The sequence below is a fragment of the Coregonus clupeaformis genome, unplaced genomic scaffold, assembly GCF_020615455.1.
Source record: "Coregonus clupeaformis isolate EN_2021a unplaced genomic scaffold, ASM2061545v1 scaf1346, whole genome shotgun sequence".
NCBI classification, from domain to species: domain Eukaryota; kingdom Metazoa; phylum Chordata; class Actinopteri; order Salmoniformes; family Salmonidae; genus Coregonus; species Coregonus clupeaformis.
Window position 1 is genome coordinate 536 of NW_025534800.1, and position 54,930 is coordinate 55,465.

The 54,930-nt window shown below is 41.8% G+C and overlaps 3 protein-coding genes across 7 annotated transcripts; 2 read left to right on the forward strand and 1 right to left on the reverse strand.

Moving 5' to 3' along the window:
* The first annotated feature begins 2,035 nt into the window (after positions 1–2,035).
* Positions 2,036–12,577, forward strand: LOC121556300 (protein TSSC4). 4 transcript variants are annotated; one of them, XM_041870212.2, is made up of 4 exons: positions 2,036–2,130; positions 10,534–10,675; positions 10,982–11,055; positions 11,162–12,577. In XM_041870212.2, exon 4 carries the CDS (start codon positions 11,234–11,236, stop codon positions 12,167–12,169), a length of 936 nt encoding a protein of 311 aa, XP_041726146.2. In that variant the 5' UTR covers positions 2,036–2,130; positions 10,534–10,675; positions 10,982–11,055; positions 11,162–11,233; the 3' UTR covers positions 12,170–12,577. The 4 variants fall into 4 exon arrangements, with proteins under 4 accessions (XP_041726146.2, XP_041726145.2, XP_041726148.2 ...); XM_041870211.2 differs by lacking the exon at positions 2,036–2,130 and adding an exon at positions 9,238–9,321; XM_041870214.2 differs by lacking the exon at positions 2,036–2,130 and adding an exon at positions 9,238–9,321 and having other exon boundaries at positions 10,534–10,658.
* A 281-nt stretch (positions 12,578–12,858) lies between these two features.
* On the forward strand, positions 12,859–22,988 carry LOC123486914 (anoctamin-9-like). The gene is made up of 24 exons (XM_045218082.1): positions 12,859–13,180; positions 14,843–14,914; positions 15,062–15,184; positions 15,380–15,522; positions 15,617–15,666; positions 15,784–15,842; positions 16,002–16,081; positions 17,106–17,240; positions 17,390–17,483; positions 17,577–17,637; positions 17,739–17,821; positions 18,064–18,168; positions 18,299–18,463; positions 18,543–18,579; positions 18,752–18,863; positions 19,169–19,226; positions 19,344–19,441; positions 19,796–19,995; positions 20,205–20,357; positions 20,468–20,612; positions 21,272–21,394; positions 21,686–21,779; positions 22,113–22,225; positions 22,391–22,988. Exons 1-24 carry the CDS (start codon positions 13,157–13,159, stop codon positions 22,422–22,424), a joined length of 2,361 nt encoding a protein of 786 aa, XP_045074017.1. The 5' UTR covers positions 12,859–13,156; the 3' UTR covers positions 22,425–22,988.
* A 2,690-nt stretch (positions 22,989–25,678) lies between these two features.
* On the reverse strand, positions 25,679–44,957 carry LOC123486915 (plakophilin-3-like). 2 transcript variants are annotated; one of them, XM_045218084.1, is made up of 14 exons: positions 44,854–44,957; positions 43,310–43,487; positions 37,071–37,159; positions 35,958–36,634; positions 35,691–35,814; positions 35,312–35,516; positions 30,748–30,922; positions 30,529–30,646; positions 29,949–30,113; positions 29,607–29,789; positions 29,307–29,460; positions 28,953–29,148; positions 28,749–28,836; positions 25,679–26,452 (listed from the first exon to the last, which is right to left on the reverse strand). In XM_045218084.1, the coding sequence occupies exons 1-14, from the start codon at positions 44,857–44,859 to the stop codon at positions 26,411–26,413; spliced, it is 2,400 nt and encodes a 799-aa protein (XP_045074019.1). In that variant the 5' UTR covers positions 44,860–44,957; the 3' UTR covers positions 25,679–26,410. The 2 variants fall into 2 exon arrangements, with proteins under 2 accessions (XP_045074019.1, XP_045074018.1); XM_045218083.1 differs by lacking the exon at positions 44,854–44,957 and having other exon boundaries at positions 43,310–43,730.
* Positions 44,958–54,930: the final 9,973 nt, after the last annotated feature.

Genomic DNA, 54,930 nt, shown 5'->3' on the forward strand with positions numbered 1-54,930 from the left:
TATAAAAGTGCTTCAATCTCATCTCATGTTATGCCAGGGATTCTCACAGTTTATGATAGATAAAAATACAGTTTATAATAGATAAAATACAGTTTATAATAGGAATCGTGATGCTGCACAATGATGCTGTACCCTGTAGCTAGCTATTTAATTAGATGGATATCTAGCCTAAAGGTTAAAGCATTCCAATATGTCTGTACATAGGTCAATAAGTACTAAATGGAAATCAATGGCCATTATATGCCATTCATCCCCCACATAACTAGAGCTGATTAGTTGATCATGGAAACACTGTAGGCCACCGACATTCACAACATTCTCATTCACTCATGACCAACATGGTAAGACAACCAGCCATAAGTCTTATGGCCATACACACAGCAGATGGATCATCTAGAAGGCCAGCATGTGAGGCTTGTGCAACATACATCCTATTGTTGAAAGATGTTAGTGATGTGGGAGACACAATGAATACACAACAATGTCACTATGTTGCTACCATGGCCTGATGTGACCTATTATGTCTAAACTCTTATCATCTTTGTAGCTCCAGCTAAAAATAGCACCGGGATGTATCAGACTGGTTTCATTTGACTGGCTCAAACATACATGACTCATGGCTTCAATAGCCTAACTATTGACATCATCCCCAAGTTCAATTTTCTCTCTCCTCAGGGGAAAGACAACATACAGGATAGTTCACTGAAATTACAAAATTAAATTGGTTTCCTTACCTTGTAGGAAGAGAGACCAATCCATGCTTTGCTTTTGTTTCCCTTGCTAAGGTCACCAAACGCTAACTTTAGGATTTTTAAATACATTTGATTTAGCATGTTTTAAATTAAGCAGCATAGGGTCTATGTTTAGGGGGAGGCCATACTCCCAGTGCTAAAGGTAGAAACCCACTGGGCACAGACGTCATTTCAACATCTAGTTTTGATTTACATTTGGTTGAGTTGTCAACTAACGTGAATTCAACATGAAATCAACAAAACACCATGTCATTTGGATTTAGGTCGTAAATTGAGTGAAAAAAATATTAAATTCCCTTATGTTTAATACTTTTTTCAAATCCAAATCAGTTGATTCAGCGTCATCACATAAACATTTTTGTTGTTGAAATGACGTGGAAACAACCTTGATTCAACCAGTTTTTGCCCAGTTGGAAAGCTGTTTTGAATCCCTATTCTCACATTGTCTGTTGATGACTTTCTGCACATGAAACAAACAAAATCTCCCTTCTTATCTCCAGGATACAATAGCCCTAGTCCCAGAAGGGAACTGTGCCTTGACAAAACCCAGAAAGTTAGATCAGTGGAGTGGACCAATACCCTGGTGCTCCTCCCAGCGAGGGATCATGGGCAGGGCAGATAGCAGAATTCATATTTTATCTTCTCTAAAACAGACATGAAATTTCATCCTTCTAATACTATACTGTTTGAATGAGGCATTCTTGCATAAGGAGGAAAAGTAGACATGTTAGACTTTTACTGATTTTGTCCTTCAGAAACTTTCCCCTAATTTTCCTCATCTGCACCCCCTTTGGCCATGTTGCATATTGCATAATCACCACTGAGGATATGGCAGAGTACATGAAAACAAACTGTTGTTCTTTGTTCTTCGTAGCTTGTTGCCTGTTAGCCTAATCAGATTTGATGCCCAGGTTAACCCACAGACAGAACATGGAATGCTTTGGCACAGAGCTTCCTAAACCCACAAAGCAACACAATAACAAAGCCCACTGTGATCAAGTGCATCGATCAATGTTATTCAAGACTGATATATTCATCTGCTCATGGCCATTGAAATGTAATTGTGGAAGATCAATGAAGGGATAATAACCAATTGGAGGTGAAAGGAGACAAATCCAGACATCCAGAAACAGAAATGAGAAGTGGGTTAACCCTGCCGCCTATATTCAGATATTCAGACACTGCCCACAGTCTACATTACTCAGATATCAAACAGAAAATATAATTACTGAGTCAGTTTCCATGGCAACACCGAGGCTCCCCCTAGTCTGTGAGCCAAGATGAATTCACTGGCTTGCCGTCCCTAGCCAGATATAAAGCACCTTAAATGGAAGCGGTGTCTAATAACAGTTTCTTATTAGATCATCAATGATTACGGGTGAGTACTGTAATGCAATTATTATTATTTAGGCCTAGTTTGTGCCTGACTGCCCCTGATCAAGACCACCAATTAGGCATGCAGAATTGGCAACATACTATGAAAGGCTTAGGTCTCATCCCTAAAAGCATTGAGTGTGAATGAATAGAGGTTTTACTGAGATAGTGAGAGATGTTGTTTGTAGAATGGCAGGCCTAGTGTTTGGTAATACTACAGTGCCTTATAGCAACTTTTCAATACAACTATTTTGGCTATTTCAATGATATAGAGCCATAAGAGCCATAACAAGGCAGCCAGTGTGAGCATGTGGGTAATATAACTATCAAAAGAAATGATTATGTAATAGAACTGTATTATAGATGCAGATGAACCTGAAGTCTATTCACGTTCAGTCCCTACATAAAACTGTCAACATGGTGATCCACAACACAGACACACATATAAATGTATCTTCCTCTGTTATTGTGCCAGAAGGTTTTCCCTGATAACAGCCAACACAAAGCCGTTGGTGTGAAAGGGCAGTCTATCAACACAGAACTTCATACTATCTAGACCCAGGGTGTGCAGTCAGCCATACTGTGGACCTTTATTAACAAGGAGCCTTAACACCAAAGGGCAAGTGACAGATTGTCCTTAAATGAACCTGCTCTGTCAACTCACTTCACATTAAAAGCATCAATGTTATTGTGGAACAGAAATGCCTATTGCTCAGAGATAGTGGAACCCCATCGCTCGGCCCGGTTTCTGTAATACAAATAAGTAAAATGGGCAGCAGAGTTTGTTTGGGGAATCTTCCATTTATGGTTGCCATTTACATTTTAGCAGACGCTTATCCCGAGCGACTTACGTAGCAATTAGGGTTAAGTGCCTTGCTCAAGGGCATATCGACAGATTTTTCACCTAGTCAAGTCGGGGATTCAAACCAGCAACCTTTCAGTTACTGGCCCAACGCTCTTAACCACTAGGCTACCTGCCACCCTATAGTGGTGAGATGCTAAGAGGGATGTAAACAGTGTGAGAGAGGTTGGAGGGAAGCCTGACTGTTTCTATTCATCAGTGAACTTGCTCCAACTCACTTAATTTCCCAGCAGCGGAGTGATGGACGAAACAATATCTCAAAGCCATAATTACTGCGGCATTATTGAAACCACTTTACTGTCGACATTATGAATGCTCAAGTACTTTTCTTTCTGTGAAGCCATACATAATAAATTGTTGCCTACAAAGTATTCTTAACAAAAGGAACACTTGTGATTGTTCAAATCTGTTTATTAGCCACAACAGCTCTACATTTTCTGAGCTAACTCTCAACCAGCAACATTTCATCGAGGGACCCTTGCTACCATGACAGCTTAACACATTGTGCAGTGGATGGCTGTACTTGGAGACCAAGTTATCTCTGTGGGCTACTCTGTATAGGCACACTGCCACATTCTCACAAGTTTTTTTCACAAATGTGATCTAGTAATATATTGTGCATCGCCAAAGTGGGTGGTGACCTTTAAGTCTATTTGTCACTGAGCACAATTGGAAAAAGAGTAGTACTGTAACATTCCAAATCCTCCCTACAGATGTCTTCAGTGAGTGACTGCTCAGTCAGTCCATAGCATCATGGTCTATTCCCTGTCTAGATGGGCCCTCAAGGTAGAGAGACTATCAGCAGATAATTGTGTTTAAGTGTTCATGCACTCAATGTTAACAACTATCTGGTCTCTAGCGTGTGTTTATGTGAGTATTACCTTGGAACAGTGTGTCTCCACAAATGGCAAAGGTTATAGATATTGACTAGAGGCTTACTGACGCCCTTTGACACATCATGAAACTAGGGAATAACTGAACACAATTAGCAATCCAATTTGTGTTGGATTTTACAAATCCATGATTAGACAGTTAAGGACAACCCCATGCGATGTATTGGGCAAGTCTGTGTTAGCACACCATTGCAGATGTCTACCTACAACTTGTTTCCTTTTCGCCATGAAACGTAAAGGAAAACATGAACATAGGACACAGCTTATTCACACAGGAGCACAAGAGCACATTAAGGGAGATGTAGGGGGCTAGAGCAATACTGAAGTTATGGGGCAGTTGATGGTGTTTAAAAGGGCAGGCATGGACACAACAATGGCCAGTTTCAAGCGACATTCCTTGTGCAGTGTGGAGTGACTAATAAGTTCTCAATAGAGGGATATAGATAAGCAGAGTGCCGCTTGCATCAGCTTTACTAGGCCTATACATTAGCACTGTATGTAACAGATCAACCTTGCAATGAATAAGACATCCATCTTGCAATCGCAATTATTTTTTTTATCACAAACCTGCTTGGAGATTATTATAATTACATCATTAGAAATAATATTGAATTTATTTGGGGTCAATACTGATAACTTTGAATGCTGATGTGTAAATCAACAACAGACTTCTGCAATAGGCTTTAAGTATGAAAATGTATGCACTCACTTACTGTAAGTCGCTCTGGATAAGAGTGTCTGCTAAATGACTAAAATGTAAAAATGTAAGTAACTGTCCAGTAAAAATCTAACTTTAAAATGTTCATATTCTGATAACTCATACCCAAATACTGTTGCTGGCTCATATGTGGCCAAAGCATAAATAGAAAGAAAAAACCCACCTCAAACTTGTATCTCAAACAGACGTTTAAAAAATGCTTGCTATTTCCTTATAGAGGATGATGTCATCCTCTAGCTGGCCAATCAGCAGTCTACTAGCATAAATATTTTTGGGGACCGGTATATGCCCACACCATTCTGTTGTTGGGGTACACCCACACCATTCCAACACAGAAAAGTTGTTTTTTAACATACTTAATTTTAAAAAATTGTAAGGATAACTATTTCACTCATTTTGTAATTAATTATTGGTCAAATGTCATATAAATCTGGAAACACTTGACAGTTCAAGTTTGTCCTTCTCTTTCCCAGTAGACCTGACAGCGTGTGAATGACGTCATCTCATGTATTTTCAGTCATTTCAGAACTATTTTTCAAACCTTTTCCATTTACTTGTACAACTGTACAAACACATGAAACTTTTTCTGAAACATAATCTGTCATAAATAACATGTAAATTCCATTACATTTGCGAATCTTTAGGCAAAACATTGTATGTGCCTCTCATCCAGGTAGCACACTAATTTAGTGGCATATGGCACAGACACATGTAATTAGCCAAACATTATTCAGAACCCAAATGATAGACAGTGGTAGTTGTAGTCACAAAACTGATTGAAGTAGCCCATCATTCACCTTTGGTTGGTTGTGTTTCCTTTAGCATTTTCTGAAAGCGCTATAGTAAACGTATTAATAGCCAATGAAAACAAAGATTATGGTATAGCCTACGTATACTACGTTTACCTTGTATATTACCAATGTAGGCTAATCTCTGAATGTGCTCTTTACCTCCAATCTGGGAATCCATTGCGCTCTTCATTTCGATCAAAGTTTCATCCCTTGCCATTCCCGTTATTCGTCTCATCTCCACCGACTATAAGGAAGGAGCTGATTTTTCAGGAAAGTGAGGACGGAGAGAGAGGATGCCACCCCACGACTCGATTAGCGCCACACTGTTTTTGAGTTTGAGGCTTGGGTTTCACAACAAAATCAACGATTCTGGCATTCAATGGATGAAAGAATGGCCCATCTTTGTCTCGGCATATCCTATCCTATTATGATTGCACACATAATGCTTCTCTATCCACGATACATATTAAAGGGGAGTGGCAAAACCAAGCACATTCTGTCGGCAAATCATTGTGCAGAAAGAAGTAGCCTAATATTAACACAACTAGCGTTTGGGAATTAGTGCATCAAGCATTTGAATCCTGTCTGTGAGGGTTATGTTACCCATGTGAATTGCCTCAAACTTGATGTTTGCTCATTTTGTACGGTTTTGAAAACCCTTCAATTCTCACCAAATGAATTAATATTTCGTACAGCCTAACCATATGAGCCTAACTGACTAGCCTACTAAATTCCTTCTATATATATATATATATATATATATATATATATATATATATATATATATATATATATATATACACACACACACACACAACACAAACACACTACCAGTCAAACATTTGGACACAGCTACTCATTCCAGGGGTTTTCTTTATTTTTACTATTTTCTACATTGTAAAGATATCAAAACTATGACATAACACATATGGAATCATGTAGTAACCAAAATCACAAGATATGTTATATTTGAGATTCTTCAAATAGCCACCCTTTGCATTCATGACAGTTTTGCACACTCTTGGTATTCTCTCAACCAGCTTCATGAGGTAGTCACCTGGAATGCATTTCAATTAACAGGTGTGCCTTCTTAAAAATTAATTTGTGGAATTTATTTCCGTCTTAATGTGTTTGAGCCAATCAGTTGTGTTGTGACAAGGTAGGGGGTATACAGAAGATAGCCCTATTTGGTAAAAGACAAAGTCCATATTATGGCAAGAACAGCTCAAATAACAAGAGAAACGACAGTCCATCGTTACTTTAAGACATGAAGGTCAGTCAATACGGAACATATCAAGAACTTTGAAAGTTTCTTCAAGTGCAGTCGCAAAAACCATCAAGTGCTATGATGAAACTGGCTCTCATGAGGACCGCCACAGGAATGGAAGACCCAGAGTTACCTCTGCTGCAGAGGATGAGTTCATTAGAGTTACCAGCCTCAGAAATTACAGCCCAAATAAATGCTTCACAGAGTTCAAGTAACAGACACATCTCAACATCAACTGTTCAGAGGGGACTGTGTGAATCAGGCCTTCATGGTTGAAATGCTGCAAAGAAACCACTACTAAAGGACACCAATAAGAAGAAGAGACCTGCTTGGGCCAAGGAACACCAGCAATGGACATTAGACCGGTGGAAATGTGTCCTTTGGTCTGGAGTCCAAAATTTGAGATTTTTGGTTCAAACCGCTGTGTCTTCGTGAGACGCGGTGTGGGTGAACGGATGATCTCTGCATGTGTAGTTCCCACCGAAAAGCATGGAGGAGGAGGTGTTATGGTGTGGGAGGGTTCTTTGCTGGTGACACTGTCTGTGATTGATTTACAATTAAAGGCACACTTAACCAGCATGGCTACCACAGCATTCTGCAGCGATACGCCATCCCATCTGGTTTGGGCTTATTGGGACTATAATTTGTTTTTCAACAGGACAATGACCCAACACACCTCCAGGCTGTGTAAGGGCTATTTTACCAAGAAGGAGAGTGATGGAGTGCTGCATCAGATGACCTGGCCTCCACAATCCCCCTACCTCAACCAAATTGAGATGGTTTGGGATGAGTTAGACCGCATAGTGAAGGAAAAGCAGCCAACAAGTGCTAAGCATATGTGGGAACTCCTTCAAGACTGTTGGAAAAGCATTCCAGGTGAAGCTGGTTGAGAGAATGCCAAGAGTGTGCAAAGCTGTCATCAAGGCAAAGGGTGGCTATTTGAAGAATCTCAAATATAAAATATATTTTGATTTAACACTTTTTTGGTTACTACATGATTCCATATGTGTTATTTCATAGTTTTGATGTCTTCACTATTATTCTACAATGTAGAAAATAGTAAAAATAAAGAAAAACTTTTGACTGGTACTGTATATTTCAACTTTCTCTTATAACTAGGCCTAATTGATTTATAATATAATTCCATTTTATTCAAGAGAGGTTCTCTCCGACACAGTACAGTACTAATTGAAGATGGGTGATATTTCTTTAAATGTATCCTCCTTTCTATAGTTTTTTTTTAGAGAGAGAGAAAAAAAACTATTGTGAATTAGTAGGGGGAAACACTGGACATTGGTAGTTTCGGTGGAAAAAGTTGTGTGTGTCAACTGTAGGGGAGCCCATTTTTGCTGGGGATCGGAAGTGTTGGTGTGAGAGAGGTAGGTTAAATTGACCAGGGTCAGAGTAAGTAGTACAGAAGGTGTCTTATGCTGAGACAGTGAAGAAAGTAGAGGAGGATGGGTCAAGGGTGAGGGATCCTGAGAGAATCCCTGTGAGTAGGCCTAGTAGATCTGAGCCAGCACAGAGGGATAGGTCAACGAGTGATATATGCTTCAGTGAGGTTGGATTCTTAGCGTTCATAGCGATGGTTATCAATTGTGCAGCAGAGATGGGACTTAAGCCACAGAAAATAGATGTTGTGGTGTCAGCGGCATATACGTATTTGGAGGTTGCCTACTAGATTTGACTTTAGAAGAGTTACAGTGTGTGTTGAGTGGTGGTATCCTGTCCTCCCAGGCCGTTGGGGTTACATAGCGGAATAGGGCGGTGGGTTTTAATGAGTGTAGGGATATATATATATATCCATTTTGTGGATCAAAGTATATAATAATATAAATAATATGCCATTTAGCAGACGTTTTATCCAGAGCGACTTACAGTCATGCGTGCATACATTTTAGTGTATCGGGTGGTCCCGGGATCGAACCCACTACCTTGGCGCGTTACAAGCCGTGCTCTACCAGCTGAGCTACAGAGGACCACAAGGTATAATGGATTTATGCCCAGTCTTGGTGGAGGTTGTGGTATCTGGAGGAATTTATGACTTTGCTAATGGTTTCAAATGGTTTTAGAGGGGATGTTGACTCAGCTTAAAGGGAGCATTCTGGGGAGTAGTTCTATAGGGGCACCCTAAAGCCGAGGGAAGTCGTTAGGTGGAGTCCACATGGGATTGGTTTATGGGAAAACACCCATATTATGTTACATAGGGCATAGATATAAATAATTGGTTTAAAACAGAGGAGGGGGAGAATAACATATTACAGATTGGGGTCCGTTATTCTCCAGAGTATGGGCAGATATCTGTAAATTGACGCCGCGAGAAATACTTTTGATATAATAAACCTTTATAATCAAAGGACAGTGTCAGTGGAATTCTTGTTCTCACAGCATCTCAGTATCGTTTTCTCGACACTCACAAGGTAATGCAACAGAAATTAGATGCCAACCGCCGTTAAACCTCAGCGAAGAAGATGTAGATTTAGAAACTGTGATGTAGGCCTACATCGGCATTACATTTACAATCCAGTAGACTACTGTAGGTGGCGGTAAAGTATCAACGATTGGGTTATTAGCCCACCACCAAAGGAAGGAGCGGACGGAAACTACCCTACCCAGCATACATTGCAGCATGCAAACCGAAGTTGCAGTGCCAGCGTGAAGAAGGTAACGCCGGAGATGCAGCTAGCTAGCAACACAAATCAGCTTTGAACGCTTTATGTAGTAGCTAGATAGCTTACTGAAAACATTTCAACGTATCAATGAAGTATTGTAAGATATAGAATGCTTGTGGTTTGTTCCACCCTACTTTTATTCAAAGTCAGCTACAGCTAGCCAGCCAACCAGGCTACTAGCTAACGTTAGGTAGCAAACGTCGAATTCTATAACTGGTTTACTTCGTGAACTACTCAACCCTCCATGTTTTTCTGCTGTCTTCTCACCAAATACCATGACAAACAAAAGCTAGCTAGGAGCGCTGAGAGTTGCACGAACTAGTTACTAATGTTAGGGGGCGTAGTCGCTGTGTTAGCTCGTCTTGTCCATTGCACGACGACGAGTGGCCCTGTTCTGTCGTTTTCCATATCCTTTCATAAAACGATTTTTGTAACTCACCAAAGTAAACATTTTTATAGTGTGGGATAACTTTTGTCTGTATGTGCAGGTTGTAATTTCTCCCAAAATACGGCTTATGAGTACTTCGTTTATAGTCAAAAGACCCTGATCCACGCGCATGCGTGGGATCTGCACTACGAGCTGCATGCACAAGCGTGGACCAGAGTTTATCTGGCGATATCATTAAGCCAAATGGAGGACTCTGGCCCGTTTTAGGATGGGCAGCGCCATTGAGGACTTTAACCATTTTTAAGTAGTCAACTGGGTGGGACTTCCTATAGGTTAAGGAAGGATCACATAATTCCATCCAGGTCATCAGGAGGGCTCAGCCAATTAAGTATACTCATGGGCAAACGTTCCATAACTGCAGGTGGCAGTAATTCGCCAACATTGGCTTTTTATACCTGTTCAAACAACACTCCGGGTGGCAGTATGCCCCCTTTAAGTTGGTTTACAAACTCATATAAGTAGTAGAAGGAGAAAATTGACTACTTCAAAATGGAGATGGCCTCAGTGGTGCTGCCCATGCTCTCGCAGACATCATAATGAGACAGATACAATGTTGCGTCCTCTAACTACAATATCTCTATGGGCGGTATACAAAGCAACTCATTGTCGTTGCGTGATGGACCAGAGCTACCGTGGTGCATGCAGATCCATCTAAATATATGACTCTGGTTGTATGTATGCAATGTAATCACAATTTACATATATGCAGTGAGTGGGTAACCGACTGATCTGCATGTATTTGTTTTTTTTTTACAGATTGTCGCTACACCATTTCAGTCTGGGATTGGTCACACCATGGCAAAAGTTGGAGCTGTCATCTACCCCCACACAGTTGTTGTCTTATCTGAGCAGAGCAGCATCCCAACCAGCTCCCACAACCTGTGAGTCTGCAACTCCAGTAAGATACCTCCTCACACTAACACAAACGGTAACATTACATAGGATGTCAAACATGACATTATCTGAAGGTACAGATGCACCCACTTACAGTACTCATGTTCACACTACGCTGCAGAGGACTGATAGGCCTACTCATCTGCAGTTGACACTTGACATCTTGTGTTGATGTTGTGCAACTGTTCTGAAATGTTGGTTTCATTGTTTTTACCTGTCATTGTACTTATTATTTACAGTATAGGCCTAAGCTTTAAATGACCAGATCCGTGTTGCTGTTTTTAATGTCTATCTTTGTGTGTCTATTCAGGGTGGAAGGACTGCCATCACCATTGAACCTCACTGATACAGAAAGTGGGGGTGTTGCAGCTCTACCCGGCTAAGGTCAGTCATTTCTTGGCAAATTGAAAATATTATAATGCATGCTATATTACCATACAAATGATATGTTTCAATTACCACTCAGAACAACCCTCTCATACTCTTCCAGGCTCTTGACCCCTTGACTGTGTGAAAGTCGTAGTTTTTTTCCTGTGGTATCAGACCCAGGCCCGTGAGAGCAATGTGTGAGCAAGAGGACCATGGAGACGGTGCCCGTAACAAGCTGTCCAACAGTGATGCCATCAAGCTGACAGGTGACCTCTCTCTGAGTGACTCCGACCCTGAAGAGCGTAATGAGTCCATAGACCCAGAGGTGGAAGACTTGTCCTCATCTGATGATGAAGAGCACCAGAACTCCGGTCCTGGTCCCAAGAAACCCGCATTCAGTCTGACAGGTGGAAGCTCAAGCTTCTCCAACCGCAGCCGAAGCATCTTTGATTGCCTGGAGAGTGCCGCTAAGCTGACCTCGTCCCATCTGGGCCAGGACAATGTGATTGACGGGGTTTTTGCACGTCCCCCTCCACCCCCACTGCTGCCAAGTGGAAAGAAGTATGGGGAGAAGGTGGGGGAATTGGTCAGCAAGCCTCCTCAGAAGAGAGGAGTGCCAGATTACCTGGTGAATCCTGAGCGCTGGACTCGCTACGACCTGGAGGACGTGCCAGAGACCAGTGACAGCAAGAATAGCATGGTGGCTCAGCAGTACATACAAAGCCTTCAGCAGCAGAAGAAGGAGAGCACGATGGTAGATGATCCGGAAGAGCCTTTTATACCTACTTTCAACCAGGGCCAGAGCAGTAGCTCAGAGCATAAGATCGTGTTCTCCAGGCCTAGCCGGCCACAGAAGGATGACGCTGCAGAAGTTAACAAGCCTGATCGAACCAAGAAGACGGGGATGGGTCTCTGTCACTTAGACGATGATGAAGAAGAGGAGGGTATAGGCCTAGCAATCGCCCCCCAACGCCCAAAGGAGAGTGAGCGGAAGAGGAAGTGGACACCGGTGGGGGACGAAGAGGGCACGCTGAATGATAGGAAGGATCAGCCGCCTATTGGCTTCGTCATTAATAGGAACGTCAACAGGAAGAACTTCCGCAAGACGTCAGAGAAAGATGAGGACTGAGAGTACACATGCATGACCTCAATCAATTAAAGTCCTCTGGAAATAGTGAAGGACCCTAAATATGTCCAGTATTTTAGTGCTTCCCTGTAGAACCTCAACCAGTGGAGTTTTTTCCTAATCAAGAGAATGGTTTCGGCCTCTTGACTTTTCATCAGAATCAATGTAAAATGTGTATTTTGAATATTATCTACAGACATGAAAAGCACTTGTCAGTAATGCTAATGTAAATAGATGTTTCGAAGTCCAAAGAATATTGAATTTAATTGTCAAGTATACTGGTTGAAGTGTAATGTAAACAATTGTATTTGTAATAGACCCTTGTAAGTGGCATTATTTTTCCTATTGCTTTAACTATTATTGATTATTGGAGCAGTAAAGTCTTCCCTCAATTAAATATTTGTTCCTGTATTTTCCGTGGCTGATGTGAAGCCAATAGTGTTTAATTTTTGATTAATCAAGAAGTTAACCAACGTGGTATCATTATATTACAGTATTTGATTAATGTACTTATGAGTTTCATAGACATTGCTACATTCATATCAGCATCAAATAATTAAATGCATTCGTTGGTTTCACAGATATGCCAAAGCACAATCATTTGCATGCACTTTCAGGGGTGGAGAGATACAAAGAGCCTGAGTTTTGGTCACTAACTGTAGACCTATTAAACGACAGCGACTGTCCTATTATGACCAGACGGCCGCATTGCTATTCTACGGGAAGCGCTCAATATCAGCGCCTCACCTTCGAGAAGCAGTGACGCTACCTACCTGAAAGCAATTGACTCAGAAACGCGGAAGTGAAGTCATCTTAGTTTTAGCTCAGTACAGAAGTTTTTTATATTTTATTTTTAGTATAATTACAGCTCCCTGTCTGAAGTAGGGGTAAACGTTTCGTGAGTAATGAAGAAAACGGTGCTCCAACGACAGAAGATGTGAATGGGGAATTTCAATATTCGCTCAATTTGGATTACGATTGTATTGCGACATGTACTTCAAGGATCAAGAGCAGGTGAGGAAAATTATTTATAAACAACTCACCTGCAAACCATTTAAGAAATACGTTTTCATGTAGCCTACAGTATTTTGAAGGAGTATAAAATCAATTTGTGATCAGTTGGACTGAATAATGTAATTTTAAAAGGCTACTCACTCATGAATTATGGCAATGAAACTGCTTTTTAGATACTTTTCTGAGGTGACAGTCATAGCAAATCTTAGGTTCAAATCTATTTCTGTCTAGCAATAACTGCTGTATCAGAAATCAATATGTTTGTGTGTGAGTATGCTGAGTTGTGTTATGTTACTGTACCAAAAGTGGTCTACAGTGCCTTATCTATGGACTAGATGTGGGTCAAACGTTACACACGCCCTCATATTACAGGTGTTTTATTTGGGCTGACAGCACAGGACTGTGACTCATTGTAGCTGAGGTTCCCTGAAACTATTTTCTCCCTCAGAGTAGTATGACCATGTATAGGCTAGATTCATTGCAGCGGCTAAAACAAATAAATAATAAAAAATCCCAGACCAATTTAAAATATCTCAGACTTAAAGGTCACTTATCTGGCCTTTGGGTTCTAAAGCACAACCACTCAAAGTCGGCTGAACAGTCTCCCACCATGATCCTCATCTAAAGCATGCAGATATTTGTGGTCCTCTGTAGTTCAATTGGTAGAGCATGGCGCTTGTAACGCCAGGGTAGTGGGTTCGATCCCCGGGACCACCCATACGTAAAAATGTATGCGCACATGACTAGGTCGCTTTGGATAAAAGCGTCTGCTAAACGGCATATTATTATTATTTGAGAAATTGTCAGGTATCAGCTTTTTACCCTGGACCATGTTGCTATGAAGAGTGTCTATGATTTATGTGATGCTGAGGCCTGATATATGACAGCTCTCCTCTGGCAACCCATGCCATATCCACTACACAGTACCCTACATCAGAGCCAGCCTCCTTTCAACGTTTGCCTGGTCTTCTTGGCTGTGCTACTGGTGAAACAGGTTACCTCATTAAAGCTTATGCAAGTGCACTAAAGAGGGTTGTAGTGGCACACCTCCAAAATATGATTAGTCAAGATTGGATCATCTCTCGAGACATAGCAGAGCATAGAACTCAGTGTGGCCTTAGAATACAACATTTATATTTTGTTCAGAGGTGTAAATAATCCCATCGTTTTATACAGAAAAAGCCTACAAGCCCTCCCACCCATTCAGTGTGAGGAGCAGTCTATGGAAAATTTTCACTGACGGCGTGTTGGGGCCTGTAATCTGGAAAAGACTGTCGGAGTCTGGAAGAATGAAAGCGAAAGACTGACAGGTCTTAGAGAGAAACATGCATAACAACAGATATGGCAAGAGGGATGGCCCAGTTGCCTTTATTTGTTTTACCCCTCTGCTATAAGAGGTGTGTTATTGACATCTCATGGACCAACTGTAAAAAGGAATTAGGTTAGTATCCCTTTTTTCGACACAGGCTAGTGAGGCCACAATGACGATTTGGCTGTAGTGAATGACCATTATGTGAAATGAGTTAGCTGAGAGGTTCCTTGTGCTCCATGCTGACTGGCACATGCCTGGCAGACCACTGCAGTGAGGTGGGGAGGAGGACCAGACCCTGTATCACTAGATAGAGATGTCACATTGTTCCTCTTCATTACCCTGTGTTTTAGGATGGTATTGAGCTGCAGGAGAGAAACAGGGATGGCTTTGACAATACCATGGAGGCATTACTCCCAACTCTGGTAAGACACAACACAACACACACCATCTATTTATATCACTGCATTCATAACTTAGAGACATACATAGTCATACAGGTGATAATTAATCAACCTGTTTGTATGACACAGTACCTAGAATACAGAAAGCCTTGTGTATGTTTCCCACAGCACCAGCAGAGGACATATGATTATGTTTTAGTTGCTGACAAAGTTGAGGAGCAGGAAAACCCAACATTTCTGAAGCAGATCGCTTTTATTGACCACCTGAGGAAGAAAAACATGAAAGTGACAGTGAGTTTGTTGCTTGATTGAATCACGCTTAAATTCCATATGGAGCAATGTCGAGGAAATGTTACTTTACTGGGATGTGTCCAACTGTAGAGAATGGGTGAAAGTTAAACTGTAACATCATGGCCAATCTTCCCAAAATGATCACATTTCTCCTGGTTCAATGCTCATCATGAACTTTGCCTGTTTTTGTGTCAGAAAATCCTTCATGATGACAAGGTGTTTTATGGTGTCCGGGCCCCGAAGGAGACCTTTGACAAGTACAGGTACCTACTAAAAGTGTCTGATGCTTGCAACTGGAGCGGCGACCGGAAGAGTGTCAGGATCCCTCACTCAACCAGGTGAGACACATTGAACTCTCACTCTTGCCATTCCATATGCAAATAACGTTCACTTCCAACATGTCCTCTTACCTTGTTCCTGTTTTTCGTTCAGGATCAGAGTAGTGCATTACATCCTACACCACACCCATATCAACACAGGAGGTAAGTGAAGCGCTCCCTCCATATGTCTATCCATCCATTGATCTCTTTAACAACATATTTGTCCCTGACCTCAATTGTTCGGCACTTCTAACCCTCCTTTTCATTTCAACACAACAGAGAACCTCAGAGAGCTCCAGGAGAAGGGTGTCTTTGAGGCCACGTTCTGCTTGCATGAGGTAAAAAAAAACATCTCCTCAATTATTCGTATACCTGATTACTTATTCAATTTTGAGGGGCATTGTAGCTGTTTATGCCTTGTATGATCATAAGTAGCCCATATGAAATTCATTGATGTGAAATACATCTACAGTAGGAGCCTCTTTCTGTTTTTATAGAGGAGCAAGCAAAAGATGTTGAAACAAAAGTGGGCACGATGGTCTGCTCTCTTTACCGCCCAGCCTGTCGATGATGTCAGGTAAGACCTTCTGTATATCCTGCTGTGTTTCTGTGCCTTTTGGTTTCACAGTGGCCTTTTCTCAATTGGATTTGCTCAACTCCTGCATCCTCTCAACTCCGTCCTCTCTGGCCTCCTTTTGAAAAAGGTCATAGGTAATCGAGGAGAGGCGGCGAGAAGGGGGAAAGTGGACGAAATTGTGCTTGTATGAAATTAGACTTCTCCTCCGATCACACGTGAACGAATGTAGCTAGCTAGTTGTGCAAGACATGTTATAGATAAATGTTTGCATGCTTTTCTCCTTCAAGAAAACAATAGCTGATTCAAAGAGGGTGTGGGAGATTTCAAAACCCTTCCGTGAAGGACTCGTGTAGGATTCACTTCTGCTTCCACACCAAAATGAGGCTATCGAGGAAGGGAGGACTGTCTTCCGTTTCCCTACAAAAATGGACACTCTCCTTGACCACTTATCGGTTTCCGGGTCACGGAGGAGAGAGGGTGGAGAACAGACTTTTGTCCAAATAGGAAAAGGCCTATCTCTCTCGCTTTCAAAGCAATTAACTCTGTTACCAGGAAGTATGCCAGCTCGTGGTTTTATCCACATAGAACTTTGGGTTTGCCGATGCAGCCAAATGTGATGTGCTTATCTAAAGCAGGGTTTCCCAAACTCGGTCCTGGGGCCCCCCTGGGTGCACATTTTGGTTTTTGCCCTAGCACCACACAGCTGATTTAAAATAACCAACTCATCAAGCTTTGTTTGAATCAGCTAAGAACAGCCCTTAGCTGTGGTATATTGGCCATATACCACACCCCCTCATGGCTTATTGCTTAAATATACAGCATGCATATAGGAATAAAACATGTCATTTACCTCAGTGGCGTGAAAGGGAAATTATCAAGATGACACTAAACTGTGAAACTAAACTCCATGTTAATGAATAAATAAAAAACCTGGAAACCTACTAAGGGGTGTTAACTGAATAGGAATGTCCTTTTTCTGGTTTGAATTTGAGCATGCAAACTGAAATGTATCTGTATCTGTCAGGAGTTACTTTGGAGAGAAGGTGGCTCTGTATTACCTGTGGTTGGGCTGGTACACCATCCTGCTGGTCCCTGCAGCCCTTTTGGGTGTGATTGTGTTCCTGTATGCACTGGCTTTCTTCAACACCAGCCCCCTCATGTGAGATGACAGACCCACTGAGCCAAACTCTTTATTAAGCTGATTGATGCTGACATTTTAGTATGAAGAAAAAATAGGTTACATGGAGTTGCTCCTCTTTAAAACTCTCATGTGTTTCTGAAGGTGCATTGTGTGTCTTCATATTACAGAAAGGAGGTCTGTGAGTCTGACACCGTTATGTGCCCGAGGTGTGACAAATGGTGTCAAGTATGGCAGCTGCGTGACACCTGTACCTACGCCAAGGTAACTCATGTCATTCTACCATACTGCATTGCAAACTTTACTATTTAAAAAATAGTTCATAAAGTTTATGTTCAAAATGTGTCTTGTGTGCAGATGAGTCATCTGTTTGACAATGAGGGGACGGTGGCCTTTGCTATGTTCATGGCAGTCTGGGGTAAGTCTCCACAGGATAAAACTGATTAATTCCATCCATTACATTTTTAATTCAGATAAATCTTGACTTTGTCATGACTTGTGTCCTTTAAATTTTTCCAGCTACCATTTTTCTGGAGCTGTGGAAGAGACACAAAGCAACGTTTGTGTCCAAATGGAAAGTCTTTGACTGGTGTGAGGAAGAGGTACGGCTTCACTTAGGCTTAAGAAACCATTATATGTCTGGATATACTGTACACTATAGGATGGTTTTAGCATGATTTAGGTTGTCTGTTACTCAATGATATTACCCAATCATATACTCTTTCAAATAACAAAAACAATGTCCCGTTGATTACTGTCATCTTATGGTAGGGACCCATTGTGTGATTGATATGACCTCAGATGCTGTGGTATAATCCTGAATATTGTTCCATCTGGCCTGCAGGAGGAGCTCATCCTGGGAGTAGTGAATGATCCAGACTGCCATCCCAAAGAGTTCCGCCATTCTTATCTGCGCAGCACTCTAGTCCTTGTCCTGGTCACTCTCATGGTCAGTCCCAGTCAGTCACTCAGTGCCATATTGCATAACATATGTAGCAGTTTTCATCCTGGGCCATACCTGTGCTTAGCTCAGGTTCAGTCAATGTTGTTCTCTCACTGTGTGTGTGTTCTCTTACCAGTTGGTTCTGATCATCGGGCTGACCCAGGCTCTGGTGGTGTTCCGTGTGGTTGCTACTGTGCTGTTGTCAGAGGGAACATGGGAGTTTGTAAGGGACCATGCCAACACTGTAGCAGTAATGCTGGGTGCTGTACTACACTACATCACCATGCAAGTTATGACCAGAGTAAGTTTAGCTTCAACCAGCAACCTTTGTCATGTAGACCTGCACAGTCCCTAACTCTTCTCCTCTCTTACCCGGATAGATCAACAAGGCGGTGGCCTTCAAGCTGTGTGAGATAGGTGAGTCTGAAGAGGAACATCTTCATTTGGATGAGCAGAACATATGTTTGCATTGAACATTTTCATTTACAATCAAGCATGTACATGTTCATCTCTGTTATTCTATCAGATGGAATTGTACATAGCAAAGTGAGTCAGTGAATTAAGTTAATGTTGCTGCTCTTGCCTGCAGAGAAGACACAGTCATTTGCGGCCACTGAGAGGAGCTTCACTGTCAAGATGTTTACCTTCCAGTTCTTCACCCTCTTCTCCTCACTCATATATGTGGCATTTTTCCTGGGCAGGTATGGAGTGCAATGTGCGTGTGCATGTGTGTAGTGTTAATATTTGTCTCAGGCTGACAGTATATGGCCTACAGATTGCAGACTAGCCTAAAACCAAGGGGAAAACAGTTGGTAAGGTACTGCTCTGTGTCAGCTGTCATGGGCAGCCTAGCTGTATGGAGAATGTGCTTTCTGTATCCACAAGTGTCCATGTATCTGTGATCCTTCAAATGTTTGAATCCTGAACTGTAAATGTGTAAGTATTATACATGTTTATGCATATGTGCTTACATTTAATGAATCTAACACGCTGTTCTTGTGCATAGGATAAACGGTCGCCCAGGTAGCTATGTTCGTATTTCTGGTAAATGGAGATTGGAGGAGGTGGGTGTCTCATCGCTATTTAAAAAAAGTATTACTTAACATGGGATTATGATACGGTTGAACGGTTTGGAGTGTCTTTGTAATGTTACCATCTCTGCCTTTTCCTGTCCTTGCCAGTGTCATCCCAGTGGCTGCCTCACTGACCTCTTCATTCAAATGGCCATCATCATGTTGCTCAAACAGACACTGAATAACATCTTTGAGTTTACTGTGCCGTAAGTACAGTATATAGCTATGCTTATCTACCTGCTTAACATAGATACATTCTGCGAAAATGAATAGGTGGATTTTTTTTCTCACCTTTATTTAACCAGGTAAGCCAGTTGAGAACAAGTTCTCATTTACAACTGCGACCTGGCCAAGATAAAGCATAAAGAATAAGCCCTTTGATGTGTTGAATAAGCTTTTGGTAACGCAAATAAACGTTTGACTGTCACAGTCAGATGATAAAACCTCATGCAAATATTAATTATAGTTAATGAATTGAATGAATTATAATGAATTGAATTAGACATCCAAAGTGGAGCATCATACTTTCTCACTTTAGGATGTCCTATGTCATTGTGCAGCTGGTTAAAGAGTTACTTCAGAAGGACTACAACTGAGAAGCTGGAGAGGAAGTGTGGCCACTGCTACAAAAAGGCATGTCACGAAGAGGAGAAGAGGGGCCATGACCCATGTGATATCTGCAAGCTGCGGGATTGGCTGCGCAACTACGATCTGAATGACGTCAACTCTTTCAGTCTCTTCAATGAGTTTCTGGAAATGGGTGCGTCACATGACCAAGTCTCATTGTCTCTCTAAGTCCCACGTCTTCATTTATTTCACCGAAGTGATTCTCTCTATCTCTCTCTTACACTGTAATTCATGGTCTGTTTTATGTTAAATGATTCTGCCCAGTTGTTTTTATTGACTTCCCAATCCCCTGTATTGAATGTAGAATCTCTGTTGCGTTATTACACTCTTCTCTCCATGCAGTTGTTCAGTACAGTTTCACCACCATCTTTGTGGCGGCCTTCCCTCTGGCCCCTCTACTGGCTCTCATCAACAACATCTTTGAGATCCGTCTGGATGCCATCAAGATGGTCAGCTTGGAACGTAGATTAGTCCCCAAGAAAACCAATGATATTGGTGAGTTAAAACAGTATATGTAAAAGCTTGTGCGTCCCTGGTAAACTCCTCACCATGTTTATGTTTCTGCTTGTATGTATTTGTGCTCATCCCATAATATGATTCCTCAGGTATATGGACCAAGGTTCTGGAAGCTATTGGTGTTCTGGCTGTCATTGCCAATGGGCTAGTCATTGGGGTGTCCTCAGACTTCATCCCTCGGCTGGTCTACCGCTACCACTACGGACCCTGTGCCAACGGGGAAGCTGATGTACAGTAAGTTCTACTGTAGCACCTTGTGCAGTGACTGGTGCATGGGTTGAATCTAGAGTAGACCATTCACAGAGCATGGTCTGGAGTCTTAAAGCAATGAATGCCATAGTAATAATGTTGATAATGTCATCTGATAGAAAGACTATATTCGCTACTGTCTCTCTCTATTGAAACTGTTCCAAAGGCTTTGTAAGGCAGATCGAGTTAAACATTTCCCTAGTTTAGTCTTTATTGGCGTAAGTAACCATGCTGCCATCATGTGGGCAAATGGGTTTATTTGCATATGAAACAAAGCACTGTGGGTAACCTCTGGTGGCAGATGTCAAAGACATCCTAAAGTTGTAATAATACTGACTCGCCATGTTACCATGTGACTATTTGTTTGCTCTTCAAGCTGTTTGTGAAAAAGGCTCTCAGTTTAGTTCTGTTTCCAAATTCCCAGACAATTGGATATGGAAATGTATTTCCAATATGATTTTGCATAAGCAAGCTGTCTTGTACCTACAAAAGTTGTATGCTTTTAAATGAATGTTTTGTGTTGATTTGTGGGCCATAATTTTTTGGGTTCTCTAAACGGTTAGCTGCATAAAACTTCATGAGTTGGAGAAGGGTACTGCAGGTTTGCTTTTATATGACCATAATCCCTTTTTTCCCTCTTATAGCTGTATGAAGGGCTATATCAACGACACCCTATCCACTGCTCATATAACAGACCTGAACGTGCGTAAGGACTTTTCCCCCAGTCAACTGATCACAGAGAGCGGCTTCAATGTTACACAATGCAGGTGGGCATCTGTGAGGCACAACTAGGTCAATACTACCACTACGGAAGCCACTATTTACCAAAGCCTGGCTCAACCCTACAGCCCATCTCTTAATTTCACTGTTTTTATATTAACTGAGTGTTTGTATAATCAGAAACCAAAGCAACCAATTATCCCCAGGCATCCATACATGTAGCTACAGTCTATACAGTCACAAAGAGAAAGCAACCCAGTCCAGTGATACCAATAGTTGTTGAGAGAAATTGGTAGTTGGGGGAGACTGTTGATTGTGAAACTGGTGTGTGTTTCCAGCTATAAAGACTACAGAAGTGATGTTGACTACAGCCTCACTTCCCAGTTCTGGCTCATCATGGCTGTACGCTTTGCCTTCGTCGTCCTATTTGAGGTACGTCTTTCTTTGCATCTGTGATTGTGGCACATAAGGAATCACTGAATTCCATGTTATTGATTTTAATTAAGCTCTGCACCCACAATAAAATCAGACATTATTTAAAGTGCATTTAAAATTGTGACACACTAAAACAATAAAACTAAAGATGTAAAAGCAAACACAAAGGATGTCTAAAACAATAAAATCACTTATTAAAGGCCAAGCTAAAAAGGTGGGTTTAGGGTTTTGTCAAAACCTTATCCTTGCAACTCCAAATGGCCATTGAGCAATGCCAAATATCATGGATTTGATTCAACAAGCCTGTCTGTCTCTCACCTCTCTCTGTAGCATGTAGTGGTCATCTTTAAATTCATTGCTGCCTGGTTCGTGCCTGACTCCCCCATGTTGGTGAAGAACCACAGACTGAAGGATAAACTCAGGAGACTCAAAGAGGAACTACAGTGAGTTTAAACATACTGTATGATTATAGACTACCACAATATTCCTTGTATGAACATGTATTATAAAGTGTTGCCGTACTTCAGCTGCATGGAACTTATTATCACCATAGTGTGAATAGCTATTTCCATGATCTGATTAAAACAAATGGTTGTGCGTGTTGACAGGGATATGAAGTACAGCCAGTCCACAGATGTGTGATGACCGCGACGGAGGGACATCCTGAGACATGACCAGCATGACACATGACTTTGAAGACTTGAAAAAAGACTAATTAAAAGTGATGCTCTCTGCACTGACCTGAGATCAGCATCTTACAGTATAGCTAGTGCCTGGTCGTTATGAGAGGTAGGACAGCCCCATCTCCCAACACCTCTGAGTTTTCCCCACACGGTCAACACGCTATTTATATCGGTGTGATTAATGGTCACTCGTGGCGCATGCAAACGTATCTTGATAGCCGATCGGGGCGACGAGGTTCTACGGGGATCAGACTGCTCCAAACTCTATTTCACATATAAGCAAAGGTACCCCAATATAAATGAACCAATAGACTGACAGACTGACCCCAGATGCCAAACCACCACTGTGGTTCATAAGAAGAGGTCTATAACATTGTATTTTCTTGAATGACGGATGACCCATACAGTCTACCTAGTAGTAGCCTCTGCTGAGTCCCCAACAACCAGATGTTCCGGTTTTCAGGGGAAATGGAAAGAATGGAAAGAGAGCCTGTGACACGACTTCCGCTTTTGGACATTATCAAGGCGACACTCCATCTTAACTCCTCCTCCACATTTACTGGATTGGTTGAACAGTGTAGAAGAGAACCTCCCCTGACAGTTTTTTTTCTTCTCGTCAAGACCAGTATGTAGAATTTATTTAAAAGGGACCATCGCAGTCTCCCAGAAGTTTGGTTGGTGCGTGAATTCAGATAAATAAAAAAGGTATGATGGGTCCTTACTCAAAAAGATGTTGCATAAAGCTTACTTAATTTTTTAAGTGATTTTCACTGCATCAGGGATAGCGTACACAGACTTTTTGACTTTACAGCCTTCTTCAGTGTTTAGATCTATTTTACGCCTGCTACATTAAGTTAATCTAGTGGGGATGCCTATACAGGATCAGAGTTGGGGTTGATTTTGTTTCACAAACTGTACATGCCATACATTGACTCCCCTACTCTGGGCATTATTAATGTTTTACAAAGAGCTGCAGTAGTTTTATTTTTGGTAAGGGTGTGACAACCTGTTTTGTAAATACTGTAGTGATTTTTCCTGTTAATGAACCTGATATGTTCTTGTTTACATGCTTTTAGTAACCTTAATGTTCTCTCAACATATAGAATCACGAAGTGTGTGTATAATGTAATTTATCTTAGTGAAAGATGATTATCTTTGTTATATAATTATGCATCTCCTGACTTTACTTTTAATCCACTGCATTATTTCTTTATTTTATATTAAGTCGGACAAATTTGGTTATTCCGTTTTAAATTCAAACATAGGGTTGCTTTATGTTGTGTGTATGAGCAAGAGTTTTTGTAAAGAATACATTTTTTAAGTATAATTCAGAAATAATTTGAGCCAATACCAATGGACTAAATATGGATATTGTATTGTTGTTCGGAAGGTGCACATTTTGAGTTGCTGTATTGTTTTATACTGTATATTGTACATACAGTATGTGACTGGGTTTTGCTCATCAGTCTCTGTCACCTGAGTGAAAGAGCACTGTATTTTTGTCCATTTGTTTCTCACATTTGATGGACAGACGGGACAACGATTAAAGCCAACAGTGATTTTACTCTCAGCAGAATGTGCACTTGAGGACTCCACTTGTTTTCCTGGTAAGCTAAGTAGACACAATTAACTGCCATTTGGTGGACTGCACCCTGTCTATTTTCCTAACACGTTGAGCCTGATCAACAAACAAACTTTTCACATTAGGTAAGGTAAATGTAAGTAAAAGAAAGAGATAAAAAAGAGGTTATAGGGACAATTTGTCCATTAGAAAGTTGCCATGAAACATCCCTCTATGATCATAGTGTCTGTATACCACAAGAGGGCAGAGTGGTCTTCTCTTCTACAGCCCAAAGTTATATACAGCACTAAACTACCTAACCTACCTTGTGGAAACAGATTTGGCTAAGTGCTGAAAAACAAAAGGGTTCATCTACATGGTCTGCTAAAAGCAGTTTCTAACTACATGTCATCTTACTGTAGCTAAAACTATTAATTCTATCCATGTCCCCTGGCCTGTAATTTCATTGAGAGTTCCTCCCCTCTACTAGTTAAACCCAAAATATTCTCAGTGCTCCAAAACATAAATCCTCTTAGTGGGTTCACTTCATATCCGGAATGCATTCAGTGAGGTTGCAGAAATACTAAGGTCGCACTGAGCATATAAAATATACTTTTGTTCTTACTTTAAAAACTGCATTTTTCGTGGACATATCAGACTAACTCATGGTAGAACAGTTAATCACAAATCTTACTTTCTCAATTCTTAACTTTTGTTGTTTCTCACTAAAACTCTCTAACCCCCCTCTCTGGTCTATCTCTGCTGACTATGGATCTCAGAGGAGATAAAAGCAAGCCAAACCCTACTGTGCATTCCAAGGCTTTCTCCATTCCCTTTATAAGAGGGTTGTTAGCCTGTGTCTTTGCTCTTTATCGGATCCTTTTACTCCCCCACCATTTCCCATGACTTCCCGGAGAAGATCCTTACCCTCTCACCACAGTTCACACCACATAATGTGCTGCCACACTGAGGAACAGTATCTGTAAACTTAAACACCCTTTTTGGCCTGCCGCCAATGAGAACAGTTCCTCCTACAAGAGAAGACAGAGTACTGGGAGCCCAAATGCTTCAGAGCAACCTCCATACTATGTGCATGTAATTCAACTTACCAGTACAAAAGTGAAAACAGAAGTTCCCTTTAGTTAGATTGTATCTTTACAATGCAATTATGTATCATGCTAAACCAATTAAATTAAACCATTACATTTTACATTTTTACATTAATTATGAGAAGCAATTCACCTCACATACTGTAACCTAACACCTCACATACTGTAACCTAACAGTCTGAGCTAGCCCATGTAGATTAATAATGCAGAGAAATGATGACCTGTATGTGCAGTGGCCTCAGAGTTGGGATAACTCCCTGTATCAGACACATCCAACTCTACTATGCTTCACTCAGATACACATCAATGTGTCAGAGATTGTACTGGGTAGTACTGTAAAGTCTGGTTTCATATTCAGCACTCCTCAGTACTTTATTTAGAAGTCATTATTACAAATTCTTTCTTAGTCATAAATGACACAAGGGTGAGTGAATTTCAGAGGCAGGGAGGGTTTCCGATTAGTAACCATTATGAAACAATGTAGCACAGATCTGTGAGGGAAGTATATTTTCATTCTAAAAGGACACACTGAGGACAACTGTCTGGTCATGTCAGATGCTGTTTATTGTTAGTTATTTGTGGTGAAAATAAACAGAAGAGCCTCCGTGGATGGAACAGGAAAACATTGTATCACCATGAAGTGGAGACTGGGAAGATTAAAGGCAGGGGCTCTTTAAAATGCTCTGGTGATTATTAATTCATAGGGGAGTTTGGAGGGCACCCATCCTGTCTCTTGTCTCTCAATGAAGCATCCATGTACTGTAGAACTAACAGCATCTAGAGGATTGTATTCACAGTATGTCTGTAGGAATGGCAGGTTGAGCCCATGTGGTATCAGAGATGAAAGGAGGCATCCAATGCCTTTTCCAGGATGAGTCCACTAAGTCCAAGCATTCACACACATGCATGCACACTGGCATGCACCACGTACACACACACAGTCCTGTTCATCTTGAATCTGGAAGTCTGAAGCGAAGATTCCTCAGTCATCCAACACACTCTCATGACAATACAAATATTAAGCTGGTAAAGCAGTCCATTTTGATAGACCAATAAAATGTGATATAATAAAACATGTAAAAAACAATATTGAGTAAAGAAAATATGCTTCTCCTCAGTCCTTGGCGGCCGGTAAATACATTCTTCAGAAGAATTCAGGTTCCATCAATGCATCCATTGGAGACCAGATGTGGCAGGTTCATTGTGGGGGTCCTCCTGCTGGCTCTACCAGCAGGTCCAGAATATTAATCCAGTCAACGGGCCAAGCAGTCTGCTCTAAATGACCGTGTCAGTGAAGTCACACCTCGTGAACCCTTTCTGTAAAACACAAGGGAAAAGGCCACATAGATAGAGCAATCTGTTTTTAGAAAGGGTAAATAGTAGGGCCGGGACGATACCAGTATCGCAATATTTTTTCCATAGCAAAAATGAAAACACGAAGCAGATCAAACTCTTTGGTCCTTTAAAAACCTGCTGTATGTAAAATACTGTGTGCTTTAGCTTGGAAAATCAATAAATGTGACTCTGGATGACATCATAATGATGTTTGTTTCCATCATTAGGACTAAAGAAGTTAAATTCCGCTTTGTGTTTTGTTTCCTTGCCACAATACTAACGAGTATCAAATCAAATAAATCGATTCAAATTCTATTTGTCACATGCGCCGAATACAACAGGTGTAGACTTTACCGAGAAATGCTTACTTACGAGCCCTTTCCCAACAATGCAGAGTTAAAAAGTAAAAAAATAATAATAATTTGCTAAATAAAAAAAAAAGGAAAATAGTAACACTATAAAATAAGGAGTACCGATACCGAGTCAATGTGCAGAGGTACGAGGTAGTTGAGGTGATTGAGGTCATATGTACATGTAAGTCAGTGGAGGCTGCTGAGGGAAGGACGGCTCTTAATAATGGCTGGAATGGAGTCAATGGAATGGTATCAAACATGTATGGTTGATACCATTCCATTGACTCCATTCCAGCCATTATAATGAGCCATCTCAGCAGCCTCCACTGATGTAGGTAGGGATAAACGTGACTATGCAATCAGGATAGATAACAAACAGAGTAGCAGCAGTGCATGTGAAGAGTGTGAAAGTGTGTCTATGTGTGAGTGTGTGTGTGTGTGTCAATATGCATGTGTGTGTGTGTGTGTTTTGTGTGTGTGAGCGTATGTGTGTATATGTGTGTGTTGGAGTGTCAGTGTAGTATCTGTGAGTGTGTGGGTAGAGTCTAGTGAGTGTGCAAGAGAGTCAGTGGAAAAAAAAGGGGTCTATGTAAATAGTCCAGGTAGCCATTTTATTAACTGTTCAGCAGTCTTATGGCTTTGGGGTAGAAGATGTTCAGGAGCCTTTTGATCCCAGACTTGGCACTCTGGTACCACTTGCCGTGAGGTAGAGAGAACAGTCTATGACTTGGGTGGCTGGAGTGTTTGACAATTTTTCGCGATTCTGGTATGGTCCTGGCCCTAGTAAACGGGCCTAAATATTCTACAGTGTGAAGAGGGCACATAGAAGGGACATACAGTGTTTACAAGTGTCAACTGAAGATTGATATTTTCCACAGAGAAAAAACAGACAGCCATTATCTTGGTGAGAGACAATCACTGGCTGCTTCCAGCATTCCACTGTCAGATTCAACACATGCCATTTAACTGACCATCCAGGGAAACAAGGGACAAGACACTGCAATACAAACTCAAGTAGGACTATAGCACAAAGGAGAGGACTGTCCAGTTGCTAACCACCAAGCCAAGGTTTTTTACTGGTCCTGTTCAATAAACCCCAAAACAACTAAAGCAAAGCAAACCATGATATAAAAGCTAGTCTAAATACATAACCGATAACAGATAACTAGATTGTATAAACTTTAACTGATTTTATTTTTTATTTTATTTAACCTTTATTTAACCAGGTAAGCCAGTTGAGAACAAGTTCTCATTTACAACTGCGACCTGGCCAAGATAAAGCAAAGCAGTGCGATAAAAACAACAACAACACAGAGTTACACATGGGATAAACAAAACGTACAGTCAATAACACAATAGAAAATCTATATACAGTGTGTGCAAATGTAGTAAGTTATGGAGGTAAGGCAATAAATAGGCCATAGTGCAAAATAATTACAATTTAGTTTTAACACTAGAGTGATAGATGTGCAGAAGATGATGTGCAAATAGAGATACTGGGGTGTAAATGAGCAAAATAAATAACAATATGGGGATGAGGTAGTTGGGTGGGCTAATTTCAGATGGGCTGTGTACAGGTGCTGTGATCGATAAGCTGCTCTGATAACTGCAGTAACTGCACAGAATGAGGATTTCTAAGGGCCACAAGAAAAATTCACTTCCATGAAAATGTAATAAAAATATTTATATTTGCTGTGCCAAAGAACTATGGGGGATATCAGTAGATCCAGGGGAGGGGATAATGCTTAGAACTGAGGAAAAAAATAGTTAGACTAACCGCTAGAGGCCATAAAGAAAATAAAGAACCATCTGGACCAAGACAAGAGGTTAGAGGGCCATGCACAATGGAAGAGGCCAAACGACTCAGTTTCCTGCTCTCCAATCCCATCTATCACAATGCCTATGTTAAATGGTGTTAGCCTCACCTGTTTATAATCTTTATGCAGCTTGTTGTACTGGAACATGTTGAAGAGTACCGTGGAAGCAGCCTTGGCAGCCTTCAGCTTCCCTGAGCTACAGTAGGAGAGAAACATAGTCAAACACAATGGGAGCCAGACAGGAAATTCGAAATAAAAAGCAGACACAATGAATAACAAAACCAAGAACACTGAGAGACAAGATTCACTAACCTGTTGTCGTGGGAAGACTTTATTGCAACAAGTTTGGGGAGTCCGTCAAAGTAGGCGATGTCTCTCGCTGCGAGTGAGCTGCCTGCAACCAGGTTGTTGAGGGTCCCACATATGTTGACCACCACTTCACCGGAGGGTTCCTTCTGGTGGCCATCGGTGGGGAGCTTGGTCACCAGAATGTTCACTACCTTCGTAGCTGGAGGTCAGAAGGGAGAGAAGTAGCCATTCTTTAAAGTCTCTTATAAGGGGAATTACTGTGATTAATGTGCATGGAATGGATGGATACAAGGTTGCAGGCAGGAGAGACAGAGGTAGAAATGAACAGTGTGGGGTACTGGGGGTTGAGAGTCTCACCCATGTCATCCTTGTTTCTGCTGTGTCGGGACAGGTTCCTCAGGAGGCCAGTGAGGGAACGCATCTCCAGATCGCTGTGTGTCTGCAGGAGGTCCAACACCACAGGCAGCATCCGCTCCTGCTCTAAAGCCACCCAACTCAGCACTGACGCCCACTGATACACAGGGAGGAAGGGGAATTCAACACCAGTGGTGAGTACATTTTCAGTTTAACTGTAAATCTGAATGATGCATAAGTAGCCTGTCATGGTGAGAGTGATGGCTAGGTCAGCCCGTGGGGCAGAGGAGGGGTGGGACCTACCCTGGTCTCTCCGGCTGTGATGTTCTGCAGGGCCCCTGCTGCAGCCTCTCGTGTTGCCGTGTTGGTCTCATAGTGCTGCAGCACGCGGTTATACAGCCCCACCACCTGGGGGTGCCACAGCCACTCCGCCCCCTTCGGCTGATTAGCCACCTCTGAGAAGGTGGACAGTTCCTGGTTCCGTCGCTATAGAGATCAGGGAGATAGATTAATTACAAAAAAAACAGATCATGGTCCCATATCCATCAGGATTGCATGACAACATACTGTACATGTTTCAGTATCTTGAGGTTTAGCCGCAATTTGATATTTCCTTTTGGTTTGCCTTGTGTAAATGACAGCTACCTCCTTTGCCTTCTTGCTCTGTGGGGTGAAACAGCCAATGGACTCAGTCTCAGTAGTGGCTCTGGCCCGCGTAGGCCCCTCCAGTCGCCGTAGGGTTGAGGGAGGGATCTCACTGTACAGCTGATAAGACAGGTTCCTCAGGACACACACTGCATTCTCTACACCCTGCAGGCACAGACAAAGATGGATAGAGAGAGAGAGAGAGAGAGAGAGAGGGGGGGGTTAGAGAGAGGAGGTGAGGAGAGGGTGAGAGGGAAACACTGGTGGCCATTGTGTCTCTCAGAGCAGCATGAGTTACATAAGGCACAGCAGATAGGCCACAGCATGACCAGTCTAGCTGTCTGGTAGAAATTACAAATAGAACCACTAATGATGAACTGTACAGATACATTGATTGGCTCTCACTCTACCCCAGCTGAACCCATGAGTTGCTGAAGCCTGTAGTATATGAGATCAAATCAAATGAGATATTAAAATCAGGAAAAAGGTTTTGACCTGAAATAACATGCCCAGAAAAAGAATCAATCACGTTGTGAAAGAAACACACAAAAATGTGCCATAAGGAGAACAGTTGGTGGACCTTGTCCTCTGTTTTCTCATCCTGAAGGGAGTTCTGGATGTAGGCCACCAGAGAGTCCACCAGCCCTCGCATGTCTCTCATCTGTTGCCTAGTCCTCTCGTTCATTGAGCTCAGGTTCCTGAACAGAGGAAGAGAGTACAGAGAAGCTGTATACAGTACATGTATCAGTCCGTGTACATTGTGTATGTATACAAAATGTAGGTAGATAGGTATAGCTACCTTAGGCAGCCTGTGGTGTTGTAGAAGATGTCTGCCTCAGATGGACTCTGATGGATCAGCTCTGAATCTCCACCACTGCACAGGGGCACCAGCACCCTCTCTGTGAGCTCACTCAATGTCTCTCTGGCCAACTTCTCCTTCAGACTGTCCTTTGAGGACATGTTCCACAGAATACCTGCAGGATAGACAGAGGAGAGACAGGGTCTACTGAACCACTCCGTTGGATACACAAAACAGCCTCTATGACCAGGATAGAGTGTGTGCTGATAACCTGACATCCAAATGATTTCACTTCAATAGGTCTAAACGAGTCATGTCATATGATGCCAAAGTAAAACCTGGGGAGCCTATTTTCTATTTTCAATGTGGCCAATAAACAATATCTGATGTATCAATATGTTACTACGGATCTGTAATGGGAAATGTTATTTCTATAATACATTAACCTTCACAGTATGATAAGAATGTCAGGGAAAGGATTTACGAAGCATAAGCTACACATCTATCGCCCACACATTGGTTTATCTTATGGCCTAGTCTGCGGATCCGTAGGTAATCCAGCCCCCGCCCCACCCTCCTCGATCCCTTTTCCTCAGAGCTGAGGATCCCAATCATGTTCTGCTCATGTGTTTTTACCTCTACTTTACTCACCAATGTTTGTGGTCACCCTCCCTTCACACCTTCATATTTCTCACTGTCAGTCGTGAATTATAATTATTTTACAGGTGAAGTTTTACAGCTGAAATGCCATGCAGGGTCTGCATGGCAACCATTTGATCTCAATCCGTTTCATGGGGATATGCATTTAGATCTTCTTGAGTTAAACAGTGAAGTAGCCTACAGTGTTGTTTTCATTTATGAAAGTTAGATCAGTGAGCACATTTTTGAGCAGATGGTGTTAACAAACTTTAGCATAAGCTTACCTGTGTTTAGTTTTCATCAAAGCCCATATTTTGGCCACATTAGAGAAAAATGCTACCATTCGCACAATCATCCTAAAATCTCAAATGAAATGTTTTTTTTCTTGTTTTTTTCTTACAGTAACGTTATACTATGCTATTATATTAGGTTATGTTATGTAGAATACTATCATTATGTGATGTTGCAGACATTGATTCAGCATTGATCTAACTTTAATAAACAATCACCATTCCCTAGAGAAGTCTGTTCTCTGGGCAGATGAACAGTAGAGCAGTGACTGTAGGTAAAGTAGAGAATTCCCAACATTTGCAGAAGCTTCGGACCTTTAGCTGTCGGGAAGAGGGATCCGCAGCTACTCCGTTTTCTTATTAGCCAATGAAAGGTCAGTGGCTCCACATACCCTCCAATCAACTGATCAGAGCAGCATGGCCCTCTCCTTCTCTGTGCAGTGCAGTTGACCCAGGGGAGTGTTCAAATACATACAGAGTCCAGGAATCTCAAGGACTACTTACTCAGAGGAGGAGGCAGCCAAGCCTGAACAAAGCACAAGGGGCTGCTGGGAAATTAGGCTGCCCCTTTCAATGGGATGATGGATTTGAGTGTCCTCAGGTTACAGGGCATTCTTCCTTCCCAGCTTGACCCACTTACAAAGGGAACCTCTATTACATAGTCTCCTGAGTGGCGCAGTGGTCTAAGGCACTGCATTGCAGTGCTAGCTGTGCCACTAGAGATCCTGGTTCGAATCCAGGCTCTGTCGCAGCCGGCCGCGACCGGGAGACTCATGGGCAGCGCACAATTGGCCTAGCGTTGTCCAGGGTAGGGGAGGGAATGGCCGGCAGGGATGTAGCTCAGTTGATGGGTTCTATTCCCACGGGGGACCAGTATGAAAAAAATAAAATTTATAAAAATATGTATTCACTAACTGTAAGTCGCTCTGGATAAGAGCGTCTGCTAAATGACTAAAATGTACATAGTTACTACCTATCCACATGCTCAACCTGTGTACAGACAGATTATATCTCTGCAGACTAGAATTAGCCTCTGTTGTATTTGACAGAATCTTCAGCACCTGAGTGATACAAATACATTGCCAAAAAATGTGTGGTGGGCAACAATATTGATAATTCGATATGATATCGATATCGGTTTATGCTTGCTGTTACCCTATACAATTATGTAAAAATGTTTAACATACATGACTATTCCTGCAGGCACAAAACCCTCTCAACTTAACATACTTAACTGCCTGCTGATGGGGCATCAACAGGCTTTTCATTGTATCCAAAGTGGTTGGGTAGGTTAGGCCCCTAGAACATTCACACTTGGCGCAATGAGCAATCAGCAAGCAGTTGTCTGGACTTCATAAGCCGTAGAAGTAAACAGAAAATAAAACATTCACACAGTAGCAATGTTATTCATAAAACTGATATGATATTGATATCGGTTAGAAAAAAGCAAATGGCATTTATATACACTGCTCAAAAAAATAAAGGGAACACTTAAACAACACAATGTAACTCCAAGTCAATCACACTTCTGTGAAATCAAACTGTCCACTTAGGAAGCAACACTGATTGACAATACATTTCACATGCTGTTGTGCAAATGGTATAGACAACAGGTGGAAATTATAGGCAATTAGCAAGACACCCCCAATAAAGGACTGGTTTTGCTGGTGGTGACCACAGACCACTTCTCAGTTCCTATGTTTCCTGGCTGATGTTTTGGTCACTTTTGAATGCTGGCGGTGCTTTACATTTACATTTTATCATTTAGCAGACGCTCTTATCCAGAGCGACTTACAGGTAGTGAGTGCATACAATTATATATATATATATATTTTTATACTGGCCCCCCGTGGGATACAAACCCACAACCCTGGCGTTGCAAACGCCATGCTCTACCAACTGAGCTACATCCCTGCCGGCCATTCCCTCCCCTACCCTGGATGACGCTGGGCCAATTATGCACCGCCCCATGGGTCTCCCGGTCGTGGCCAGCTACGACAGAGCCTGGATTCGAACCAGGATCTCTAGTGGCACAGCTAGCACTGCGATGCAGTGCCTTAGACCACTGCGCCACACTAGTGGTAGCATGAGACAGAGTCTACAACCCACATAAGTGGCTCAGGTAGTGCAGCTCATCCAGGATGGCACATCAATGCGAGCTGTGGCAAGAAGGTTTGCTGTGTCTGTCAGCGTAGTGTCCAGAGCATGGAGGCGCTACCAGGAGACAGGCCAGTACATCAGGAGACGTGGAGGAGGCCGTAGGAGGGCAACAACCCAGCAGCAGGACTGCTACCTCCGCCTTTGTGCAAGGAGGAGCAGGAGGAGCACTGCCAGAGCCCTGCAAAATGACCTCCAGCAGGCCACAAATGTGCATGTGTCTGCTCAAACGGTCAGAAACAGACTCCATGAGGGTGGTATGAGGGCCCGACGTCCACAGGTGGGGGTTGTGCTTACAGTCCAACACCGTGCAGGACGTTTGGCATTTGCCAGAGAACACCAAGATTGGCAAATTCGCCACTGGCGCCCTGTCCTCTTCACAGATGAAAGCAGGTTCACACTGAGCACATGTGACAGACATGACAGAGTCTGGAGACGCCTGCTGCCTGCAACATCCTCCAGCATGACCGGTTTGGCGGTGGGTCAGTCATGGTGTGGGGTGGCATTTCTTTGGGGGGCCACACAGCCCTCCATGTGCTCGCTAGAGGTAGCCTGACTGCCATTAGGTACCGAGATGAGATCCTCAGACCCCTTGTGAGACCATATGCTGGTGCGGTTGGCCCTGGGTTCCTCCTAATGCAAGACAATGCTAGACCTCATGTGGCTGGAGTGTGTCAGCAGTTCCTGCAAGAGGAAGGCATTGATGCTATGGACTGGCCCGCCCGTTCCCCAGACCTGAATCCAATTGAGCACATCTGGGACATCATGTCTCGCTCCATCCACCAATGCCACGTTGCACCACAGACTGTCCAGGAGTTGGTGGATGCTTTAGTCCAGGTCTGGGAGGAGATCCCTCAGGAGACCATCCGCCACCTCATCAGGAGCATGCCCAGGCGTTGTAGGGAGGTCATACAGGCACATGGAGGCCACACACACTACTGAGCCTCATTTTGACTTTTTTTAAGGACATTACATCAAAGTTGGATCTGCCTGTAGTGTGGTTTTCCACTTTAAATTTGAGGGTGACTCCAAATCCAGACCTCCATGGGTTGATACATTTGATTTCCATTGATCATTTTTGTGTGATTTTGTTGTCAGCACATTTAACTATGTAAAGAAAAAAGTATTTAATAAGATTATTTCATTCATTCAGATCTAGGATGTGTTATTTTAGTGTTCCCTTAATTTTTTTGAGCAGTGTAGTTTTCCATATCGGTGCCCATCACTACTAAAAATATATTATTTTGGTTGGGATTCTATTTGGGATTTGAACTTTAAGTTGGACTCTAATTGAAAGAAAGTGTTGATATGAATCTCTGATTGATGACAATATACTGTATGCTTCTTCTGCTCACCTCATGTCACTTTTACTGTTTTGCTTTTGTTGCTCTCATATTGACACAGTATTTCCTTGAACTTTAAAATTGTAACTTAGTTTGAGATCCAAGCCGATTGTTACAGTATATAGATGATCTTACCAGTGATGTTCTTGCGAAGCTCCTCATCTGGTTCGTTCAGCACACTGATGAGCTTGGCTATTCCCCCAGCCTCAATGAGGGCCGCCTTGTTGTCCATGTTCTCATAGATAAGGTTGCGTGTAGCGCCTGTAGCGTAGCGCTGGACCTCCTGGCTGTCACTGCTGAAGAGCTGCACCAGGGCTGGGACACCCTTCAGCAGACGCACCTGTAGACAGGGTGGGTCAGGGGGAGACAGACAGGTGGATGACTGACTAGTCTATGTGACTATCAGGCTCAGCATGGAGAACTCTGTTTAGTTTAAACAGTAGGGCTGTAAATTCAATTTTGGGCAATGAAGTATGTTACTGTAAATGGCTATTTATTGAGAAGGAGCTGTTACCTGGTTCTTGGCATCACTGCTATGGTAACATTGGTGCTGGATGTAGGCTGCTCCCAGCACCTGCATGGCTGTGTCGGACATGAAGAGGTAGCTGACTGCAGTGGGCATGTCTAAACTGTGCATTCTGTCCACAAACACCAGGGAGGCAAAGGAGAGTGAGGTTAATCAGAAACCTATAACAGTTATGGAATAAGAACATAATGTACCTAGGGCTAAGTTTGTCCCTTTGATATTGCAGGAGATTTGAACAGCCCACGCATCTCTCACCCTCCGAGTTTCTCGTTGCCGTCAGCTGAATCCCTGCCCCCATCAGGCACGTCCATGCCTTTCCCTACACTCTTCATGCTGTGCAGGGAGGCTGGTCGGGGCAGGGAGTTCTGGTACTGCCCCCAACCTCCGTACACACTGCCACTGGCTCCGCCAGACACCTGCTGCCACTGCTGCAGCCCCGACGCTGAGCTCAGATGTTGCTGCTGCTGTTGTCTGTTGTTGATGCGACTGATGGTACGGTGGGCGGGGCCTTTGTAGGAGTGCTGGTAAACTAGCTCCGCCTCCCTCCACCCTCCGCCACCGCCTCCCGCCAGGGTTCCACTGAGGGTGCGCCTCATCGTTGCTGGGGTGGGTATACCTCCACCATGGTAGGAGTGGCATTCTGTGGCCATGCCATCCCGGGCCACCCAGCTGGCCACAGGGTTGGGCTGCTGGTGGGGCAGGGTGAGCAGGCCTCCCACACCCAGGGCCACTGCCTCTTGGTCAGCCTGACACATTGATCTGGACCTGGTGGTCCTCGCCCGGCTAGTCTGGTAGCCACCCAGCTGGATGTCGTCATGGTGGTGGTAGCCAGTGTTGACTGGAGGCTGGTTGATTCTGTATCTGGGTCCTAACTCCACCGCTGAGCGAGACGAGTACCCACCACCCAAGTACTGCTGGGATACCGGGGGCATCTAGAGGACATACAGAGAGGACACTGTTAGACTTAACTATCTACACTACAATAATCCCCAAAAAGCAAACATTGGCCAAACTGTCTAGTCTAAAAATGAGGTCATCGGTAAGATGTTTTTAGACTCTTTGGCCAGTAGAATCCTGTCGTGATTCTTGTTCCTGTGTCTCATCTAAACACAGTCATGATAGGATCCTGTGAAATACTGCATGTATGTGCTGTGAGGGTGCAGCTGTGAAGTGTGTCACTGTGGTAGGACTGTGGAGTTTATCGTCTATTTTTTTAACGCATATCTCCCCTGGTTTAGATAAGGGACAAAGGTTGCATGGCAATCAGCTAGAAAAGCAGGACTTTGGGGCTGTTAGATTAGGGTTTATCATGAAGACAAAAATCAACACAACTGAACTTTAGAAAATATGAAGTCCTACAGTACTCACCGTCATGGTCCTGCTCCCTGTGTTATACACCATTGACTTAGAGCTGAATCCGGGGTTGTACGTGTTATATCTCATTGTGCCACCATGGTCTACATGTGGATAGAGAAAGACTTTGTCTTAGACAGAGAAGGCAACCACAATTTTCTCCTGAGATTACAACTTCGTAATTAGTCTAATTACATATCAGTGAAGCACCTGTTCTTGTTACCAAACAGTGTGACAAAGGATGACTCTGATTAGCTTTGTGCCACTTGCTTTACTATTTGGACTCATGGTTACTATGTTTGTGCATGAGAAAACAACAACAACATCAGCCTCAGCTGTACACCAAGACAAGCAGCAAACATGTAGAAATGTAAAGACACACCTAGGGAGATATTGCACAATACCTCATGTTTTAGAGTGGATTAGCCTGAAACTGGAGCTGCACTGTATTGAGATATAGAAACATTGAGGGAAGAGACAGGATTATGTTGGACTAAGCAAGCAGGCTAGTATACCTTTGGGAGACTCTTTTTTTTGTGAGAGAGTGATTAAAACTGACCCTGGCATTTCATACTGGACAAGTTAATAATGAACACTAGAAAGTAATGTTGACACTATAGCTTAACTAATATGGTATAGTGAGGGTTAACTGAGTGGATATGTCCCAGTGAGGCTGATTCCTGGCAGAGTGACCTAGCAGGGGCTGAGAGAGGTCAACTAAACTGTGTGGGAGGATTGCATGCCTGAGGGTTGACACTGAACAGGCCAATTCCATGTCAAAAGAGTGTCTACTTACTCACAGGAAACGGCTACAAAAACATTTTTTACGCTGACTACAGACGCTCACTTCAATTCGATATTAATACCGGACCTTTTATGTATATCTTAACTCATAAACTTTTAATAGTGATAGAAAAAAACACCCAAGGGGAGGTTCGTTAAACTAATTCCCTGCATGCACAAAGTTGTCTCTGCACCGTGTGAGAGCTGAGCTCTGTCCACTACTTTGCAGATCAGTGTTACTCTACCTTTAGGACGTCTGAACATTAGGTCATAAAAATCTGCTTTTCTTACTGTGTATACAAGTACTGTATGTTTTCACTGTATTACCATGGCAACAGTGTGATAATATAGTGTTGTAAGTCATTTGAGACAGTATTATCTATAGCCCCCTGTTGAGTTTGAATAGGAGTTGCCATAACATAAGCTTTTGTCAAATAGACTGCATTGTATTCCTGATACCCCCTCCATTATGAGTTTTACACACGCACTTACACACATACACACACACATGAATATGATCAATTGTTGGGACTGTACTTCACTGCTGAGTGAAATAGGCCTACTATCACTGTTTTCAATTAAAATACATTTTTCTAATTACAGTTTAAACAGCACTATAATTAACAGTATAGTTTTCCCAACCCAAGTTGTTTGCCTTCTCATTGCAAAACACAGGCAGCTGACTGATTTATGTGTTGGTTTCACGTAGTTCTTTCTGAGACGCCATCTGGCCACAATATCCAACCCAACCCACTCAACCCTGTCCAAAATAGAACATGAGCTGAGCAGCTTGGTGCTTCTGATAACCAATTCTGAAGAGCTGAATGGATGGACAGGAATGTTCCATACATCAGAGTCCCATTTTATTTATTTATCAGAGCTTTATGTTATCAATAACCACCATGACTAGCAGTTCAAAACTACCATTATACTTTATCATATTATACTGTATTGTGTATCATTTCCCTCCCCAATCCTGTAAGAAATAATGTAATAAGGTGTCAGCTATCAGAAATTGACATCCTAAAAACCTGACCCACTAAACCAGCTGCCTGAGGATCTCATTCTAGTGTTCAAAACATTCTCTTTTAAAAGAGGCCACAGTCCCAACTGTGTAACCAGTTTGAGGAATTCAGCTAAATTCCCCTTCTATTAGTAGTGTTAAATCAGTCAGCACAAGGATAAAAAGTTTGAAGACTAAATATTACCCTTTTCTTCAATAATTATCTTCTCTCACTAAAGCCTTGTGTGCCACAGCCTTGTAAGAAGCGAATGACAAACCCATGAAATGGAATCTGTCACGTACATAATATGGTTCATTGCCACATTCAGTGATGATTCCTGACTGTGACTAAATGTTATGATTTTTCAGAATACCAGAATATCACATATTCTGTGTAAAAGCAGCTGTGTATGAATAACGTTTTATATACAGAATTACTGTGAAAGTTTGGCATCTGGCAAGACAGATTGAATGCTTTACTGGTTTGGCTGAGCATCTGTAGACACCAGAAGTGAGGACCATTGGCAGAGGTGGGTAGTAACGAGTTACATTTACTCCGTTACATTTACTTGAGTAAGTTTTTGAAAAAATTATACTTCTAGGAGTAGTTTTAAATCACTATACTTTTTACTTTTACTTGAGTAGATTTGTGAAGAAGAAACTGTACTCTTACTCCGCTACATTAGGCTACAATGAGGTCGTTACTTTTCTTTTTACCTCTTTGGTATTCTACGCGTCATTGTCTTTATCCCCCCCGCATATGCCTTATTTTAATGTTTTATTTTGACAGAGAGAGAGAGACTTCCGCTAAGGCTCTACCACGTGACTGTGTTTCACCAATCAAACGTAGTTGTGCAGTCTCGTCACTTTACCATACTCAATCTCAGTGGCGGGACGGGTTGGCTTTACAGTCATAGCAACACAAAAATGTCAGAATTAGCCGTCGGCAATGCAGACACAGACGAGGAGGAACACCCGCACCCCTGGCCTCATATTGAAAGCATGTTTACCTTAGTAAAAGTGCGAAAGAACAGCTACATTATGCGGTGTCTTCTGTGTCTACCAAAACAAACGGACATTTCAGCATTCAAGAACTCAACATCTAACTTGAGGAAACATGTAGCGGTAAGTTTCCTAAATTCGTTTTTTTTTGCTGTGGATAGGCGAATGTTTGTCTTTTAGGTTACATATGTTTTAAACATTTTCTATATATATATATATATATATATATATATATATATAATAAATATATATATATATATATATATATATATATATATATATATCCACATTTGATGTGATAATAAGTCTCTTTTAATGTCTTGATCTCCCTGTAGCCTCACAGATTTTTTTTTTGTCCACAGAGGATTCACCCCAACAAACTGGCAAAGTACACAGACTTACTAGAGAACCACAGAAAGCGTAAGTCCTCCTCTTCCAGTGATACTCTTGTGAAAAATGCAAAAATCACAGCCTTTGCTGCCCCAGGGCGGGTAACACAAGCAACGCTTGACAAGCTGATGCTAAATTTTGTATGTGAGGCCAACCAACCATTTTCTGTGGTTGAGACGCCATCCTTCAATACTTTGATAGAAACCTTGCAACCTCATACAGTAATGACAAGGAAAACGTTATGCACAAGAATACAAGAAGCTGCAAAACACAAGAAGAGCATAATCATCAAAAAGCTGAGTGCTGTGAACTATGTTGCTAACGTAGCTACTTAGGTGTCACCTGTCACTGGATAGACAACACCTCACTGGAGAGGCACTCCACATTGGCTTGTAGACCTGTCAAAGGCTCGCACACGTTTGATGTCCTTGCTGCTGCATTAGAGGAAATACATTCTGAGTACCACATCAGGGAAAAAGTGACCAGGACGACAACAGACAGTGGCTCAAACTTCCTTTCGATTATATGGTGAGGAGAAAGAGGAGGAAGCCATCAATGTACAAGAGGAGAGTGACTCCACCCTTGATGATGCAACAGAAGATCAGAGTGAGTCAGAGGTGGAGTATCAAGATGTCTGCAATTCTGGATGACAACACAGGCCTTGAGTACCAACTTCCAAGGCACCAAAAGTGTGCATGCCATCTCCTCAATCTTATATCCACAGTTGATGCCACTGCTGCAGGAGGAGCTGCAAACGAAACCTACAAGAGGCTGTCTCGGTCTGCTTTTGCAAAATGTCATGCTCTTTGGAATAAAACCAGCAGGTCAAGCATGGCTCATGAAACAGTGGAACGGGAATGCAAGCTGCAGTTTCTCCGACCCAATCAGACACGCTGGAGCTCCCTGTTCCTCGCTGTAGAAAGGATTGTGCGCATTCACCGAGAGCAAGGAGAACAAGCAATTCGCAATGTCTGCACAGCATTAAAGATAAAGATGTAAGTTGACAAAATGTATATTTTGTTTTTAAAGAATAATAAAAGTAAATAAGCCTTGCTGATTAATGGGTGAATCCACTTGTCTCAAGTAACTACGTTTTCTTTGCATGGTGGTGTGACAATTGTGGATGACTTGAATGAAATATATATATATATATATTTTTTTTTTTGTATTTAACATGTACACTGCATAATAAAGACATTGTACCAGAAATAGCTATAAGTAATTGTTTTATCGTTACATCTTTTATAGGTTGAATCCAGCTGAAAATGGGTTTTTGGTCGAGTATGCTGCTGTGATGAAGCCTGTTGCCATGGCCCTTAATATCCTCCAAGGGGAATCATCTGTGCATATGGGCCTCCTGCTGCCAACACTTTACCAGTTGCGGGACAAGCTGAAGAAGTTGGAGTCAACTTGCAAAATGTGTACACCTCTTGTTCACGCCCTGCAGCAAGGGATCCAGAAACGTTTTGGAGACGTCATGAAAGAGCCTGAGCTGATTGCAGCAGCAATACTCCTACCAAGATTCAGAACATCCTGGACCACAGAGGAGAACATCTTAAATGCTGGTAAATATACTTGTTTATCAATTCAAATGTGAACCAGTAGACATTGACCTATATAACTCTGTATAATGTTACTGTCATTTAGGATTATAGTGTGTCAGTGACAAACCACAGGGTGGCAATATAGTTAGTGTGACTTTTTTTTTTGCTGACTTTTCTTGTTAGATATTGGAACTGGAAGTAAACATAATGCCTGATCTACAACTACATCACTCTCCTCTAATGCCTTTTAGAGAACATGCATTCAGCTTAATTTGTGTTCTGGGATACTAGGCCTGCAATATTGTTTTATTTGGCCATCTATCATGGACTGGTGCTTTTTCAGTTGATGTGTACTGCTGCTCTTTTCCTCTGCTCAGTGAGATGTGCAGTGTGGCCTAATCACAGATCAGAGTATTCATTTCTAGGCACACAGAAAAAGGGCTGTTGCTTGCCATGCAATACAAAGGTACTGAGTAGGCCTAATCAACACCTATTGATTATTTTACGTTGACCGCTTCCTTCTGGTGTGCAGTTTTCTGTTCAGCATGCCTGGTATGAAATGTTTGTGTGTTTCCTTCTGTTGTTCTGTCACTGTGGAGACATACACACCGTTTGAGAGTTTATGGGCTGCCTCGTTCTAGTTCTGCGTGGTAAAAAAAGTATAAAGGTTTGGAAATGTGTGTTACTTGTGCTTATTTATTTTTTATTTATTATTATTTTATTTTTTAATACTTGAATTTACCTGAATTATTTTAATTTAAGCTATTTTGTAATTCATTAAAGATGATTATTTTGTATTTTTGTCTGTCTGATTGTTGTCTTGTGTTAAAAAATAAATCAGACGTTACTCAACAGTTACTCAGTACTTGAGTAGTTTTTTCACCAAGTACTTTTTTACTCTTACTCAAGTAATTATTTGGATGACTACTTTTTACTTTTACTTGAGTCATATTATTCTGAAGTAACAGTACTTTTACTTGAGTACAATTTTTGGCTACTCTACCCACCTCTGACCATTGGTCAGAACACTCAGATGTGTTACCTTGCCCCTGCATGTTATGAAATACCTGCAGGGCTGCATTTTTATGGTATGTATGAGAGAGTAATATAGCCTAGATGGGGAGTTGGAGGGGGTCTTAGGGGAAACCGCTGTATGATTACTCACACCACACTATAAGCCACTAACCCCATCTGGTACCAGCAAGACCAGTCTGCCAAGACAAGGACTAGTTTCACTGATTAGAATACAATAATAATCAATCAATATTGACAAGTCTTTAGGCTACCAATGATAAAATGACCTTTTCCATGTTTTGTACGTCAAAGGAAAACGGATGATAGTAAGTTTGGACTGGTCTGGTGTTGAAAGTGTAGGGTTGAGCCATCTTCCATAAGGGTGTAATTTAAAGAACTCCAAAACTTTGGTCTGGTCTACACACAGCTGGTAATTCGTTTATGCGTTTAAGTTGAAAAACAAATGCCTCATATTTCTAAAATGGGACACATGCTAAAATGTATAATAAGTTGCCCACCTGGGGAGATGCAGTTCGAGCCGTTCAGCCGTGTGAGAGATGAGGACCTATTTTCGGCGAGGCGCAAATGGACTTGTTGTTGAACCCTCTTAGCCCTTTCCACCTCGTCCATTATGGAACCTCTCGGTCCCAACTGCACATCGGACGGGACTGCATAAGTGGTGACCGCGGTGTTGGGCTGTAGGGCGGACAGAAAGCAGCTCTCTGAAGCAACCGTCGCACTCATTGCGATAACCGCAAATTGAAACAATCCTTTAAAATTGACAGAGGACAATCAAAGAGTCCCTAGTTCGTTATTATGTGTAAATGACGCCCAGCTCCTATGTATAAAGTGGCAGACTCATGCATTCAACTCTTATAATTCCCAAAGGCAGGTAGACCACCCTGCTGCACTTCTTTCCCGTCAGTTGCAACCTTCTCTCTGAACTGATGCTTGCCTCGAGCCAAACGCTAGGAGGAGTTATTTGATGTCACGCAGTCTCACATTGGCCATAGCCTACTGCAGCAGCTGCAGATAAATAACCTTGTAAAATGTTTCAATTAAAGCTGGAATCCTTAGTCGCTACATACATTTTTGCTGAAAATCGAACTTTTTAAAAGTTTATATTCTGTTAACTCATACCCAAATTATGTTGTTGACTCATTCTATACTCGTAAATGTGGCCAAAGCATAAAAAACTTCAAACCCCCACCTAAAACTTGTAGGCTATCTCAAACAGTTTCAAAAACGCTTGCCAATTAGCAGTCTACTGGCATGATTATTTTTTATGACAGTATATGCCCACAACATTCTGTTGTTGGGGTACACGTACACCCACCCCATTTCAACACACAAAAGCTGCTTTTTAACTAACTTAATTACAAATGTTTGAAAGAAAACTATTTCACTCATATTGTAATTAATTAATCTGGAAACACTGGTCTGTTACTTTAATGATTCTAGATTCCCTGTCAGAACCCAAAATACAAGCTTGTTTCACAACCCAAAATACAAGCTTTTTTTACTCCAATGTTTGTAAACAATGTAAATGTAAACAAACACTGCATAGCCTCAAAACATGTTTAAAACTATAATTTTGAGATCGTGGATTGTCAGTTGTTGTGTCCATAGCTCTGTCTATGCATTTGAGAGTGGTTACATTTCTCCAGGCCCATCCCTCAACTTTTTACCACAACACAGATGGGGTGACGTTTTGTTATTGTTTCAATTAAGGATTCTAGCTTTAAGCCAAGGCAGGCAGCATACTTTCTTATCTTGTTTTTCCCTCACTACTGAATTGAAGTGAAATTATTCTACGTTATTATTTAGCCTTATAATTAGTTATGAAAAGACAGGACATCATTTGACACCACGTCATCTCCTTCTGAACCAACATTGCATACCTTACCATCTTTGACCCATGCCCAGTTTTAGTTACCTAATGTAGGCTATGTATATGGTACAGTGTGGTGCAAGATACAATAGGAAACTCAAAAGGCTTACATGTATCATTATCCCATCAGATAATCCAATCACCCCAACATAGTTAGATTAAGGGACTCACCATCATAATAGGTTTTAGTATCCTTTGCCAGATTGGTTAAAATGTTTTCTGTCTTCTTTCAGTATTCCTTCTATCTGTCCTCTTCAGTTAGCTCTAGTCCGTCTGTTCTCCTTTCCTGAAATCTCTGCTCTTTTAGGAAGGTGGTTGTTTTAGACTAAGGAGTGCCGAGCTCTGAGGGCTCACCCCTGACAACCCTTCCCTAATACCCCACGCCCTGTCCCGACTTAGATGAAGATGGGAGCATGGGAGAGTGATAAAGATAAAGAGAAAAATTAGTCAAAGGGAGAGGGTAGAAGTGAAGATGTGAGAACATATTTAAACCGAATTTGTCTAAATGAATCACTAACTGTCAGAGCCCAAAATTGGTCCTCTGTAGCTCAGCTGGTAGAGCACGGCGCTTGTAACGCCAAGGTAGTGGGTTCAATCCCCGGGACCACCCATACACAAAAATGTATGCACGCATGACTGTAAGTCGCTTTGGATAAAAGCGTCTGCTAAATGGCATATTATTATTATAAAATTGTTATGGTGATATCAATGGGTTTGATGTCCGTGTACTGGTTCTGTCTGGTGAAGATTTTGTATGAGTGTGTGGTTAGACCAGAGGGTTGGACCAGAGGGTCCACAGTGTTGAGCACTTTGGTTGACCTTAGCATAGCATGCACTGTCTGTCATTAACTTTCTCTCATGAACAGGCTGCTATCATTGATTATGTAGTGTAGGGACCATGCCAAGGCCTGTCAAGGTGATGCAGGAAGGTGGCACCGTAGAGATCCTGTAATTCATAATGGGTGGCACTGTGTGTCATGAAGTCTTTCTCAGGAACAGATTGATGTAATTGATTCCCGTTGGATGACCGAACCTGTGAAGACCTGTCATGATCATTGGCAGCTAGCCGACTCAGGTTGATGGTGTTTGCAGGTACACACACTGAGATCTGTTCCATTGACAATAACTTTATCTGTTGGGGGGGCATTCCAACAGAAAAGCAGCCCACATTTTCCCTTCCGGATGTCTCCAGATATAGGCCTACAAGCTAGTTCAGACTAACACACCCTACCTTCAAACTCACCATTGGCCTGAAATGTTGCTGAAATTAAAGAGATGGAATATCATTCTTGTGATTGAAAAGCAGACCATTGGATAAGAGCTATTTATAATGCTGCTTGCATTTTTGTATGAATGAATACATACATTCAGAGCATTGGTTTGAAAGTCCAATCCTTTGTTTCCACTGTGTTTCATTAGGACACAAGCTAAACTGATTTCAGTTCCCTATTGCATATTTTTGAGTGAGAACAAAAACAAGTATTAATGAGGTCATCATGTGCAGTTCCTTAATGTGAAACAGTGACATCACTTTGGGAGTCTGTTCAGAATCCATAGCTACATTGCACTGATCTTACTGATATACAGGTCACTCATCACATGCTGTGGTAACACTTTATTTGGATAGTCCATCTGTAGATGCTCTACAGACTATCTACAGATTATCACTAACATGTTCAACTATCTACTAACCCTAACCTTAACGCTGACCCTTACTCTGAACCTAAACCTAACCCTGACTGTAACCTTAGTGAGCAGTTGCTTATCAACAGATCATTTGTTGATAGTATGACCATCTGTAGAGCATCTACAGATGGAAAATCCAGACTATCCAGATAAAGTGTGACCCAGGCTGTTGAGGAATGTCTACAGTGTCTTCAGAAAGTATTCACACACCTTCACATTTTCCACATTTTGTGGTGTTACAGCCTGAATTGAACATTTATAAAATTGATATTTTGTGTCACTGGCCTACACAAAACCCCCCATAATGTCAAATTGGAATTATGTTTTTAGAAATTTTTACAAATTAATAGAAAATGAAAAGTGGAGAGCGGAAAGCGGAAATGCCTTGAGTCAATAAGTATTCAGCCCCTTTGTTATGGCAAGTTCAGGAGTAAACATGTGTTCAACAACTCATAATAAGTTGCATGGTCTCACTCTGTGTGCAATATTAGTGTTTAACATTATTTTTTAATGACTACCTCATCTCCGTACGTACCCCACACATACAATTATCTTTAAGGTCCCTCAGTCGGGCAGTGAATTTCAAACACATACTCAACCACAAAGACCAGGGATGTTTTCCAATGCCTCGCAAAGAAGGGCAGACATTGAATAGCCATCCCTTTGAGCATGGTGAAGTTACTGAGTATCCCTTTGAGAAAGTTATTAATTACACTTTGGATGGTGTGTCAATACACTCAGTCACTACAAAGATACAGGCATCCTTCCTAACTCAGTTACTGGAGAGGAAGGAAACCGCTCAGTGATTTCACCATGAGGCCAATGGTGACTTTAAAACAGTTACAGGGTTGAATGGCTGTGATAGGAGAAAACTGAGGATGGATCAACAACATTGTAGTTACTCCACAATACTAACCTAAATGACAGAGTGAAAATAAATATACAGAATAAAAATATTCCAAAACATGCATCCTGTTTGCAACAAGGCACTAAAGTAATACTGCAAAAAATGTGGCAAAGCAATTCAATTTTTGTCCTGAATACAAAGTGTTATGTTTGGGGCAAATGCAATACAACACCATCCATATTTTCAAGCATAGGGGTGGCTGCATCATGTTATGGGTATGCTTATAATCGTTAAGGACTGGGGAGTTTTTCAAGATTAAAAAAATTATCTGAATGGAGCTAAACACAGGCAAAATCCTAGAGGAATACCTGGTTCAGTCTGCGTTCCAACAGACACTGGGAGAGAAATTCACCTTTCAGCAGGACAATAACCTAAAACACAAGGCCAAATACACACTGGAGTTGCTTACCAAGATGACATTAAATGTTCCTTAGTGGCCTAGTTACAGTTTTGACTTGAATTGGCTTGAAAATATATGGCAAGACTTTGAAAATGGCTGTCTGGCTATGATCAACAACCAACTTGACAGAGCTTGAAGAATGTAAAAAAAAAAAAAAAAGTGCAAATATTGTACAATCCAGGTGTGCAAAGCTCTTAGAGACTTACCCAGAAAGACTCACAGCTGCCAAAGCTGCTTCTACAAAGTAATGACTCAGGGGTGTGAATACTTATGTTAATGAGATATTTCTGTATTTCATTTTCAATACATTTGCAAACATTTCTAAAAACATATTTTCACTTTGTCATTATGGGGTATTGTGTGTAGATGGTGGGGGAAACATACATTTACGGTGATTCTATAATGTATTGACTCAGGGAGTTCAATACGTATGTAATCAAGATATGTTAGTGTTTTATTTTCAAGTATTTTTAACAAATGTTAGAATTTTTCTTCCACTTTGACATTCCAGAGTATTTTGTGTAGATCGTTGAAAAAAAATGAAATTTTAATACATTTTAATCCCACACAACTTTCTGTGGGCACTGTATATTATTTAAGCAATAAGGCCTGAGGGGGTGTGGTATATGGCCAATATACCACGTCTAAGGGCTGTTCTTAAGCACAAAACAACGCGGAGTGTCTGGAAACAGCCCTTAGCTGTGGTATATTGGCAATATACCACAAAACCCTAAGGTACCTTGTTGCTATTATAAACTGGTTACCAACGTAATTAGAGCAGTAAAAATAAATGTTTTGTCATACCCGTGGTATGCCAATCAGCATTCAGGGCTTGAACCACCCAGTTTATAATGTCTTATAGCTGTGTTCCCCAAATCACAATATGACCACTCCAGAGAGAGAGAGAGCCCAGGTTGGGGTCTGGGAGACCAATGCTGAGGATTAACTCACGTCTCAGAAAGATAGAAACCCAGGGAAAGGGATTGAACAGTCCACTCTGCCTTAGACAATAAAACCAGAGGTTGTTTGTGAAATAAGACAATACCAACTCAGTTGAGCTCTTGGATTTCATAGCTCATCATAGAGAAACAGTAATCTAGCCTCTCGGAGTAAACAACTTCAAGACAGGTTGAACAACCCCAAAACCATTATTATGAGTTTTAAATAGCGACTGAATCAGGTTTAGAAAAATAAGAAGTGAAGGCTTTCGACCCCCTAGAAACATTGGGGGATTTTTTGGGAGCCCCAGTAGGGGCTCAGGCAGATTTAAACCAGGGTTAGTGTTTGACAGGCCTGTGGGGAATGGGCTGCTAGCCACTACATTCTCACACTCACCTGTGTATTTCTGAGCGTGCTAACCAAAGCATAAAACAGCGGTCATACCAGGTGTTGGTCTCACATATCGTAGAGAGAGCACAACACTGGGAGATGTTGGCAAGGTTGGATGAGTGTTATATCTTTCTGCTTGCTTCATCAATACATCTAGTTCTCTAGAATACAAAACTGTGTGTGTCTCAGTGTACTGCTGATGTACTTTCTGCCTGGCAGTAATCGGCTACTTGGCTTATTTTGTCACAAAAATAAATCGGTGCTGATGATTTATTGTGTTGGTGTCAGCCTGATCGTTGTCTCAAAGTGATAGTGTTTTCATATTTCAGAACAGATGTTTGAATTATTAATCTGGTTGGTGTTAAGATCATGATTGCCAAAGCCATAGTTTAACATGAGGGACAGATAGGAGCTGTTAGCAGGGGTCTATAAATCAGGCATGACTGTGTGCTTGTGCTCAGGATGGTCATAACAGCTGTCACACAGCTGTCAATCACATCAGGACTCCCAATCAGTGAGGCAATCAGTGACTCTCACAGTCAGCTCCAACAGGGCTGTCACTGTCAGAGACCTCTTCTCTCTCCCATTCCTAATGGAGAACACAACCATCCCGTCCTTTCTAAACATAAACAGAATGTGCTTGCTTACACCCATGTGCACTCACTCCTCCTTTCACTTCCAAGCCAGCCACACCCTGTAATGTCAGAAATGTGTGGCATTTGTAACACCAAGCGTTTACAAAGAGGTGATGACAAATGTGAGTATTTCACAACCATCATCTCTGTGACTAGAGAGGTCTTAGGCCCACGGTTAGGCTGCTTGGGTCTGACGCAGGTGGTTTTGTACAGGATAGAGCCTTCATTGAGGTGAGAACAAATAAAGAAAAACACTTTGTTGAGGAGAGTGGGACAGAGCCACTGCAGTGTGTACAGACAGTAATGATAAAAAGCCATGAGTGCATGGCTTTGGGGCCATTGTTACCTTTAGTCTTGGAGTTTGATCAATGGTAGGCATTTTCCCCTATGTGCAGGTCCAGAATCTATTATTCCCTACCCTTGTCTATGATTATAATTTACTATGAAATGGACCCAAGACATAAGATGGACCCAAGACAGAGTACTCTCATAAAGTGAGATTCTTTGGTACAACATGGAACACATAGAACCTTGTCCAGAGACAGTATAGTGTCTGCCCTCTCTGAGGTAGTGTTAGAGGTTTTCTTGGAGTTTGCCTGGTCTTTATTCCCTAATGGGTCTGGTTGTAAGGTTGTTAAACTGTTCTGGTATGTGAAGAATCTGTGCAGCACTGTCAGGTCAGGGGAGTGGCCTCTTCATCCTTAAATCCGGGCTGAGGACGGTCAAAGTGCCACGCCACAAGAGGGTGAGTTGAGGTGTTCTAATGACAGAGGTGTAAAGTAACTAATTAATTACTCTCGTTACTGTAATTGAGTAGCTTTTCTAAGTACTTGTACTTTTTTCAGTATTTTTCCAAATCACTGATGTTACTTCTACTTGAGTCAAATTTCATTAAAGTAACAGTACTTCTACTTGAGTAGGATATTTCAGTACTCTTTCCACCCCTTGTGAGTAAGTGAAAGATGATTTTTTTGAGTCAGTGAGTGAGTGAGTGAGTGAGTGAGTGAGGAAAGAAAATGTGAATGGGTGACTGAGTGATAATGTCAGCCGGTCACATGGACAAGTAACAAGTAACAGAGGGGTGAATGAGGAATTGAATGGGTGAAAGAATTAGAAACGTTTATTTCTGGAGTCTGAAATATATTGAAGTCTGTTTATTCACTTAATTTTTTACATTTTAAGTTTAATTTATTTTCAAATGTTAAAAGTATATTTTTAACAAATCCTTATTTGTTTTTACATACAGATGTGCCTTGTTACAACTCAAAATAAATGAATGTAGTTCCTAGTGTAGAATAATTTCCTCTCTTCCGTTTCTAAATGAAAATATAATGTATAACAACATTCAGGTAACATCAGTGAAATTAGCTGAATTATAAAGGTCAATGTTTTTATTTGAAAAGTAACTCAATTACTTTTACTCTGAGTACTTTTTAAATTAGCTACTTTTTACTTTTACTTGAGTAAAATGTAATTAAAGTAGCAGTACTTCTACTTGAGTAGGATATTTCTAATGAGTAAGTCTTTATTGGCTGAGCGTTTGTGTTATCTTGCTCTAGCAAATAGGATTGCTAGCCGGTCCTCGGTAAAGATCTGCTTGTCTTTAGACTCAGGATTGGACATGTTAGTGTGGACATCTAGTCTTACTCAACCCTGGTCCCAGCCCCACCTAGGCTACATTAGATCTTCCAAAGACTTCAGGATCTGAGGTCATAGTTCACATTAAATAATATGCCATTTAGCAGATGCTTTTATCCAAAGCAACTTACAGTCATGTGTGCATACATTTTTACGTATGGGTGGTCCCAGGGATCGAACCCACTACCCTGGCGTTACAAGTGCCATGCTCTACCAATTGAGCTACAGAGGACCACAACACAGATAAGCTAAGAAGCCTGCCCTTACTAATAGATCTAAGTTTTGTAATGTACAAATAGATTGAGTTTAATTAATGGATCTTGAGTGACTTGAATAAAGAAGTGGAAAACATATCAAGGATAATAATTGTGTGCTGGAGAGTGCTATGCATTAGTTTATAGATTCCTAGAAAGTAATCCATAGTGGTAGATCCCTTGCTAGCATGCTCTAAAAAGCCTTATTCATGTTTTGTAGCAATGGAATACCATCACAAGATACTGTATACACTGAGTATACAAAACATTAGGAACACCTGCTCGTTCCATGACATAGACTGACCAGGTGAATCCAGGTGAAAGCTATGATCCCTTCCTGATGTCACTTGTTAAATCCACTTCAATCAGTGTAGATGAAGGGGAGGAGACAGGTTAAAGAAGGATTTTTAAGCCTTAAGACAATTGTGACATGGATTGTGTCAAATCTAATCTAATCAAATCAAATTTTATTGGTCACATACACATTTTTAGCAGATGTTATTGCGGGTGTAGCAAAATGCTTGTGTTCCTAGCTCCAACAGTGAAGTAGTATCTAACAATTCACAACAATACACACAAATCTAAAAGTAAAAGAATAGAATTAAGAAATATATCAATATTAGGACGAGCAATGTCTGAGTGGCATTGACTAAAATACAGTAGAATAGAGTATATACATATGAAATGAGTAAAACAGTATGTTAACATTATTAAAGTGACTAGTGTTCCATTTAAAGTGACCAATGATTCCATGTCTATGTACAGTGGGGGAAAAAAGTATTTAGTCAGCCACCAATTGTGCAAGTTCTCCCACTTAAAAAGATGAGAGAGGCCTGTAATTTTCATCATAGGTACATGTCAACTATGACAGACAAAATTAGAAAGAAAAATCCAGAAAATCACATTGTAGGATTTTTAATGAATTTATTTGCAAATTATGGTGGAAAATAAGTATTTGGTCAATAACAAAAGTTTCTCAATACTTTGTTATATACCCTTTGTTGGCAATGACACAGGTCAAACGTTTTCTGTAAGTCTTCACAAGGTTTTCACACACTGTTGCTGGTATTTTGGCCCATTCCTCCATGCAGATCTCCTCTAGAGCAGTGATGTTTTGGGGCTGTCGCTGGGAAACACGGACTTTCAACTCCCTCCAAAGATTTTCTATGGGGTTGAGATCTGGAGACTGGCTAGGCCACTCCAGGACTTTGAAATGCTTCTTACGAAGCCACTCCTTCGTTGCCCGGGCGGTGTGTTTGGGATCATTGTCATGCTGAAAGACCCAGCCACGTTTCATCTTCAATGCCCTTGCTGATGGAAGGTTTTCACTCAAAATCTCACGATACATGGCCCCATTCATTCTTTCCTTTACACGGATCAGTCGTCCTGGTCCCTTTGCAGAAAAACAGCCCCAAAGCATGATGTTTCCACCCCCATGCTTCACAGTAGGTATGGTGTTCTTTGGATGCAACTCAGCATTCTTTGTCCTCCAAACACGACGAGTTGAGTTTTTACCAAAAAGTTCTATTTTGGTTTCATCTGACCATATGACATTCTCCCAATCCTCTTCTGGATCATCCAAATGCACTCTAGCAAACTTCAGACGGGCCTGGACATGTACTGGCTTAAGCAGGGGACACTGCAGGATTTGAGTCCCTGGCGGCGTACTGTGTTACTGATGGTAGGCTTTGTTACTTTGGTCCCAGCTCTCTGCAGGTCATTCACTAGGTCCCCCCGTGTGGTTCTGGGATTTTTGCTCACCGTTCTTGTGATCATTTTGACCCCACGGGGTGAGATCTTGCGTGGAGCCCCAGATCAAGGGAGATTATCAGTGGTCTTGTATGTCTTCCATTTCCTAATAATTGCTCTCACAGTTGATTTCTTCAAACCAAGCTGCTTACCTATTGCAGATTCAGTCTTCCCAGCCTGGTGCAGGTCTACAATTTTGTTTCTGGTGTCCTTTGACAGCTCTTTGGTCTTGGCCATAGTGGAGTTTGGAGTGTGACTGTTTGAGGTTGTGGACAGGTGTCTTTTATACTGATAACAAGTTCAAACAGGTGCCATTAATACAGGTAACGAGTGGAGGACAGAGGAACCTCTTAAAGAAGAAGTTACAGGTCTGTGAGAGCCAGAAATGTTGCTTGTTTGTAGGTGACCAAATACTTATTTTCCACCATAATTTGCAAATAAATTCATTAAAAATCCTACAATGTGATTTTCTGGAAAAAAAAATCTCAATTTGTCTGTCATATTTGACGTGTACCTATGATGAAAATTACAGGCCTCTCTCATCTTTTTAAGTGGGAGAACTTGCACAATTGGTGGCTGACTAAATACTTTTTATCTCCACTGTACATACTGTAGGGCAGCAGCCTCTAAGGTGCAGGGTTGAGTAACTGGGTGGTAACCGGTTAATGATGGCTATTTAACATTCTGATAGCCTTGAGATAGAAGCTGTTTTTCAGTCTCTCTGTCCCAGCTTTGACGCACCTGTACTGACCTCACCTTCTAGATGATAGCGGGGTGAACAGGCCGTGGCTCGGGAGGTTGATGTCCTTGATGATCTTTTAGGCCTTCCTGTGACATCGGGTGCTGTAGGTGTCCTGGAGGGCAGGCAGTGTGCCTCCGGTGATGCGTTGGTCAGACTGCACCACCCTCTGGAGAGCCCTGCGGTTGCGGGCGGTGCAGTTGCCGTACCAGGCGGTGATACAGCCCGACAGGATACTCTCAATTGTACATCTGTAAATGTTTCTGAAGGTCTTAGGGGCCAAGATATATTTATTCAGTCTCCTGAGGTTGAAGAGGCGCTGTTGCGCCTTCTTCACCATACTGCCTGTGTGGGTGGACCATTTCAGATTGTCAGTGATGTGTACGCCAAGGAACTTGAAGCTTTTCACTTTCTCAACTGCGGTCCCATCGATGTGAATAGGGGCGTGCTCTCGAAGTTGTTTCCTAAAGTCCACGATCAACTCCTTCGTTTTGTTGACATTGAGGTTATTTACCTGGCACCACTCTGCCAGGGCCCTCACCTTCTCCCTGTAGGCTGTCTCGTCATTGTTGGTAATCAGGCCTACTACTGTTGTGTCATCTGCAAACTTGATGGTTGAGTTAGAGGTGTGCCTGACCACGCAGTCATGGGTGAACAGGGAGTACAGGAGGGGGCTGAGCACGCACCCTTGTGGGGCCCCTGTGTTGAGGATCAGCGTAGTGGAGGTGTTGTTTCCTACCTTCCCCACCTGGGGGCGGCCCATCAGGAAGTCCAGGACCCCGTTGCACAGGGCGGGGTTCAGACCCAGGGCCATGTGTATGCCATTCAGAGATTTAAGTGCCTTTGAACGGGGTATGGTAGTAGGTGCCAGCTGCACCGGTTTGTGTCAAGAACTGCAATGCTGCTGGGTT

Coding starts and splice junctions, on each gene's coding strand:
- LOC121556300 (XM_041870212.2), top strand. CDS start 11,234: ATGTGTGAGCAAGAGGACCATGGAGACGGTGCCCGTAACAAGCTGTCC.
- LOC123486914 (XM_045218082.1), top strand. CDS start 13,157: ATGTACTTCAAGGATCAAGAGCAG. Junction 15,185..15,379: donor AGAAAAACATGAAAGTGACA/GTGAGTTTGTTG, acceptor TTTTTGTGTCAG/AAAATCCTTCATGATGACAA. Junction 15,843..16,001: donor CCACGTTCTGCTTGCATGAG/GTAAAAAAAAAC, acceptor CTGTTTTTATAG/AGGAGCAAGCAAAAGATGTT.
- LOC123486915 (XM_045218083.1), bottom strand. CDS start 43,535: ATGAGTGCGACGGTTGCTTCAGAGAGCTGCTTTCTGTCCGCCCTACAG. Junction 36,635..37,070: donor CAGGGAGCAGGACCATGACG/GTGAGTACTGTA, acceptor TATGTCCTCTAG/ATGCCCCCGGTATCCCAGCA. Junction 29,790..29,948: donor AGAGCAAGAAGGCAAAGGAG/GTAGCTGTCATT, acceptor TGATCTCTATAG/CGACGGAACCAGGAACTGTC.